Below are 72,089 nucleotides of genomic sequence, written 5' to 3' on the forward strand. Positions count from 1 at the left end.
AGTATCAAACAGTATAAACTATTTCATTTTTCTCTTTCTTTTATATTACATTCATTTATTTTTCTTATAGACCACCAGGGAAAATGTCTAATATATTTTCAGTCCAAAAAACCCAATCCCTAAACAGCCTGATAAAGAAATTCAGTGAAACCTTTTAATAAAAAGTTCCGGCATCCATCAGGTGTTTGTTTCTGCTAATAGTCAAAGAACTCTTGTTACAGACATAGAACAGACATGTGAAAATGGAGACTTATTTGTAAATAGGTCTTCAAATGGAACCAAAGCATTGGGCATGACTTTGTTGTGAAACTAGTCTCACACATTTTCATTTAAACTCTCTCACCAACTCTTCCATAAATTTATGTCAGCCATTAGTGGTATGCAATGAAAGATGGGTCACATATTGCCTGTGAGCCACTAATTTGCCCACAGGTCCAACAAACCTGTCCAAATTAGGACCCGCAGGTGAACATTTTGGAATTTCTGATGTGTTGTATATGCATACATTTCAGACTTCTGCTTCACAGTTCCCTTTAGTTAGTATCTGTGTTTGCACTAAGATGATCCTATTCTTATGAAGCTCCAGGAAAAAGCTACTGATATAACTTTAATTTTACTTCATCAAAAGATTGTTATCCAAAATAGTTTTTATGGACTTTGTCCAGACTTCTTTCAAATATCTTTCTTAGTGCAAATTGTCTATTATCTACGTATTTAAATACGTCCTGAAATGAAGCCTCAGCTGTCTATGCAACTTAGACACTTTATTTGAAACTTTCCAAACACTGTTGTAGCTTGAAGACCATGAATTGTTTTGCATTTGGTTAGCAATTAGAATCGGAAGAAACATTCTTTCAATGTAAAATATGAGTTTTTGAGTTTTTCCTTGAATACAACTATGAGTTTGTTTAGACAGTGCTCCTAGTTGTCTCCATGAATTTTGGTATAAATGGTTTAGCAGGTTACTTTTTTTTTCAAAAGTGTATTTATAGAAAATGAGCTTTGTCAGTATCCTGTACAAATAAAAGAAGCATAAATTATGCTATCTTAAAAATTGCTTTGATTTTGATATAGGTAACCCAATAATGCTCCACATATGTGTATATACATTTAACAATCCAAGATCAAACCAAATACTTTGAGAATGCCTCCTATTTTCACCTTAATCGGTCACTAGGAACATTTGTTGACATCAGTTTGAGCTTGTGGATCATTCACGTCCTGTACAGCTGAACCTCCTGCATAAGTCATTTCATATAAATAGGGCAACTAGCTCATGTTGAAACTAGGGTATCCTAGAACAGATGATATTCATTGAAGAGAAGAAGAATTCCTCTTGCATCAGTCATTGAAGTATGAAATGCTAGTATGCATGTACATTCAAAGGATACCTTTTGAAATCAGCTGTGTAGCTAGTTAGTTCAGTGAAATTAAATACCACCGCCACACCCCATGGAAATCACTGGATCTACTTAATTTCAAACAAACTCTTATGCATACAGCATGCAATGGAAGAGTGCAGAGGCACAACTATTTGCTGCTTGTCTTATGGGTTTTGGAAGCTAAAATATTATCAAGCAAACAAAACAAAAGCATCAACTTTCTTATCATACTCTTGGTCACAGAGAAAACACTTTGCATAGACGTGTCTACCTAGAATTACACCATGTGAAATCATATGACAGCCTTTATTCAGCAAAATTTCAGTGACTTTACCCATACAGTAGCCACACAGGTTGCCTAAAATACCTGTTATAGCTGGAGAAAATAGCAAATATACAGAATATAGAGTGGAATTTCAAACTGTGATTATAAAAGGTGCTGGAGAGGATGCAGTTTGTTACATAATGATTGTACTTTGCCATCTATCACCAAACAATTGGATTCATTTTCTCATTGCAGAAAATGAGTGTTGTCATGCGATTTCAGAACTGCACACTCACAGACTGCTGGGATTCAAGAATGGATAGAGTGAAATAAGCAAAGGAAAGGATTAAAACCCTCTCTCCCAACATAAGAAACCTCATAAAAAGTGAAAAATCTAATCATTCCGTAGTGACAATTCTTCAGCTTTTACTTTCAGTCTACTTCTAATGACGTTTTTCCTTGTCCCTAGCTATTCACCATAAAAAGTTTTCGATTCCCTACTTCTTAAGGAAAGTTTTGTCTCTCTTTTTTTCTCCCTGTTGTGAATCTTTGTTTTGTCCCCAGGCTGAGAAGAAAGTGAACCACAATGAAAAACAAACAGACTGAAAAAAAAAAAAGAAGAATTAAATCTGGTTTGGCAGGAAATCCAGATCTTTTGGCAGCCACAAAGTCAATGGAGTTGCTGGAACTTTATATAATTTTGAGAGTAGCACCATGGATTTAATATAAGCATGATGTTTTGCATAGTGCATGTAAATCTCAAGAACTCAGAGTGATTCCAGCTGAAGAATTTGAGAAAATAAAAGAGCAAATTCTAAGTCCACCTACTGTAGATCGTTGTGGAAAACTTCCAAAAAGCCTAAGTTAAACGAAGGGTAATTTGGAGGGACAGCAGGTACTTGTGTTCTCAAAATTCCTCAGCTAATCAACTGCTTAATTCATGTCCATCTTCATACTCCATGGAGGGGAAAAAAAAAAGAAAAAAGAAAAGAAAAAAAACAGAATTCATATACAATTCTCCCTGCTGAATATATTTCAGTTTATAATAAGCCTGGAAGCCTTTCCATTATTTTTTTTTTAAAAAAAACATTTTCTTCTTTGTTTTCTCTATTTGTTTCTTTTTCTTACTTCTTTGTGCAGAATATAACTCAGGACTCTAAATCAAATGGGGCTTGAACCATGAAAGTAAATTGCAACCTTTCCATTGACATTGTATTTAGTAACATTTTTCAGTAATTTGCACTTTCAGATTACAAGTTCTAAAAGGATTCCACAGAGTTGAGAATTTCCCTTGTTCAGGCTTCACTTGAACCTGCTGTGTCAACAAATGCTGCTCTATTAAAGAGAGGTGCTACCTAATGACAGCTATCTGTTACATACTGATAACCTTCATCTCCCACTGAGAAGGGTCAAAGAATGCCTAAAGCTTCTTAATCATAATGAAAAGCAGAAATAGATTCTAACATAAAAGTATATACTTTGGGGGGTCATTTTCAGAGTAGCTTTAGCAAATAGGAATCAAGGTCACTTTGCGTTTGACACTGAGTTCTGCCTACCTTTCCTATTCCAAGTATATTGGAGAAAACATATTCAAACAAAAAGCAGTCTTTCTAGTAGCACTCAGAACTCCAGCTTTTACTTGGAGGTAGGAAGTAGAGAACTAGTAAGGGGGAGCAGAATTATTTCAAGATGTCCAAAGCTCAACAGCAACTTCTGTGTTTAAGTCAAAAGAGTTGTACCCACTTTATCTGAATTATCTTTGTCTATTCCTAGTGATCCTGTTTTAATATGCACTTATTTTCCTGTACTACAGGACACCTAGGAACTCAGATCCCTCAGACAGCTTTGACAGCAAAGTGGTTAATGTTTGAAGAATGAGTCATTCTTTCCTTTGCCATGACATTGGGTTCTTATCGTACAACCCTGTACAGTACTTAGCAATATTTTTTAAAGATTTAAAAAGCAAAGAGTTACAAAACCATTTGCATTTAACTTGTAATAGAAAAGATAGCACTTTTTTTTTTAAATCCCATTATATAGTACACCGTATAAATTACAGAGTATTCAAATGCATAAATGCATCTGTGTAACATTTATCAAATGTAATTTTTTCATTGTTATTGGAGGGTTTACTTTTTCCAGAGTTTTCGCTCTTTGTCCTAGGTACCCCCATCTCATCTCACTATCACGTATGACAGTGCTCCAGATCTGAGACATTGCTGTTGCAGTATCGCATGTTGTTGGGAATGTGGCAGTCTGTGTAGTTAATGCCCCCGTTTGGGGTATAAATGGGCTGCAGTCTGAAATCTCCTTTAAGGAGCTGATCATTATTTAAGGAGACAATCTGGAAGCTGGTTTCCGTCATCTCCAGGATGGAGTTGTCCTTCTTGGTCCCTGCCTCGCAGTAGTCATCTTTCCGTCGGCCTCTGTTATATTTCCACTTCTGAGAGGTGTAACGCCCCTTTTTGTGCATGTGCCAGCAAAAAATGCTGAGCAGGACCACGAGGACAAATATCACTGCACCCCCAATCAACCCTGCCAGCAGAAATGGGGAGCCCAGGTTCTGAGAAGTCGTCTGCTCATGGCTGGAGGGGATGTTGCTGCCATTGTTTAAGTAGGAAGCCTTGGTTGTGGCTTCTGAACAGACAGTGTCTTCTCCCGTTCGGTAATTGTTATAAGCATCCAGTGGAACCAAACAAATCCGATATGTGGATTTGGGCTCCAGATTTACCAAGCTTAAGTGTTGCTTCTCACCACTAACTATTCGTTCCTGAACAATTCCTCCTACCAGACTATGGCCCATTTTTACCCACGTGAGTTTATACGCCATCACAGTAAAGAGAGACAACCAGTTAACTTGGATGCAAGTGTCATTCACAAAATGGATGAAGAGTTGAATTCGATCAGATATGGGAGGTGTCACCTTTTCTCTGTCCTCTCTGTCAGGCACAGTGGGGAGTGTGGCTATGGTGGGAGTTAGAGGATTATATTTGCTACTTGGGGGAGGAACTGATGAGGTGGGAAGCAATGTAGTTGGCATGGTTGTAGCTGAGGCTGGTGTGATGACAAGTGGCAGACCAGGGGTGGTAGTGGGGCATGACAACATATTCATACTGAGCTCCCTGACTGCCATACCTCGGACCTGTTCTGGTCCCTGGCACATAAAACCCCTTACATTGATGGAAGCAGGAATAAATTTGAGCCATTCAGTGACCCATTTAATGCTGCAGTCACACAACCAGGGATTATTCCTCACAGTGAGTTGCCTCAGGTTGTAGAGATTATCAAACACCCCTTTTACCAACATTCGAAGCTGATTGTTGGAAATATCAAGGCGCTCCAGCTTGTGCAGATTTGAAAAGGCTGTAAGTGGTATATGGGTTATCTGGTTGTCCTGCAAGTAGAGTCGAAGTAGATGTGTACCTGGAAGATCAGGAGGAGGGTAGGTTAGGGAATTCCGTACTATTGAGAATTCCTTGAGCTTGGAGAGGTGGCTGAAAGTGCCTTCAGCTATGCCTTTATTAGTAAGGAGATTGCCATCCACAATCAGGCGCTCCAAACTGGTAAGATTCTGGAAGGCCAGGTCTGAAATGACAGCAATTCGGTTTTCATCTACTCGAAGTTCTTGTAAGTCCACTGGAAGGCCTACTGGCACGCTGCTTAGGTGATTCTTGGACAGGAACAGAAGCTTGAGGCTGATAGCTTCCCGAAACGCACCATCCTCAACACCAACAGTAGAGATGGAGTTGTCATCCAGGTGCAGCTCTTCCAGCTTCAAGAGCTGAGCTAGGGCAGCCCGAGAAATGGTCTGAATGTTGTTTTCCTGCAGGTGAAGAACCCTGACATTCTTGGGCAGGTTCATGGGGAATTCATCCAATTGGTTGCCATATAGGTAGACCGTGTGCACTGACTGGACATTGTGCAGCTCTGCAGGAAATCCAGCATTATTAATTTGGTTATTATGGAGGTAGAGGACGGTTACACCCTCTGGTATCCCAAGAGGCACTGAGGTCAAGCTTCGCTCATTACAGTAGACAAAGTTTCGGTCACAGCGGCACACTTTTGGACAGGCCGAAGTTTGAGAGACCTGTATGTACAGCCCCAGGGAAAAGACAAGCCATGATTTCACGAGAACAGACCAATCTGTGGGCCACATTCTAGTCCACGAGCCCATTTCTAATTTAAAGTAATAAAGTACCAAAGTATTAAAGAATTGATAACAATAATAAAGCACAGGTAGCAAAATCTCAGGTCATTAGAATTGGCTTCAGTTTATGTCCAGTGTTCAGGCAAGAGATAAAGTCCTGGAGGCTAAGTATAAAATAATCCTTGCCTACCTCCTACTTCTTATGAAAAAGCCACAGTCTTGTTAGCCAGGGTTACAAACTTTGTTGCCTTCCTCCATGTGTGTTGAAAGAACCAACAGCTGTCTCTTTGCAGGTGAGCAACAGGCAATTTAATGCTACCAAAAGACGTCTGTATGTGAATTGCTTGGTGGGACGGTATTTTCTTTCACAGATTTACTCTGGCGTTACAGTCAGCTTCCTTCAGTCAGCAAAGTCCTCATATCAGTTATCTGCTGGATGCAGCCAGCCTGTTAAGGAAAAGAAAAAGAAAAATCTGAATAAAATGAAATTTTTAATAAGGAAGATCCAGCTCATTGAAAGACTATTGTAAGGCTGTACTCTTCACGGCTTTCTGGAAAAAAAAAAAAAAAAAAAAGTATTCATGTTAGATATTGGCTTACTATTACTATTAAGCAGTCTTGAAATAGATTGATTCCAAATCACTGCCATGATTGAAGGACTTTTACTGACATCACTGCAGGCTAGATCAATCACTCCAGTCTTTATTTCAATCACAGTCTTTTTCAAATTCTAAAACTTAAACATTTTGCTATTTTTTTTTTCAGAACCACTCACTTCAATGAAAGCTATGTCACTGATGCCTAGCAGAATAGATCTGGGATGTTACTATATGTATAATCATACTTCTCTCTTTTTTTTTTTTCTTTTTTTTTTTTTCATTTTCTACCATACTCTGGAATGTTCTGCTTCAGTTCTGGGTACCATTATATATCTTCTCCTCCAACTTAATGTATACTGCCAGATTATTGCATCTCACTACACTGAATTAGCAGCTTATGAAGGGAGTCTTTTAAGTAAGTATGGTAACCTATGAGTACAAGAAATCCTGCTGTAAGGCAACATATTTGCTAAAACTAATCATCTTGATACTGTTAATTATGTGAACTGTGCTGTCAACAGACTTCAAAAGTAACAGTATACTAAATGAAACTGGCTTACTTCTGCTAGGGTATTGCTTCAGCATATCGGGACAGAATTAGGCAAAACTAGAGCAGTTTTGCTGGAGAGTATTTTCTTTGCAACCATAAAGGTTAGATATTTCTTTCAATTCTCCTACAGAGATGTCTATGAATAGCTTTTTATCATTTTTTTTAGATCTAGTATAGATAAGTTTTTAGTTGTGCATTTTCTGCTTTAGAGTGTACTTTTTAACTTTCACCTTCCCTGATACTATTATTCAGATTTATAACCAAGCAATTCAGCTTTCTAAAGCATGTAATGAAAAATATTGCAATGTATGATGTTGTCATGCCTTGTTAAGTGTTGTTTCAAACGACTGTAAAAAAAAGTTGCTGCAGTTTATGTACTTTAGCCTAAACTGAAGCTTATAAACCTTTCAAAGTCCTAAGAATCTGTAGAGCTCAGTGCCTTTACTGCAGTTACATAAGCATGGTATTTTTCCATTTTGTTAGCCAGAATCAAAACTCACTGTTTGGGGCTTCAGGAAAATTGTTTTCAGTGAACAGAAGTCACCTTAAAAAAATCTATTTTCCTTTATTTAAGCCATGTAAGTTCTGTCCATCCTTTCCAGAAGTGCAAGAAATGTAATTAAAGAGTACATGTCATCTGAAAGCCTTTTATGCTACAGCTGTGCAGTTTCTATGTCCCAAATGTTGCTTATGTGCAAGAAATGTAACTCAGTAGTACACAGCATCTGAAAACTCATTCTTCTGCTGCAGCTGTGCGATTTATATTATGCCCTAAATGCTGCTTCTGGGAACCCAATGGATCAAGAGTATAGAATCTCTCTTTAGGAGTCAAACTCTTAAAATCTTTCAGTAGGAATCTTTGCCCTTGAAGATTACTGTATTTATTCAGAAGCCTCACCAGGCATCAGCCCCTGATGGACCAGGGGCTGGAACAGTTGGTGATAAAAAGTGAAACACAGAAAAGTCCTGTAATCTACTATTATGAATTCAAAATGGCAAATGCGCCATATGCCTGCATTGTATGCTGTCCTCCTCCAAAAATAGCAAGATTGGCTGCTCTGCTGCTCAAGGCTCAAGGCTTTCTCTCTCACAGGCGTATTTCAGTCAAGAGTAGTTTTGCTTCAATTATGTGAGATGACGTGATATTGTAGAGAAACTCTAACAGGATTACATCCTTACAAAAGCCTAAATGTGACAGTTTATCCGCCTTTAATATGGCCTGTCTCCCATCTAGATCATATTGCGCTGATCTGTTATGACATTGTCTTTTAAAATAAGAAAGGACATGCAGAGCCTCTTCTGAGATACTTGGGACCATACAGAACATTAGTGGTTCTCCCAGCCCTTTGCTGTAACTGAAGAGAAACAGTCTGTACCTCCTAATAGGGCAAAAATCCTGCACTGACTTCTGTTTTGATTATAGTTCCAGTTGCTATTTGGGTTTAGTTTGACTACTGAGTGTGACTGAAAGTCCTGTTGAAGAGGTGTAGCCACAGCTTTGGATTCTCTCATATTCTCCCAAGGAGGCAATGTCACATTAAAAGGGACTTAAAGAGGCACATTCACTTGGCCTTTGGCCAGAATACATCTCACCTATGTAATCCTGGCATCTGAATAAACCATTTCATTCCTATCTAGTAAAATAAGTGAAAACACACTGTTCTTTAGCATCAGCACTCCTTCAGCTAGGCAGTAATTAAGTGCAAAATCACTTTGGGAGTTAGCATTCTGAAGTTTGTCTCTTTATTTTTTATGGTTACATGCGTCTTGTCCTTAGAAAACTTTTTAAACTTTCCAATGGCATATTTTCTCCCTTTTTGTTTAGGAGAAAATCAGTCCTTTTATTAATGCCAGTATCCTAAACTACAGCTAGCAATGCTTAATAAACCAAGACTCTAAAACTCATAGTACAGAAAATATGCATTGTCATTCAGGTAACTGCTTCAGATTGTATTAGGAAAAGCACAAGGACAAATCTAATAAGATATTTATCACTTCAGTGTTGACTGTGGTGTGACAGAGGGAAGGAATAGGGAAGCCATGATAGAAATAAATGTGCTTCAATAAATTATTTGGGAAAGGCTTTACCACAGCATTCTTTTATAAATGCTTAATAATAATTCATAGCATTGGTAATAGTTACAGCAGTAGTATTTCTCAGCAAACTCAGGGACCCTAATGCAGTTCTGTCCCTGTGCTAGAAATCTCTACCCCAAAGACTTAAGATTAGAAGTTCAGAGAGTCAAGCAGCTGGCTCGATTTTAAAAAGTAACACTGTGAGAAAAACAAGCAAACAAATAAAAAAACAGGCAAATTCCAGAAGACTTGAAAATTGAAACAGTTTATCCTCAGCCAATTGACAAGACCGAGGGCACACACAGTGATTATGCTTTCTCCCCATCCCTGCTGGCTTCCTAAAGGAAAATTCCCCGTTTCCTTATCCTGTACATTTGATTTATATTATTTTTCGCTATATCCTCCTTGGAGAACAAGTCATGCCTTCCAAGTGTCTGGCATGTTTCCTGCATTACTGTAACTAGAATACTAAATCCTAGCAAGATTTAGCGAATGATACTATAAGGATGAGAGAAACAACTGAAATAGATGGCAACATATGCATATTTTACAGGTGGGCATGTCTGAAATCTTGGCTTAGTGGTCTGAGTTCCTGAAATCAGTGGAAATTCTCCCATTCACACCTTTGGAGGTCTTTCTGATCAATATTTTTATCTCACTACTTTTCTTCAAACTTTCCTTCTTTAAATTCCCTTTTGGCTTGACTATTACTAGCTGGCGAGGAACAACCAAGCACAAAAGCCCTGCATAAAGTTTTCTAATTTATTATTGTTTAACATTGACACAACAATCTCTTTCTTTTTTTTTTTATTTAGAGTATTTATACTGGAGCATTGGGTAGCAAGGACAGCAAAGTCTCCCTTGCACTATTGAGAGTTATACATACAACTTCAAGATTCTATCAGCAAGCTATGCATAACCATGAAACAATTCACTTTCAATAAACAAGCATATTCCTGAAAATGTTACTCATTCACAAATTTTTGGTACTTTATATATGTCTTTCCTAACAACTCCCTGACCAACGTTGCCTCACTGTCTGTGTCTAGGTTGCTTTAAGATGAAGCTCTGAAACTTCTCACTATCCTTCATACTGCAGACCTCCAAACATGCAATCCCAAGTGTGGAAATCAAGGTCCATGAGGGTACTTAAGAACCCAGCAACGTTTAATTGAAAAAATGCAGAAATAGGAATAAAGAAGAAAAACAAAGTATAGAGCATATCTTGCCTATGACTACCTACTGGCTACCCAGTGTTATAGATGCAGGAGTTATTTTGCTGGGCTTCTGAGTCAGGTTGTCTGGTTTCATTACTCAGACGTATTTTACGTTAAGGCTGGTAATTCTTTAAGGTGAAAATAACAATACTTGACTATTCACTCACAATAAATCCTTAAAAAAACTGAGAACAGGACCTAGGATATTTCTAAGGTATTCCAACCACTAAGCACTGAACTTGAGCATCATGCAACAAAAATGTAAAGACAAGCAGAAACAAACACAGTCATATGTGATATTTTCACTGATATCAGTCAATGAATCCCATTTAGCACAAACATTAATTTACTTGGCTTTACTGCAGGCCAAGGTCATAATCAAGTCATAATATTATTCCATGTCATTAGCATATACAGTACATGCAACACTACTATGTATGCAATCAAATGACAACCAGAAAACAAATCCAATTCCATTTCTTTGGAGTCTAGCACGGACAGTGCTTGAGAAAAAAGTCCTTGTACTTCTATCAGGTGATAACAAAAATAATTATGGAATAATACATGATATATCCCTCTTTTTTATGTAAATAGAGTTTGCATCTACACATGAATGAACATTATACTTTTTTTGTACTGATTAAGTGCACAAGGTGATGGCTTACTGTATATCTCTCTCTGTGAGCTATTTGGTTTCGAACTTAGCACTGAAAATTCTTAATGTGATGCTATAATCTTTGCATCAAAGACACAGAGAAAATGGCACTGTTTCTCTAGGAGCCAAAGTGCTTTTCAAGAAGCTTTGTTGCATGCTTAATGCTGCAGCTGCTTAGTGCTTGTGGCTGTGTGTTATGTAAGAAGAGGAAAGGAGGACGAGGAGAGACTAATGATAGGAGAAGTCCTATCTGTGGTCTCCTCCTAAAGTGAACATTTTTGTTAGGATCAGAGGAGTAGCTAGTACTAAAAGGAAGCTTAAAAATTAGTCTCTATAGGGTTACAGATACTGTGAAGTCAATATGCATAGATTTTGGCAAGAAAAGATATTGCCTTTGCAATACTATTATTAGGATGACTCAGCACATCTATAGGGCGAGCTCTTCTTCCACATTTCCTTCTTTCCTCTTCTCATTGTTCAGGATATATGTTTGTTTGAACCCCTACTGCCCCCCAATTTGCACTTGTAATTCCTCTCTGAGCTCAGATCGGGCAGCTTCCTGGAGGAAAGTGAAATGGGTTTGGCTTTGCCTTGGGACAGAAGGAAGGAACCCTCCCAAGCGGTTTGTCTTGCAGCACTGTGAGTGAAGACAACTTCCCACCCTTCTTCCCCTTGTTCCTCTCTAACCCTCTCCTCCATTTTTTTTCTCTTGTTCCAACTACATTTCTGCACATTTTTCAACAGAGACATTTTCCAGAGGCATGCAGGCTTCAGGAAATTCCCTTTTTAAAAGGCCTCATAGTGTAATCAAGGAAGGCTCTGCCTTTGGAAACCTGGGCCATGTTCAGCTTCCCATCAGCCCAGAGCAGTCTGACAGAGACCTATTCCTGACTGCCAGGAGGGGGAGCTAAGACAGCAGGAAACTTTCTCTCCTGTCAATAAACAAATTAATGACTATAGGACTGGTTTTCTTCCCCTTGTGTCCTTCCCTGGACAGTCATGAACACACTTCTTGTTGCCAACAAAAGTCTGGGATCACCAGTGGTTGCTGCCTTGTCCGGCAGAGTGGCATGCTGGACAAACTGCTGCTTCTGGGAAAATTGTTTTCTCTCTCTTTGATGACCATTGGATTTGATTTGCAACATGGTTCATGCCTGCTCTCTGCCTGTGGGTTCATCTACCGAGTGTGATTATTACATAGATGTGAGGCAGAATTTAAGGGTGCAAGGGAGAGAGAGATGTGGTAAAAAAAAAAGGGGGGGGGGCAGAGAAAACTTTGGAAGGAGTACAGCTCAGCTATAGTAGAAAATTTTCTCCTTTTACAGAATAGTAGGAAACAGTTGCAGGTCAAAAGAGAGAACAAACTAGGCTATAACTAGCTGACAGCAATCACTGTAGCAATTTCAGGATGTGGCACTGAAGTAACTACAAGAACTAAGGTATAAGCACTTGGGTGGAAGCCAGAAACTCAAAGCTACCAACCATCCTGCTGGGCAGTGAGCTGTGCTGTCCTTCCTCCTCAGGCTCGCAGCTTTGTTCATAACTGGGTGCAGAAGCGCATAACGAGAACACAGCCTGTCTGGACTAAACTATTGTTGTTGCTGTGTTTAACAGTTATTTATTCGTGATAAGAGGAAGTTGTTCATAAATCTTGATGTTGCATAACTTCATACAGACCATATGACCTGTAGTAATTAATAAAATAGGAGCTACTGCAATCCCTGAGCCCAAGAACACTGGTGCTATCCATTCTGTGACAAAAGAATAATTCCCACAGATTCTTTTCCTGTGAATGATTTTTTTTTCAAAGTCAACATATGTCAGGGGATATGACTATCTTAGTGATGAAAAAGAGTTTATCCCTTTTGATTTCAGAAGTGAAAGTCTGTTAACACCTAGTGCCAAATGTCAAAGAAACAGCACATTTCCTACTGTACCTGTGTTCGTAGACATCCCTCTTTTATCTACCCAAGCTTAGCTATTGTGTTGCCATACCATTCAGTCCCAGTTGTCCACCTGCATAGAAAAAAGGTGCACAGACCTTTGCTATAACCTCTTAAACTTCCAGCAGTACAAGTGGGGGAGCTCAAAAAATGAAGACTTCCACTCAGGATTTCCAGCCTGTGGAGCCCAGAATTCTAATACAGGAATCGTCAAACCCAGCTATCTCAGCTAACTGCAGTTGTCGGAGAAAAAAGGTAATGAGGACACAAACCTATAAAACTGGAACTGCTTTCATAAGACCTTATGAAAGGACTCCTTGGGAAAAGAAAACATGCAGAACTCCAGGCTTTTAACTAACTTGAGCTTCTGAGTTGTCTAGGACTTCATGGCAGCCCCAAGGCTGTGATAGCCCAAGCATCTATTTATAAGGAAATCTCTGTGCTTTCATTATAAAATTGCTGATTGTTGCAAGTTTTAGTCCAGATGGTGACCATCATGATATTTTCGCTCCAGCAGGCAAAGAGGAACAGATGATCACCTCGAGGACCGATATTAAATGGAATTTTGCATCTACTAGCAAAGGGCTATTCGTATCTTTATTAACCTTCCCCCAAGGCCCAGTCTGATTTTTCACCAGTCTAATGATGTACTGTTCAAAACTTAACTAATATGTCAAAAAGCCAGAAAGATCAATTTAGACTGCTGGTGAATTAATTCTTTCATGCCCGAAGAGCTGATTTTATATCTTAGGTGAAATAGCTTTGATGCATCTCATCTAGGACTCCATAAACTCAGCAATGTAATATGTGATGATGTAAAGCTGGATTGAGAAACTTGGAAATGGCAGATGAAAAGAATCTTACATGAGGAGCTATCTGGAACATTTCAACGAAACGCATTTTCATTAAAATATATGGTTTCATTGAAGCCAAAATGTTTCATGGAGATTTGTCAGTTTTGATTATGTTTTCAATAAGAAATGTGCCTTAGGTCCAATGCTTTCTGATCGTTTATGACCAGAGGGAGAAAGAGAAAAGGAGAGAGGAAGAATAAAAACTTGACTATTTTATGCAAAAAAAAAAAAAAAAAGTTTTGACACAATTTTACTTCATGAAAGCATTCATAAAATAGTGTTTACTTTTCCTATATTAAAACCTTGAAAGTTGTCATGGAGTGGAATTATCTGCCTCTGGACAGTTCTACTTAACATGGTAAAAGGAAAAGAAAAGGAAAAAAAATCCTTTGTTTGCTTTCCTGACCCTTTTCCAAAAGGTCTGTGACAAAGTTTTCTGTGATAAAAATTAGACATGTCTGTTTGAAAAAACTAATTATACCAAACTAATTTTAAATATTTCCCCTTTCAGAACACAAATGTCCTGTGCTGTGTTTAGCATAATGCATTTTGTACTAAGAAAAAAATAAAGGCAACCTGCTGTTTCTTAGCAAGCAAATTGGTCTCTACCTATAAATTATTCTGCACTGTGAAGCAAACAGTTTGCTTTTATCTAGCAATATGTGGGCAGCTTGGCAAAACGTCTGTGGGTAATTTGAAAAAGCTGCTTTTAGTGACCTAAGTGACTAAACATTGCCTCTGTGGAGACAACATCTTGACACATTTTCAATGTGTTGCATGGCGCTACATCATTGATGAGATTCTGCATGGTGTCACATTACCTTGTGGGATATCATTCATTTAGGGTCTTAGGAAAATGAGTATGGGCTGCCACTTTCTTATCTTCCTTATCTGTGGCACAAGGCCCAGGGAGAAAATATGGCACTAGCTGCTCCCCAGCCTCTGAGCTACCTTGATATAAATAAAGCTGTAAGTGTCATCATATGTATATCCTTTCCACAAAGCCAGATGGAGATAACTCCTTTCCCTTTTGATATTACTTAACATGTTGCTCTTTCACAGCATTAAGAGCTATTCCACAAACACTGCTAAGGCACTCTTAAGAAAGACTAAAAAAGTTGCTTGTACCCTATTTTTTTCTCAACATTTAAAAGTACCCATCACCTAAGATACAGGCATTATGGGACCACTGAACAGGAGAGGTTTCCCAGCTATAGAAAACAAAATCTCACTCTTATGACATCTAATCTGTATGAGACCTATACAAGGCTATCAAAAGATTTTTTACTCATTGTTATCAGATAACTAATTATCAGGAAAGAGGAAAGATATTAAAAGGATAGATGAAGAATACACAGCTACTCGGCTGAAGAGCTGAATTATTTATCAACTGCATAATATTTCAGCATCAGTGGTGTTTAAAAAAGGTTTGAATTTTTTATCTTTTTCAAAAAACTCAACAACTATTCTTTTCTGCATGCATAGGTGGAGAAAAGGGTAATATTGTCACTATTCCAAGAATGGCACTGGAGCACCCTGCACAGGAAACACCATATGACCCTACATAACATCAGAATCAGAAAGAATAAAATAATAAGCCTCCCTCCCAGACCTGTTGTATATCAGTACAAAAACATCCAGCTTGCTGTGGCATTCTCATAAAATTCACTGTTATGTAGACACCAGTGAAAGCAGTGATTTCCATTAGAGTCCTATGAGAAAAACATCAATTAGGCAGTTTACAGATCATTCTTTTTTTTTTTCTGTTAATTTTATTTGGGCTTGCCATTTATTTTTTGCTCATTTTCTTTGCTGAAGAAATTTTCCCATTTCATACAAATCCAAGACATATTATGCAAGGATTTCTGTAACTCTGTATGATAGTCCCTATTTTCAGTGAGAAGGTACTACTGTCCTTTTTCCATATCAATGACCAAACACGTGTTCTAAATATGTACATGACTGAAGAATGAAAGGTTTGAGAAACATCTGATAGGCAGCGAGACTAAAGAATTTATTCAGTGCTGTGGGGAACGTCAGTACAAGCCCTGATTCTGGCAGTGACAAAACATTCTCTGGCACACTGTTCTTAGGATTTTCCTTTGGTGAAATGGAGTAACTCTTCCTTTCACTTATTTAATTTCAAAGTTGTTTGCATGGGGCTGCACAGAACTGTAACAGAGAAGTTACAATTTCAGGCACAAATGAAAGTAAGAAGCAGCTAGAAATTGTAAATAGACATTTTGAACCCAGTGATTCTCAGTCTCATTATTAAAACCACATAGGTCACATGTTTTTCTTCTGCCTCATGTTGCTTCATGTTTTGCATGCTATTTCCTTCACAGGGTCCTGAGTGAGAGGAAATATTCCACCATGGTTGTGTGCTTATGCAGAAGCAGCTCATAGCATACTGATGGCTTGGTATTCAGTCTTAAACTTTCAAATGTCATTATATTTTCCCAGTAACTGCTCTAATTTTTTTTAAAGTGCTCTAGAAGGCTAATTTCACTTTGGAAGTTCAAAGCCTTCACACCGAATGAATCCTGACAGAGACAGAAGAGGGCACAGAAAGCAATTCAGCTTTGTTTTTCACTTCTCCCCTTTGCCTCTGAGGTCTGTGTGTGGTTTCAACAGCGAGATCCAAATTGCCAGTGGGCCCAACATCAACACTGAGCAGCAGTGGAGAGAGAAAGAGTCCTGTGCAGTTAATGCTGCACAGCGGGTTATCTTTAGCCCTGTGCAGGCGGCCAAAAAGAGACTTGTGCACCACTTAAACTCTCTTAATAGCTTTTAAGTGGGTCCTAAGAGGTGCAGAAGCCTTGCATTGGCCTTCAGCCCAAGAGCAAATTTCAGCTGACAAGTGCCAAGGCATTTCAGGCAAGCAGACTGTTTATCGGTATGTTGCCTTGTGCTACTTTTCAGTGTAGTCGTTACTGCAAGTAATCGCAGTGGTATTCTTATCAGCATTTTGTGCTTATACGAAACTAGACATCTCAAATAAGTGCGGGAAGGCAGGGAGGCAGTGCACAATAAAACCTGAGAGAGGGCCGGAGGGACAAATATAAAAAAATGTGAGGTAGAGTTTTAAGCTATCCCATGGGCAGCAATATGTGCCTGCTCAAAAATCCAATTATTGCTTTCTTCTGTCTGTAGAACAGTATATCTATCCAGGTCACTGCATGAATCAAATACGACACTCTTTCGTTTGCTATGCAGACCTCTGGGTGTCTTAAATGGACTTCATCTGAAAATCTGCTGAGGGATTTGGGGGTTTGTTGACGTGTGGTGTTTTTTTTTTTTTTTTAACTGGACAAAAAACTGAGGCATCCCCTGGTCTAAATGCCTTCCTAAGCATGAGAGAACTGGAATCCCAATCTATGTACACATCAAAATGTTATATATTGGAGGCATGGGGTCTTTATTTATACTTTATATACTACATACTGATAAGGTATACATTTCTTCTAACCCACTGATGTAGAGTGTAAAACCAGTGTTAACTTTAAATCCAAGTCACAGTGTTTTCAACTGTCTTACTTCTGCTAGTCTGCTCTGACCTCTACATAACCCTTTTGCAAAAGCGGCTATAAAGTAAGGGGACTGGAAAGCATATCAACTTGAAAGGCCAAGGAAATATTTCTATGAGACATAAAAGCAAGCCAAGGCTCACATCTTCCTGTTTAATTTCATATCAGATAGATACATACTGGTAGAAGAGGAAGTATACCTAAGATTCATATGAGGAAGAAACTAGCGCATTACGGATAGAAGATCACCAGTGAAGCCTACAAGCAGAGAAAAGATTTTTGTGAGCTGGAACAGCTGCTGTTTTTGTTTGGGCAAGGAAATTTTCTTATAGTACATAAAGGAAATTTTCTCATATCACAAAGATACCTTCACTTCTCTATTTGGACTACTGTGTCTGTGTGTGCTACTCAGGAGATACAACCCAGAGAACAGAAGATGCTCTGAAAATGAAAAAAAAAAACATTAAAAGGGGGTCACTTGGGTATTTTCAAACACAAAACTTAAGTGTGATTTTTTCAGGAATTTATCAACCATTCCATTTCAGATTTATCCAGACCTCTCTGCTCCATGATAGCAAATAGTTTATCCTGAATTCAAAAACTGGTGTGAAATTATATAGCACAAAAATCAAACAATTGCAGCTACTCCAGAGGGTAACAGATTTACTGACTCCAAAGAGCTTCAACCAGCTCAGTCCAGAACAGTGGAATCTGTTTACTGTATAATATTATTTTAGAAATCCTTTCCTTGCCAGCTCAATCAAAATGAACTGTATTTCCTAATACCATACTTCCTGAGAGATCCTGCCACATGCTCTATCCAAACAGGCTTAAACTAACCCTCCCTGGCAGCAATTATCTTCAAGGCTTTTGAGTGTTTTGGGAGATATTGCCCTCCTCTGTTCCAGTGAAGCAGAAAACCATCTTGTATCCAAGAGAAAATACAAATCTGTTTTCACATTCTATGCAAATGTATTTTACTTAAAACATGGGAATTATACAAAGCGAAAAGGCTTGCCAAAGCAAGAGAATTCATTGGTGTTATTACTAATAACCAAGTATTTTTTAAGCATGGATAAGGACTGACTAAGCATCCAGTGTTTAAACACATTCACTGTGGTCGTACTGGTCACTTTTTGAATTCCCATGCTACAAATTACTGAGCTACAGCTACAATGAATGTAAATTTAAAATGACCTGTGTAGACACTTGTAGCAAATTAGCCATAAATTCACAGATACCAGTCTTCACCTGCCTCACATTGCCCAGCCACAGGGACTGATTTAGGAAAATTCCTGTAGGCAAATTACATACTTTTTTATACCAAGAGTCACCGAGATTCATCACAATTAGTAAAATATCAGTTTAAAACAGATAAAAGAATGTACTTTACACAGCAAATAGTGAACTATGTGCCACAGGAATCTGTGGAGCAAACAGCATCAGCAGAGGCAAAACAGGATTCCGCAGTCTCATGGACAACAGGTCTTTGCTTATACTTGCTCCCTTCAGGACAGGAGGCAGGGACACAGTCCCACTCTGCTCTCCCTAATCCCACGGTTGGTAGCACTATTGCAGACCTACAAGGGGAAAGGATGGCAAAACTGCAACTTCAGCCATTTCTTATTGCTGAACTGGATAGACCACTGGTTATCTCAGTTGAAATTTGCTTCTATTTTTAGCAAGTCACACTTTAAGTAAGTCAGAACTCCAGAAACGCTTTGCGCACACTGACCTAACCATTCCACTTGCAGAGAATTCCAGTCAGAAATTAAGTAAGTGCCATGCTGTAAAGTGTCTGATAGCTTAAAAGTCACTGACACCACTTGAATTCCACATTTCAAAGCTTTAGATAACTGTTAATAGCCATAAATAAAACATTAAATGAAAAATGATCAAATAATGTACATCCAAAGCAACTATTATTTACTTCTGGGCATTCCTGGAGCAATGTGACGCAGCAAAATGGAAGAGGGAGAATTCATTGTTTTGTACTGTTTTCGAGGCCATGAGCTTTTAAAGTGAGAACAAAAATAAAATGGTGAAATGATTATGCAAAAATGTCACAGATGCTTCTAGTGCTACAGTAAGCTCTAGTTCTCTAAATAGCAATGTCTTGTCTTAGCTTCAGAGGACTGGAAATCTTGCAGAATGAAGGACTGACCACTAAAGGAACTGAAACATATTATCATGGTTTGGACTCACGTCTTCAATGACCTTTGAACCTCTCCTGTAGAGAACAACCCAAGCCACAATGTCTGTATATAGAACTGTACTGCCTTGAAGCTCTGAATATTTTGAATCCAGGTTTTCCTTTTGAACACGTCTGTAATTTTTATTTCAGTAAGCTTTGCAGAAACATTAAATTCTTTTTAAAATTCCTTTTCTATTCTTTGTATGTTACAGATGGGATCTTTTTTCTCAGTTTCCTGCCCAGACTTTGGAGATAGAGGTCATTGGACCAGCAACTATATAAAGTCTATATAAAAGTCTGTGAACTTACTCGGTTATGTCTTTTTCTTTTGGATTGCTGGAAGACTGTCAAGCAGAACTCTTTGTAAAAACAACCACTTGCTCACTTCACCTCTTTTGAGATACTATATCTTGAAAGAAAGATCCTCATTTTTCACTAACCTGGGGAATACATAACCCTGAGCTTCAGTGTAAGGAAAATTTAGCAAAAATGTTCTCTCTTTTTATATTTGACACTTTTGACATATAAAATTTCAGTGTAAATACAAGAAATGTATTTACATTTCAGTGTAAATAGAAGAAATGAGGCCAGAGGAAATATGCATCCTTACTTCTTAGGATCCCTCATTCAATTTCATTCCATCACTATTAATAATATCTCAAGGACCACCCTAATAAATTCCTCTCCCTTTTTAGTGAATAAACATTTCAAAAACCTGCACACCTCTCTTCCACTGTAAACCTAAATGAAATTGCAATATTTAAAATTTACTTTCTAATGATCACGATTTGTGTGCTGTTTTAATGATCTAAACTACATAAAATAAACTACAGGAGTGATATTCGAACACCTATGATGGTGCCAGTCAGTAAATGTTTCCTAACAGGAAATGCAGACAGTTTATTTCCTCCTTCCTTAAAATATTCAATTACAGATTTGTGGTCACAGTTCCATACTTCCATGCTGTATCTAAAAGCTGTGTCTGTAATAGTCAGCTCAGCTTTGGTGTCAGCATGATCTTATAATGTAAGTCTAGCCATGAAGTTCAAACGCTGCTGTCACTAATGGATAATTGTATTCTGAGACCTGGTGGCCATGGTCGTATATATATCATTCACGTCTGGCCATTCTTTTTAATTGAGACTATGTCAGTAGCATCATTACTCTTTAAAATGGGTGATGAGTATAATGAAAAATTTAGTAGTAAATTAAGGGTATTTCTTAGAGTATGAAACGACCCGAAGAAGAAACAGTGGGATGTAAGGCACTCGTACTTTTCTTTCCGTCCCTCAGCACCAAACCTGTAACTGAACTGAGCCAGTAGCAATAGAGCAGGCCTCTAAAGGGGGCTGCTTGGAGTAACCACTGTCTCAGCACCAAAAGACACCTCTACTCTTCAGGTTTTCTTCTTTTTAGAGATCATCTTTTCCCTGACATGCTCTTGGGGTGAAAGACACCATACTGTCAGAAGCAGTAGAAGAAGATGAGATGAAGAATCAAAGTGAGACTGGCTTTCTAAAGGATAGCCAGTAGACTCCCCCTGCACACAGGCGAGCTCTAAGTAGTGCTGTTTAATTGATAAATTCATTTTTCTTGTCAGAAGTGCTGTGGTCACCTGGAAAACCTTTAGCAATCACATTTGCAAATACTATTCACATACCTATAATCCCAAATTATTGAATCTTGTGGGAAAACAGAAAAGCTTGATCCTTCCAGACTCACAAGAGTCCAGGAGAAGGACCCAGAATAAAAATGCCAGTACCTTTAGATTCATAATAAAATCAGGAGAACTGGAAAACTGCAAGGTAGAACATATGAACGAGTAGATGTGTTTCTTAAGCTTAACGTAAACATTAAGTAAATATGATTGATTAATCCAATTAATCCACTTGGCTTCCTTCTTGAATATTTATGATAACTCTATCTCTCCTAAGCATAATAGAGGGTAAAATGAAGCCAAGCACCTAAAAACAGCATTCTCCATCAAGCTGCATGGATAGATTTTCCCAGATATCTCACTACGAAGGTGATGAAAGCAAACAAGATAAAGTATCCTCTGCTGGCTGCTATTCAACCAACAAGGAACTAGGTTTATGGCAATACCACAGTCTTCATCAAGTCAGTGTCACAGCAGACACAAAGGAAATTTTGTTTTTAATTTCCTGATTTTTTTTCAGGTTTGCATTGAGGTAATCAAAATAAGAATGCCAAAGTTTAGGCCTAAGTGTTCACGTGTTGATTTTGTGAGGGTATTTTCTGGAGATACAGTAAATAGTTAATTATATTCATCCCACTGCTCATTTGCATGTGTACATTTGGGATTTGAGAGCTCCACCTTTGGAAATGCAACACTAACCATGTTTCTGACCAGATGGCTGCCAGCAGGTGACGGGCTAATTCCCTGGTTCATTTGTGTGTTATGGGAACACAGGACTGGAGGTGACCTCCTAGGTCACTGAGTCCAGGCCCCTGCAATCACAGGCAATGGCCTCACTGAGAGGTAACACATTAGCTCCGAGCTGATGATACATAGTTTGTTCTTCCTGCTGGGAATCCTTCAGTGGCCCTTCCCATTTTCTCCTGGGAGATGATGCAGCTTTTGTTCTGAGGGTTAACAAACAATCCACCGCAGAGCCACTGCGTGACAAGCACTACTGGCCTCCTTCTGGAATTCAGACAGTGTCCTTATATCTCAGAGGAGATTAGAAACTGAGCCTCTGTGGCTGGGTATTTTGCATTTGGCTGCAGACTGCATAGTGAGTCATGGTAGCACATACAGGAGCTACGCAAAACTCGAGGTCTCCTTGGACAAAACTGCTCTGGCACAGACAATATCAGAAGCAGCTCACACTTTTCTGAGAAATGTAGAATAAGACATGATATATGGAATATTGCAGGGTAAGGCCTAGAGCTTTAGGGTCTTATATAACTGTTCTGCACTGGGAGGTTATTCTGAACTTCCTTCAGGAGGCCTTGTTGCACCCTTGGAACAGCCCAGAATGAGGACAACTCAAAGTGTGTCTTCAGCCTCCCTTGGCCTTTGGTAATTGGTGTTGTTGGGCTAAAAAAACCAAAAACAACAACAACAAAAACATAGCACCATATCTTCCTCAGAGACTCAAATTAAGTTGCTTAAGGGTTGCAAAGTGAGACAGGAGCACAAGTAAAATTAAAAGTTACAAGTTCCTGCCTCCTAGTCTGCATTCAATCAATGAAACCACATGTTCTCGCTGCTTAGACAATCCACCTTTGAAGACGTGGCCCTTAATGGCCTGAGGTTTGACTGTTCCAGCTTTGTTATTATTATTTTTTTTTTCCTTCAGCCTTTACTGCCAGCCTCAGACTCATTCAGTGCAAGTATAGGGAAGAAGACTGGTGTCACGGTGGGGAATTCAGTCTAATGAAAGCACTTGCAGAAATTCTTTTCTTTACTGAAGACATGTAAATGGACAGTATGATTTACAAGGTTACAAGGAAACAAGTACACAGCTTGCCCTGATGATGTGGCTAAGACAGCTTGGAAACTATTGTGCCTTGTGACAAAACAGCACAAGCACACGCTGCTGAAAGCCACAGTAGCTATTCAAATCCATCTTTGTTTTAACTACCAGCTATTAAAGTGACCGTGCTGGTTTTACCTTGTTCTTCCTGACAGTGGATGACAAAAGTCCTTTTCGATGCTTAAAAGTTGCAAGTCTGTGCTTTTTGGATTGCAGGGGAGTTTGTCCTTGAGGGTTTTTGAATGGCACTGCAAAGCCAAAGCCAAAAAACACCTCTAGTTACTGTGTTACTATGCACTGCAGAAGGCAGATACAGACCTGAAATACTAAGGTCCTCATGATATGAAAGTGCCTAAGTTTTACTGCAGCCAGATTTTAATGCAGCCACAAATGAGAAGGGTTTAAACTCATGATGGTTACTTTACCTTAGGAGCAAATAATATACTTCATGTTGATAATACCAGGTTACTCCAGGTAGGCAAATTACATCTCTCTTGACTCAACAAATCACACTGACAGCTCTACGCCAAGAATACATAGTCTTTTTGTCTCTTAATACTGCTTGAACTTGTATAACCATAAATATCAAATAAGACATCTTGCTCTTCAAACTGAGATTAAGTAAATGGGAATAGCTAACTGACAAATGTCATCTCCTATTCTGCTCCTTGGATGTTCTTGACTCAAATATTATATTTTTTAAAAAGTTATTCATTCTTCAGAACCATACAAAAAATAATCTGCTAATTACAGCAATGAGAAGGCTTATTATTGAAATGTCCTTCATTTCTGCGACTGGTCACATTAGTCATATGGAGAAGCTTCTGTTCTCAAGATTCATTATTATTTTGATCTATTTTGTGGTGTACATGTTCACAGAAAAATATTTAAGATGAAATCCACACAACAGCTTACAAATCTCTTTTCAATATCCATTCAAAACTCAGTTACATAAATATGCCCAAACACCAAGGAAAAAATGCAAATGCATCTCCAGTTTTCAGGAATTTCTGCTTCCGAGGTCAAATTCTCTATTGTTGAAACAAGCCATTTTATTGTGCTTTGATTGACCACCAGAGATCATACATAACCTGACATTTGCCAGACAATATGTTGACATTTCCAACTAAAGTCTGACCAAGAGATCACACAGACATTAAAAAAAAATGCAGAAAAAAGAAAATGCATACTTTTTTAGACCTTCAGTTCAGTTCTGGGCTTAAATTTTCTAACATTTGTGGAGAAATATTTATTTTTTTAAAGCAGTGCCACAATCTAGTAGAGAAATTAAAGAATGTGAATATTCTTCCTCTCGTAAAAAAAAAAAAAAAAAAAAAAAAAAGCAGATTTTCATTGCAGTCTTGTATGACATTTTAGAATATCATCTAATGCTGTTTGCTTTTTCAGCAAAATTAGAATTATTATAATAATATAAAACAGACTTCATGGTGTATGCTAGTTATTTTATACTTAACTTTAAATATTTGAGTGTGATATTTCTGACATTTATTTTATACTGGGGAGTGGATTTATTTGTGCGAGTCTGTGAGAAAATGTAGTTTTTCACAAGAAAATCCAGAAGTGAGTAAAGTGATAAAGGAACTTGCTCTATAATAAAATGACATTTTTGAGAAACTACTACAAAATCATGGATTCATTTCCCATATATAAGCTCCATGGTTCTGATTGTACTCTACTGTCTTTGAAGTCAATGGAAAATTTCCCATTAATTTCAGCTAGCCCTTTGTTTTATTTTCAAAAGTACTTTTGAAAGATTTCCATTTCTTAGTTCCCACGATTTAACCTTGGGCGTGATTTTGCAATAATTTGTATGCACATGAGTAGGCAGTAGGCCTACTGAAGACAATGAGCCTGGAGGATTGGACCCAATATCACTACTTGTGTTGTTATATCACTTGATTTTCCCGTCCACATTTGCAGTTTATGTAACAAACAGTTATGTTTTTAACAACGTCAACTCACAAAAAAACGCACAATTAATACTTTGTGGAATGACAAGAAGATAAAACTGCATCAGAGAACTTTTGGCACATTAGGAAACAAGCAAAAGGGCAATTTTCTCCAACTTTCTTGGGACTGTTCTGAGTGACATTAAGCATAATAGGGTTGCGAACAGTATCTTGAAGAAAGCATCTGAAACCTGGGTTTCTATAAAGTCAGCTGGCTATTACTGCTGTGTAAGGGATTATTTGAAGACCTAAATAATAAACAAGATAATGGACACCATCAGTGTTTAACTCCCTTCTCAAAATTTAGCCTGAAGTTTCATTTGGTGATGCAGTGTACCATCATGCACTGCGTAAAATCTAACAACAGCCATGGTTTGATTTAATTCGAAAGGATGATAAAAATGCCCTTACATGATACAGAAAGTTTGGAAATGTTTGACAGGCAGAACTTCTACTTATTTGAGGGATTTTTCTTTTTACTTTTATCCCTCCATCTTTCCACAAATCAATGTACATTTATCTGCTAATAGCTAAATTTTCTAAATAAGGTGGTTCTTTTTTTTCCTTTTTTTTTTAAATTTCCTAAAGAAGAGATGAAGTAGTCAAGAAAAAAGAAAAACAACTGAATGTATTGAATGCTCTTTCCTGTGTTCTAAGGAACTAAGAGATTTCCCCCATAACACCCCTTTTTATTTCCTTCACTCCTTTCTCTTTCTCTCTTCCGTGTATTCTATGTTCTTTCTCCCTCATCTCCGCAGTCCCTAAGGTGAAGCAGAGTGTAGTCCAGAAGAAGCAGAGTATAGTCCAGAAGAAGATTTTTGTGGTTTTCTGTGAAGGGCTGAATTTTGAATGTTGTTCTTTCTCTCCCGTGACTGATATGAATTAAGTGGTATTCACATTTTTGAAAGGACAGTATGTAATTGGAAACTGAATACTTCTTTGATTCCTAGTGGTTCAAAATAGAATTTCTAAGGGTTGTTTTTTCATCTTGAATATCAAAGCAATCGAGTCTCCCTCAGCTTTAACTAAGTTCCCCTTAGACTTGTGAACTGAACTTTTTGTTTCCTTTAGTATGACAGAAAATAAGGACATTTTCCTTGCAAGGGATTCTCTGTGCTATACCGATGGATTTCAGGATGTCTAGGCTCTTACTGTAGAAGATAATAAGAACACTTAACACAGCAACTGTACTTTTCGCCTCTCAAGTATAGCAGAAACATTGAGTAATGAAGCTCTAGTACAATACAAAACCAATAAATGGATAATTAAGAAAACAGTGAGCATTAGAAAACCTATAAAAACACAGACATGCAGCTAGGCCAGTTCATTAAGTTCAGTCTAACTTGATTTCTGCTGTAACTATTATAAAATCCAGCAGACACCCCCCTGCTGGGAGCTGAATGTGTAAAGAATCTCTTGCCCTAGTGATTTTAATAAAACACTTGTTTAAAATATTTCTTTTTAATTAAATGTCTGGGCTTGGGGATTCTAGGTACCCAAGAAGTATTACTGGATACCCAGGAAGTAGACTGTACATACCTGAATATGTATGGGTATAGTAAACAGAACAAAGAAATAATGAGGATAATTATTAAACATCAGAAAGTGATAATTTTCCGGTAAAAGATTAGAGAAAGGGAGTTCAGGAATAAAAAAACATGTTGAAGACTCAAAACGTATAGAAAGAGCAAATCACAGAACAGTTATGATGCCTCAGTAAAATGGCATCAAGTACACTTACCCACATGATCATAATCAAGATCACTGCAAAAAATATGTAAAACAGATTTATATGTAAACATGGCTTCTAACCATAAAAGAATAATTCTGGATGTAAACAATATAAGCCTATGATATGAGTCCTGAATTACCTAATATGTTGCCATTTCTAGAGTCTGACAAGACTTGAATCAATGCTTGATCACACTGTATTTGTTTCTGGATTTTGATGGTCGCGTTTGGGCGTGGAAAAGATATTTGTCCCTCTTTGGTTAAAAATTTAGGGGTAGGGTTTTTTTTCCCCCATTTTCTGCTGGAGAATGCCCAGAAACAGGGAGAGGAGGCACACATACCTTGTCCTGTTCACCCCAGAATGTTCCCTGCTGTTCCTAGCAGCATTACAGTCTCCCAAGCACACAGTTGATAGGTCCTAAAAACATGCTTTGAATTAAATTTATTGCCAGATTTGGGTTTAATTACAAATATTATCCTAGTCCAAATTGCTTCTGGAGAAAACTCCAGAAACCAGTCTCGTATGGGTATTGCCTCTAATAAATCCGCTGCATTGACAGAGAATCACACAGAATCACAGAATGGTTGAGGTTGGAAGGGACCTCTAGAGGTCATCTAGTACAACTCCCCTGCTCAGAGGCTGCTCCTACTCTTTCTCCCGTAGGCATTGTTTTGACTTGTGATCTTAAACAGGGCTTTGGTAAGTATTTTCTGCCTTGTAACATATGATAGCAGGCAAAGAAAACAATGTGAATTTGCTGCATGATTGCCAAGCTCCTTGTAATATTTTTTAATCAATGGTAAGGAGTCTGGTGCAGAATCAGTGTTCTCCTCACATCTCTACTGAACATACCAGGAGTATAATGCTACCATAAAGGTTTTGCAAATCCCAGGCTCTCAGCCCTGCTGTGTTTGTGATACTGCCTGCTCTGTTGCTTTAAGATACTGGTACTTGCACGATTTAGAGGCTGTACATCCATTCATCCTCTGAAAACTATTGTTAGCAGATGCCAAACGGTTGCCTCTTGTAAACGGTTGGCTCTAGCTCATCTGAACCCCAGGGTAACCAACTTTGTGTGGCCAGCCTGGTGACAAGTATGCTTAACATAGTACTTTTCCTACTACTTTATTCTACCAGAGCAAAGCTGGACAGCAAGGCAAGTTCTGAACATTTCCCTGCAGTGTAACAGTATATACAATAGAAAATACTAAGTATTTAGTGTCCTACATACATACAAACAACTGCTCAAAGGATGCTCAGTAGGTTGCTGGAAATTAACCTTGATGACCATTCAGTCTGCTCATAGGTAAAGCCTGGAGAGCTTGCTTCTTCTCCATTCTTCCCCATGACAACAGGTATGTGGGGGCCTGAGGGCAGGGAGGATGATGAGGGTGCCTATGTCCTGCTTCATGTGAGTTCCTTAGAAGGGAGGCTGTTTTACAGCTTATGCCTGTCGCATGAAGCTTACCCAGTGAGACTTAGCCTAGTCTCTACCTGCTGAGACTTGTCTCCTGTTCATTTCTCAGAGTTAGTAAGGGCTCTTCTCGCAGGTTGTCACCAACACTGTTTGGAGGATATCATGAGGCCATATGTCAGATAAGAGCTTTTATGGGGAGGGCTCAAGCATGTCCCCAAACTCAGTGATGGGGCACTGAGAATGCATTCTTGAAGAGGAGGGAAGAACATACGTATATGTGTGAAGACTCTGGCCTTCATCCCCTGTGAAAAAGTGAAGGATATCCTCAGAACATTGCCAACAGTTTCTGATAGCATGCACTTTGCCTGAGAACACTGAGTATATGTTCAGAAGCAAGAGAACAGAAGCAACAAAGTTTAACAGATTGTATTACAACCAAATCAGAACTTGGATTGCAGGTACAAAGCCTTGGGGCTCTCTTGCAGCTAATATTGGATATCTATTGTAAATAACAGAGATGTGAAGGTATGTGAAGGAAGAGGTCACCATAATCCTCTGTAAGGAAATTGCTAGCTAACCTAAATATAGAATTTGCAATCAGCTCCCACTGTAATTATTGAATCAAAACTCAGATGGGAATAGTAGACATGAAAAAGGAAATTCTGAGTCTATTTAAGAAAAAGTTAGAGACAGCTAATACTATGACTGCATTCCAAAAGCAACTGCTTGAATATTTTATTTAAGTTCCCTGCTTTCAATCATATAATCAAAACAGTGCTAATGTCTGAGTGTTTTCTAAATGTCAAATTATTATTTGTACAATTTAAAGACAGTGATTATTTAAGGAAAATAAGATTCTGATCTCAGGAAGGACTGTCAAAAATTAATGAAACTTGGAGGTATGGCAGCCAAGCTCCAAGTGAAATCAGGAAGTTTTTCAGACTAAGAGCTGTTAGCAGTGGATGCAGCACAGCAACACTTGATTTATTGCCTTTTAAATACATCTAAAGGCATGTTGTAAACATTAACAATTCACCACAGAAATTCTGTAGAGTGTGTAAATATTATAGATAAACTAATTCAAGCAGAAAACTGATGATAGTGTTTCAAAGCTTCTGAACAATCACGGCTAGATTGATTTCTATTAGGTTCTAAGGTGCTCAACACTAGTCTGGTATTTATTTTCCAGCAGTGCATCTTTTCAGTTGGAAAATCCAGAATCAACAACATTGAAAAGTTGTGAAGGACTATGCTTCTTTTGTTAGATTTTTAATTGGGAATTGTATTTAATAGCATGAAGATATAGTTATTATGTGCATATGCAAACCAGCATGTTCCCACTGCTGACTTGGGACCAGACCCAGTCTGAGGACTGGCTCCAAGCAGTCTCACACGTTTTCTCAGAGAGAACAGATAATCAGCTAATATACCTCCCCCTGGACAGATGCCTACACGTCTCCCATTACTCTGGGTGGCCAGCAGGAAGAAATGGTGGATCCAGGTACTTGCAGATCTGAATTCACCCTTCCTTCTGGACATGTATTCTGGCAACAAGGTGCTATAGCCATGTTGGCATTGCCAGATTGAGGTCTCACAGTCAGCAATGATGGACAATGCATTGCTGCAGAATAAAACTGGAAAAAAAAATAGTAGACCTGGAATTAGATTCCTTGGAAAATCCCAAGAGTTTTACTTTTCATCATCATTACAGAAAAAAAAAATCCATTATAAAATTAAACATATCTATCATTTCTTCTGCTTTTCTTTTCCTTTCCTTTCCTTTTTCTTTTCTTTTTTTTTTTTTTCTGCAAATGGAAAATAATCAGCATTTAGTTCTAGGACAGCAGAGATTTGTTCCAAAACAGCAAGGGTCAAATGCAATTAGCCATAGCTTACACATTACACAGATCCATAATATTTTATGCATGATCTGCTTTTAGATTCAGTCTATAAATGTTTAGAATGGAAATACTGACCTGAAAAGGATATAGATGATTGTTGTGATATTGGAATAATATAATTGTGAAGAATTATTTCACTGAAAATCCTGGAAATATGATGTAGGACTCTTCAACCATTGGTATATTATTTAACATCTATCTATCTCAGTTGAATCCAACTCTCATTGCCAGCTGATGGCAGTTCTATATGAAATAAATAGATTTTAGCAGTTATCACTGGACAGGTGCGCACAGCACAAAATTACACCTCTTGTTCACAATAACTGGCCAAAAAAAGCAAATAAGCCTGGAGATGAAATTATTCACTTGTTCACAGAGCAGCCTCCAAGCTAAATGCAGGAATAGAGTAAGACAATATGTATGTGTGGAGGGAGGATAAAAGAATGGCTCATGCTTCCACAGTGCTTGTGATGTATTTATTATATAAATTATCAGAGACCTGCACTTTTCTGGGCTTTCAGTCTCATAAACCAATACTACAATAATTAATTACTGAAAAAGTTGAAAATAAATCTTTGCTAGCCAATAAAATGACAGTCAAGTTGATTAAACAGAGACTAATGTATAAGCATCTTAGTATATTTTCTGCTCTGCATCAAAATGGCAAAACAAATTATATATATAAAAAAACTTCTCCATCTTAATACAATATCAAAAAAACCAATCATACTGATATACACACAAACATTGCAGAGGAGGTTTCTCCATGCTGCATACAGATTTAATGGCAGTTCCTGTTAACTTTAACTCTGTGGTTAAATCCCCGCACTATGTAGCAAATATCTACCCTTCATAATTTAGGTAAAAATTGAAATGCTGGTGGAATAAAAACTAAAAAACAGCAAGAGGAGAAGTTTGTAAAGTCTGTAAAGGAATGCAGTTCTAGAAGAGTTCTCAAAGATAAAATTAGAGCTGCTGTGAGAAGCAGGGGCAGAAGTCCAAACAGCTTAGCAAGGCTTGTCGCCTGTCATCCCCGCCAGGAATAGTGGCATACAGCACCATGATCATGCAGAATGGAAAATCCAGTATTATTTTCCTGGGTTGAATAAAAGTGGTACTTTCCGCCCATCTGCTGTGGTATTGTAGTGGATAATTGGCTTCTTGGAATTAAATGACCCTGCCTTGTTTGAGCAAAGGGAACATGAAAGAAAATATATTTGAACACCTTTCTAGTATCAAGGATCAGCTCAGCTTTGGAGTGCGGTTTTCCTGCAACCAAAAATCAAAATGATGTTGTAAGCCAAATGAGATGTAGTTTTAATTGGCTAATTAAAATTATGGTACAGTGTAAAAGTTCAATTCTTTAGTTTTCCTCTATCCTTTCACTCTGTAAGTGCACTGAAGGACAAAGAGAAAACAAATAAAATATTTAATTTACCATGTGCTCTAGAAAAAGAAAGTCAGTTGCTTAAAGAGTCGAAAGGGAATAATTAAATCCAAAGATTAAGCTAACAGGTAAAAGATTCTGTGAATTAGAGTTGCAACGATCGACATCCCAGTGATACTTTTAAAATGTTTATCTTGGTTGCCTGTTGCTAGCAAGTGAACCCTTCTCTATTTATTCACGTCACTAACCACACATGTTTTTCCCTCCCTTTTGACCGTAGTGAAGTTCATAAGTTGCAAATTGACACTCCAGATAGTTTGATCCTCTAACAAGCCAGAAAGCCTTGTTTTACTCTGCCTCCATTCTAGCTGCCTCCCTGCTTTGCACTTGGTCATTTCTGGAGCTAGGCATATTTTTTTAGCATCAAGAATCAGTTGAGTAAAATGACTAGGAAATGACAGACTGTGTTTCACAAGAGATTAGAAAAAGATTGAGAATTAGGATCCATACAGCAAAAGGAGTTATAGTCATCAAAATAACAGAGTAATCTCTCTCCTGGAAAAACTGAAGAGTGGCTCTTCCTTTTTCCCATTAAAATCTGCTGATATTAAAATAAAAACATTGATGTAGAAAGGAAACTGTGAAGGATGACCTGCTCTTTCTCTTTAAAGACATGGGATATAATTTTAATTCCACTTAAACTGAAAAATAATGAAACATCATAATTAATGCCATCATTTTGAAAAAAATAATGAGCGTTCTCATTACTCTCAAAAAGTAATGAAAATCTGAATTTGCATTTCTTGCTGTTGAGACACAGTAATAATAAATTTGTATATGTGTAGAATTTTTTTTCCTGAAAATGTTTCTCTTATTTCCAAATCTGATAAAGCTAACCCAGAGGAGTGATATACAAGGGGTTAAAGACATAATATTAATGCTACACTACACTGATGTCAGCAATTTATGATGGGATGGTGGGTTCCAGTGCCAGAAGCTATGGCACAGGAGAGAGTGTTATTATAACAGCATGATTCTCTATGAAAGCCTGTCATCTTCTGTTCTTGAACCTTTGCTAATGTACTAAGGCGACATGCCCAGATAGAAAAGGAATGTTTTTCAGCTGTTATGCGGTGGCTATTAATATAGTTACTATTATACAAAAAATATGCTGCTACTGCTTGCCATCATTTTAAATTGACAAAGACATAGGAATGTCTTGGGAAACCTTTGTTTCTGAAGGGCCACATCCTTCGTTTCTTATTCAGATGAAACTCCTAATAACTTAGCTCTGTGGAAATTTCCTTTTTAAGAATTTTAAACCCTCAAGATCATCCAGGTACAAATATCATACTGTGTCAGACCACATTCACTGTGATTGGCAGGGCCTAATGTAAGACACAAGTTCCAGTTTTCCTCCATTGCTCCTCTCCTGCTTTTTTATATTCTTGCAGCATGTCTAACAATACCACAGTCAGATCCAGCACATGTATTCAGCAAAAGGAAGATAGAGATGAAATTCTCAGAATTATTACTGGCTTACTTATAGCTGACTAATAGACCTCACAACCCATAGTGGGTAAACAGAGCATTCAGCACTTGTCTCCTAGAATTTCCTCTCTGCTACCACTTATTTACATTTACTTCAAATATTTCCTTATTTATTAAAAAATCAAAATGAAAACAGGCAGAAACTTTCCATCTATTTAAGGTGACTTGCATACAAGATGTTCGACCAGTTGCAAATGTTTTTGACTCATGATTTCTTAAAAGATCATTTCCAAGGGCTATGCAGCTAAGTCTATGGCCAACTTTTTATAGCTTATAGCTCTTCTTAGCTTACATAAGTGTCCTTCTAGGCAAATTATCAGCAGTGTCAGTTCCTGAAAAGAGAATATTGTGTCTACTCCACTCATCACGAAAGAAATCTGAGTCACCAATGTGAGCCGATGCACCTTGATCAACCCGGTCACCTGAGTGAATTAGGTCACTTGAGGCACTGGGACCCTCAAACACATGGAAGTCACTCAGTGCAGTGACCTGGGAGAGCAGGAAAATTCTGTTGAATCAGTGGAATTTTTATGCAAAAAACCCATGTACAGAGAAATACTTATATCACTGTACTTGAAATTCCCATGTGTCTGTAAAAATAAAGTATTTCTTTAATGTTAAATCAAAGTAGCTGCTAATGCTTTTTATAAAATTAAAACATACCGTGCATGTACACATACTGCGCATATTTGAAGTACTGCTTCAGTAGCTGTGAAACTGGTTATTGTACATACCTGCCCCTACATAATTCCTGCTCAAAAGGTTTACCACCCACCTTTCATGTACATTGGTGCTTTCACTCATCCTGATCTGTTTTTTCTGCCAAGAAAGCATGAAAAAAAAATCCCTTGAAATTTCACTGGAAAATGCAGAAGTGTAGATTTATTTTCCTTCTACATGAAAGACAGAAACAGAGAGAGAGCGAGCCCTGTCTTCCTGACTTCAGCACAGCTGCAAATGAAAATAGAAGTGACTTTAGATAATGCTGAACAAGATCTCAGCAGAAGCAGCACTAATCACTGGTCCGAGCACAGAACTGCAACTTGTATGAGCACATGCCGTAGAACCAGAGGAGACATCCTGGGTCAGTGAGTCCAATTCCTTGCTATCACAAGTAATCATGTCATATAATCCCATTCATCTCATTTGAGCTCCATCTTAAAACCCTTTTTATGAATTTGCAGAATAAATATATGCATAGCTAGCTTATATTCATTTGTTCTTTCGCAACCTTGTCCTTTAGTATAAATAGCTCATCCCCCCTCCATTTATTTATAGAAAGCAATCCTACTTTTCTCAGCTTGTATTTTCCTGGGTTACGTCAAGCGCTTTCAGTCCCTTTGTGTAAGATAGATTCTTCATTCTCCCAATTATCCACGAAACTGGCCTCTGAACCTGCTTCGGTTCAAACTCATCTGTTTTGAATACGGACAAGAGCACTCTCTGTGATTTTCCTTATAAAGTCTTAATCATTCCTTCTATGAAGTATCAAGGTTTCATTATTTACAGGAAATAATTCACCTCATACAATTCTAAGACATTTTCCTTCTTTTATTCTCTGTCTCTTTCTTCCTCTTTCTCACTTTCTCTCTCGTGGCTAAGTCACACACACAAAAAAAAGTGTTCTGTAGTTAACTCATATATGCAAGTCACCCTTCCTATTATTTTAATCAACAATATAAGTTTATTAGTACTTGATATCTCAATTTATGGCACTGAATTTCATCATTTACTTGTTACTCCTATGTCTTCTAACTGTCAAGCACTTTTCATATATTATTTTTATCCTCTTCTGGAATGAGAATGTCTTTCAAATTTCTTTCATTGGTTTATTTTATTCATAATAAACTAAATCCATAAATGAAAATGGTCAGACACCAAGATAATTCTTGCAAAATTCTACTAATAATTAATACTATTCCTTGAGATAAATGTTTTCTTTTTTAGCTCTCTCCTCTTTAGTTATTTCAGACTTAGAGAGCTTACTGTTTCTAAGTCTTCCAAGTCTTTCTTATGCTAAATGAATACTTGCACCGTATCAAATGTTCGCTTGAAATCCAGATAGCAAAGGTACGGTATATTCTAGAAAACCATTTATGTTATTAAATACACCTATCAAGTCAGTCTAGCATGACTTCTCCATCTTTAGCTGATGCAAATTGCATTCCAATTCATTTTTGTGTGTATATCTCTATTCTTAAATATTTATTTCAAAATGTCTTTAAAATCCTTGAGTATGACCAAGGCCAAGTACCAACAATGAGCATAACAAATATTTATTCTTTTCCTCCCTCTTTTTATCTGTTTTGTGCATGTTATTCTCTGCATGCTTCAGAAGTTACTGTTTCAAATCTTCTAGGCTTCAAGGGTAAAATTTATGTGTCCTTAAGTCTCACTTTCTTTTTAAATGAAGATTTTTCAATTTTTAAATATATTTTCCTATTAGGTAGTCTGCCTTTACATTTCTCAGTGTCATCTTTAGTGAAAATCCAGCGACGGAGTTTAATTCATGATACTGAGGCTAATTTAAATTGCTTCACAGGAACTATAAAAAAAATCTCTCCTTATCTGTTTCATATTCACAATTCACAATAACATTCAAAGCAGGGTCAGGAGGTCCCATTTGTTTAGACCTATGCTGTGCAAAGCACTATCTGTGGCATCACTGAATTGTCAGTAATTGACATTGTAATATCAAAATTTAAGTGTCAAAATGGTGACCCTGCTGACTCTCTCACAGGTTCTACTGCATGAGAAGCGGTCATATATTTAGATATTTTCTAGCAATACCACTAGCTGAAATCATTAGAGTCCTCCTTTTTATGATAATAAATTATTACAGTATTAGTCCTATTACAAGGCTAATCCTGCAATGACAAAAACAGCTACCATTTTATTACTCTAGCGTCATAATCCATGAAAGCTAATGAAAAACAGACAGCTACATAGGATAAAATTCTTAAAAGAAATGTATGTGGCATATATACATATATATGCATGTATATGAGAAAAAATATTATAAAATATAGCTCAGTAATATAGCAGAGGAGCTCAGATAAAGGCTCTTTAATCAGTACTAAACCTGGTAAGTAGACACTGAAAAGGCTACAAGGTATTAGACTGAATGAGAGGATTAGTGCTAAAAATATACGAAAAAGAACATAATACAAAGTTTTAAACAATTCAGTAAGTTGCCAAAGCCAGACTAAACAAAATATCTCACTATCTGTGCAGATACCTGATACCTGTCCAAATCATAACTTTTTTGGCTTTGCGGATAACTCATAGCACTGTATTCGGTAGGATAATTCATAAATGCACAGAATGCAATAACTTTAACAAATGTTTACTGAATTTCTGTAGAACTCTTTGTACAGATTCTAGTTCAGATAAAGTGAAATGAGTAGGTTGGAATATTTAATTTATCTCTATGTACATATGTATTTCAGTATTATGTCCTTTCAGTCATCTCTCTTTTCAGCTAAATATTTGTAATTTGTCTCATTATAATATTAACATTTTTTCTGTGAACAAAAATACAGATTTCCTTAAAAAAAAAAAAAAACACTGAAAATTGTCTTTGCTGTTGCCTTAAATTCTGAAGAATTTGAGGTGTCTAGATTTTATTCAAAGATCGTTTTTCACCAAAGGATCTTCAAGTGTTCTATAGACAGCAGATGATTCATTGAAGAGGCTTTTGGAGGAAATTCAGGGTTGGGTCATTGTTTTTAACCAAAAGGGACTTAAGGTAAAATGACAAGACCACGTAAGCACAGTAAGTCAGCAGCAGAGCCAAAAGGAATAAGGAGTGAAGTCTCAACTGTTTGAAGACAATATTTTTCTGCAGAGCCAGATTTTCAGTTGTCTCTCTAATACATTAATTCATTCTGTAATGACTAAAGCACAATGGTGCTAAGTGACTCCTCAGGAACTAAGCCTTAAAGGTAGTTTGCTATTGGTGTAGGTCATAGTTTTTGCCCACTAATGCACTTATATAAAATCATGATGATTTGAGAAAATCATCATGCCTTATTATGCATTATTTCAATAATATCATCTTAGACAAGGAGCATGATTTAAAATTTATCTACGCTATAATCTCTTTAAATAGCTCCAGCATAATATCAATTTACTACAGAGAATGAAAATGACAGTATAAAACTGGAATTGAATCAAATAACCTATAAATAAAATCTGTGTAGAAAACCAGATCTCATTTCTGGCTGTTTGGATCAAAGAGCATGATGATAATGTACAGTTTGTGTGTCTGACCTCAAAATGCTTTAAAAACTTTTGTTTATGTGTAAGGAATCCAAAATAATAAGCAATGATAAAATTTTCTGTCCTAAGTCTTGGAAAATTGTAAAACAGAGCAAATATGAAATGAAACCATTCCACTTTAGACAAATTCAAACCTTCCAGCAGATTTAAATCTTCCAGATTTTGACAGCAAAAAAAATTGTTATAGTATTCCCTTAAAATAACTCTTTTTCATTCTTTATTTTCTTTTTATTATACTTGATAAACTTATCACAAAGTTTTGCAGGCATTAAAATTATTTTAATGTTTTTGCAACCACACTTAAAAATCAGTGGAGTGTGAACCTAGACATGTGTAATACCTTCTTGATAATGCTTTTGACTTTCATGCAACTTTCCTGAATTTTCCTCAAATTACTTGAGAAGTATTTGAAATGAAAGGAGTAATTCTTTCATTTTATACTTATATTTTTAACCAGTGCAGATGGGTATATTTTCCAATGCAGTTTTACCACTGACATTCAATCTGGACAGCTACAGTTCTCATATTACTAAGATAATGTTATTGCTATTAATAATATTAAAGAACCTATGAGTTTGAAGGCCGTGTATAAGGCTGCAGATGGCTGCACAAAGGTCATTATTTTTATAGATACAACATTAAATATATGGGAAGCTCCATATATATGACTTTGCACTGCTGTATGTTTACCTTCAAAAAGCCAGAAATGAATTTGATAGGAAGTGTACTGGAAGAAATATAATATAATATAAATGACACTCTGGTACAAGCTAAGCTTATGGCAATATAAATATTGATCTTATTAATGTCACCAAAAGTGTGCAAGTACAAAATATACTTCCTTACGTTGTGTGCAACTTCTTTTTAAACAAGATTTTTTTTAAAATGATTTATGGCTTTTAAGTCCATCAACAAGGAAAAGAAACTTGATGGGGTGCACAACATAGTTAGACTACAAATGGAAAGGATGCAGAATTCAATAATATAGGTGGTAATAGGATCTTCTCAGAGGTTTCTACAGTACACAATTTTAACTGTTGGCTGCAGCATGTGGAATCTCCTGTGTGCACACAGCTTCCTGCTGTGAATGGAAATTTGGGTATTTGTAAGAGTTTAACTAATTGAGCCTATGGATATTAGATCTAGAGTAAATACATAACAAATTTTATGAATAGGCTTCTGGACAAAAGCTCTGTCAGATGGCAAATAGACTCCTGCTGCTAGTTCACTCCTATGTGTCGCCATTATCTTCTCAGTTGCTCACGCACAGCGTTCAACTCCGAGTGTTCTTTTTCAATGGATATAATATGAATTCTGTTGCAAGATTCAGTTCTCATCATTTCCTTTCTGTTATGCCAAATGACCAAACTCAATTAATTAACCTTCAGAGTCAGGAAAGTTCCCTTATGCCAGCTGCACCAGCCCCTATCAGTGCAGGCATCTTTCCAAGACTAATCCATCTGTGTTTTGCCAAAGCTGGTGTTATTTGTGCCTAGAAATGAGACTGTGTAATAGATCTTGCTCTTAGGAAAAAGCCTTGATGTTCGGCTTAGGTGAAACAGCAGGTAAAAGAGGAAAGATGCCATTCTAACAAATGAGACAAACATTGTGATTTTCGGTTTCTCAAAAATTACTCAGCATGTCTCTGATTATGATTATCTGGAGGTAAACACTTTAAAAAAAACTTTTCTGGAACTGTGAATTTGAGAATGAATTTTGTATGACGTCTATATGGCAAAACACACATATAAGTTTTGGCATCTTGTTCTACAAACTCTCTCTTCAGATCATCTGAGTTCAAGGTTATTTTTACATGTTGTTTTTTGAAATATGCTAGCATCCAGTATTGACACTGAATAACACACAAAAAAGTCCACCTTGTGTGTGCTAGCTGAAATTCCAAGTGTCTTTGAAAATATTTTTTGTCTGACTTTGGTGTATATGCTCCCCTCAGTACTCATGTTCCATCAGTGTACTGAGTAGAAAAAGAAAAATGTACTTTTCCCAAGGAGTAGCTTGTAATACTTTGCATTAAACTTAAAATTAGTAAGCATAACATAAGTGCAGGGTTTATATGGGGTCTTGTGTTGGAAGGATGCTCTTTTACATGAGAAGAAAGACGTAAGAGGTCATAAGCATATTAAAACTTTAAAAGCTATGCAGGGACATGGCTTAACAGGCATGGTATTGAAGGGCTTACAGTTGGACTTGGTGATCTTGAAGGTCTTTTCCAACCATAATGATTCTATGACGCCATTGAGTGAAGTCCTAACGAGGAACACAAGATATAAGTCTTGGTCACGCAGCTCCAGAAGGAACACACATACTTAGAAGTTTTAACCTTGCACTTTGTGTGTCAGTGGGAAATACACCTATTGATTTTGGTGATTGTCACAGCACCACCTAGGGGGATCCAGAAACTTCAGTCACCTGTATCAAGCAGAGCTCTCAGCTGTTTTGTTGCTATTAGCTACACTAGTGCCTAGAAGTGGACTATCTTCAAATTAATTAATTGCATATGACAATGGATTAGTATTGAATTTCTCTTTTCCATTAAAATCAAAATGTTTGGGGGAAGAAAATAAGTAATTCTGCATCATCTATAACATTTTGTTTCACCAAATGACATTTTTGGTTTTTTAAATTTCAAATACTCCAGAATTTCAATCAACCATACTGTCAAAGAGAAAATTAATGACCTTGTTATGCTAAATCTAAGAGGAATAACTTTGTGACTGACATTTTCATTTAAATTTCTGAGGTTTTCTTTGCTAATCTAGAAAGTTAATCTAGAAAGTCAAGTAAATCTAGGAGGTTCTCTACAGGACGCCACACTATCCACCAAAATAAGTCAAGAAAATTGGCCCAGATAGTGTGATACTTTTTGTTGCTTACAGGATACCAATTCTTTTTCATCTTTTATTTAATAATGTAGAGACCACTATCTAATTTCACTATTATTTAGTAATTTAATGAAAATTTAGCACACTTAAAATTGAATTTTTGGGCATTCCTCTTGGACTAAATGTTCTAGCTTTGATTTTTTTTCCAAAAATGTTGTGGATTTCTGCTCTTGTTTTTTAAGTTCAATTATGAATACAGAAGGATGTGGAAATAAGCAGCAATATAGTTTATAGTTTGCAATTTGTTTTACCAATGTATTGATATCCATGCACTGATGCATAAATCATCAGCACCCTCCTTTTCAGACTTTTCATACAGTTCTGCAATTGCACTGCATTTCTGATCTTTTATAGATCTGACTATATTTGCGGAGACTGTCCAATACAAAAACACTTATCTCCTTTCCGCCTTGCCCCACGAATGAAGATTTCAGTTTTAGCTGGATGCATCTACAATAATTCCATTCAGAAGAATGAATCTTGATTTATACTAGAGAAAATCTACAGTGGAACTGTGACAAGTCACAAAGTAGTTTTTGCTACTGGAGGTCACATTATGTGATTTCTCTTATTGGAAGTTGTGCTTCATGAAAAAGATTTAAATAGTACAAAATTGCCAGAAAGTTTCTCTGCTGTTACAGGAAGGTAACATGCTTTCACATTATTTTATTCCCAAGGTTGCACCGCACATAAGAGAATGAAATAAGGACCCTTGTGTGATTGCCAGCAATTATACAACACACACACACTTAAAACAAGTGGAATCCTCCTACTGGAAATAGTCTGAAAATCAAGCAATATCCTAGGCTGATGAATTCAACTTTTATAATTACCTGGGAGAAAGGAACAAGAGTAAAGGGAAGGGAAGATTTGGTTCTTGTCAGCTCTAATCTCGTTTCAACACAGTGCATAAAGATAGCTTTGTACCTCTATCTATTAGTGAGCCCGTAGACTCCTTCCTGAAGTAGCTCTCTCAGATAAGAGATGTTGAAAAAGATAGAATCATAGGTCTATGAAAGTATAACCCTTTAATCTTGGTGGGAAGACACAGATTTCAACATATGAGGGTTTTAAATGTTAGATGTTAAGGTACTAGTTAGAAAGAGAGAGAACAAGGCGGAGAGAGAGAGAGATAATATATATTACATTATAAAGGAACAATCCATTGGGAGTTCCTTTTGCAACACTTCTATTTGCTCCTGGAATACACAGAAAAATTGATGTCATTTTGTTAATTGCTGATAGATTTTTCACGCATATGATGTCAGTGGAGTTATAAATATAATCCACACAGTCATAAACAATTACAGATACAAAACTCTGCCCTCTCTCACCTTCAAGGGGGAATGGTAAGCTTTGTAATTCTGACTGAACGGGTCTCCTGTTACATATATTAATAATTCTCTGCATGAAATAAAGTCCTTTGATACTATCAAACACTACAGAAATCTATTGTAAAGACATCTTTTGCTAAAGTTTTATAGATTGACATTAGGCAACCATAGTGATGAGCAGAATATAAGATCAAATGTAATCAAAGAGAGCAGAACAGAATGTGGCCCATTATTACTCAGATTGTTTTATGTCTCTTGAAAAACACCATACTATTTTCTATAAAGGAAACAATGACTTCAGAATTGATACATTTATTCTTATACACTAACAGCTTCTAGGATACCACTGAAACTTGTGCTGGCAAAAGACAGCCAAATCACTTATTAGAACAGAGCACTAGTTACCAGTCAGTAATGCTACCTCTACTTTTCTTCCTTTCTCTGTTTTAAGGCAATAGTATAAAGTTTCACTGTATATCGAAGTCACTGACAAAGCAGCAGTATTCAATTATCTATAGTAACACTAAAGCAATTTGCTCACACTGTTTGTATTTAATTTAGCCAACACCAGGATCAGAATATGGACACGTATAGGCTAAACTGAACTAAGAAAGTGGCAAACCAATAGAGGCCATGTATCATTATTCTCCCCATTCCTGTAGTAGAGAGTTCCTGTAGCAAGCGAAAGTATTTAATTGACTAAAAGTTACCAGTTAAAATTTAATGCAAGTGCCAAATATCTAGAGTTACATCGATAAAAATGTTATGCCTGCCGTCTGACACAAGCAGATGAAGGTCAGGCTGGTAAATTTTTCAGGGCATGTTTTTATTATATGCCCATACTGATCACACACACAGGAAAAGCAAGATTCATTACATAGAGCAATGGTGGAAAATCTGAAAAATGTCATGGAAAATATGTCACAATTGCTGTCACAATTGCTCTCACAATTGCTATGAGAAGAAAATAAGACTTAAGAATTGAAATATAGGTTGATGCTTTAGTAAATTATACAAATCCCATTCTACATACACCCTTGAAACTCCCAAATATCTAGTAACTTAAACATTGATGTAAACTTGAAATTGACAATCTTAGGCGCAAACATGAGACTATACCACTTGTTAAATCAAGAAAAGGACTGGAAAAGTGAGGCTCAGTTAACAGCAGTGAGTTTACTTGAGTTCACCGTACAGATCACCATAAACAACTGGATTTCAAGCAGAAACAGAAAGGTTTTTATTTGGTGGGAGAAAACCTGTCATCTTCTCCTCTCTTACAGCTTTAAAGTATTGCATCTTTTTTTCTTTCTTTCCTTTTTTTTTTTTTCTTTCAATTTGTCTTAGACCATGTTAGGGAAGATGGATCAGAAACTGTAACACCATTCCTGAGGATAGAGAAGAAATGACGACAAGCATGAAATAATTCTGGGTATTCTTTTAGTTTCCCATGCACGTCATTTCTTTGGAATATCTAATAGAAGACTTGTAAATCTGACAAAATATGAGTTTCCTCCAAATCCATAAGAATGATTATTTAAAAGATGTGTTCAGGTGAAGGTTAGTGCTTGTGAAAATGGAAGACAGATAATGACGAGTGAAACACAGTACCCAAGTTCCCTGGGGCAGTTCTGTCAGTACAGTTCAGTCCCACACCTGTCCTGAACCTATTCACAAAGCTAATCTGTGCCATAGCTATTCCCGTGGGGACAGCTATCCATGAGCGGCTTGACTGAGACCAGCCAAATTCATTTGTGCTTTAGTACTCACAGGAAGTTCAGTTTGAAAGACCGAAGGGTTAACATGTTAACTCTTACAGTGACATTTCCCCTCTGATTTTTTTTCTTTTTTTTTCTTTTTTTCTTTTCTTTTTCCTTCTCTTTCACAGTTATAGTAACTATAGTCAGATACTTTGCCAGGCTTTTGACAAGAATACCTTGTAGCCAGTATATATCAAGTGGTGTTACAGATTGTTTCCACTTCCAGAAGACTTGTGGAGAATCCCGAAATCATACAGAAGTTGCACATTCTCTGCCAAAGCAAGGAAATTTATCAGCAGAACGACCTTTCCCACGAAGCAGCCCTTTCCTTCATGTTCAGTGCCCATACTTGGGGCCGATGGTCATGGGCACTCAGTGTAGTGGAGACGTGGGGACCCTGGCACGGGCGCGCGCGCCGCAGAGCTTGCGTGAGCTCTGCCAGTTCAGTCTTTTGCTGTGCGCTGCCTTTGTCACCTCATTGTTTTTAGAATTCAGTGCTGAATTCTGTGCCAGTGTCAGCTGCAAGGGGAATGAACACATGCCAAGCTCAGGCTGTAATGCAGAATTTCATCCATGTCTGACCAACCAGTGATTGAGTCAAGGGACAGTACGAATGCTCTAATAACACCGGAGCAACAGCGCAATTCTATCTCTGCAGTGCACGATGCACAACCATTTCCTGCAGCATGTTACTTAAAAGCAGGAAAATAATGACACACTTCAGCGCCACTTGCCCCCACTGTATTGTCCTTTCCTTTTCCTCTAATTCAATTTTTTGTAGAAGCTCCTTCACATGAGAGGTCTAATGGCAATAGAAATCTAAACAACATAAAAGCCATCAGGATCCATATATTTTAAATAATGAATAATATTCATTATAACCCTTTGATTTATCTACGTAAAGTGGACTTTCTGTGTACATATGCATGCCTGAGAGGAACATTTGAGAGTAGTTACCTCACAAACAGATACCTCCATCCCATCTTTATTCTATATCCTCGTTTTTTCTTAAGGTTAACATGCACAGTTGCTAGGGCCACGAAAATGATGATGTGAAATAATAATATGAGGGAATGCAAATTTGATAAAGGCCTCTGTTCTGCATTTAATACACTCTGAGATAGCATTAACTCTACTGAATAATTCCCATGTGTTTTTTCCACAACAGAAAAGAAAGGACAGTACTGTACAGATCTTCTTCTCCTCTCTCAGCTTTGCCTGGATTTTATATATATACCTACTTCTCTGCAGAGAAGACTCCCTTTCTGATTAATAATAGTTGAGATGATTAAAACTGTGATCATTTAGGAAATTCTGATTTCCTGTAGCACTGGAAGTTAATTATTTACCTTTGCATTTCATTCAGCCTGGAGAACTTTGATTGCTCACTTTCATTTGTTTTTTTTTGCCATGTTATTTTCTAGTCATTTTCTCTTCCCATTTTTATCCTACCTCTGCACAATGTTGTAATATTTTGTCTGAAAAAAATGATATGGGAAATATTCAAAAGAAAATAAAAGCTTCTATCACAATTATTACTTATCTTAGTTTTGATAATATCTTTAGGATACTTTGTGGCCTAAAAGCACCTGGTATTACAGTCTTAACAAAAGGAACTTCATCAGCATGGAGAAATCCTTTTTAGCTGAATAACTGACTAAAAATCCTGATTTGGCCAGTGCTGCTGTATATATTAAAAAAAAAAAAAAAAAAAAGTATGTTACTACTTGAACATAAATATGTAAATATATGTCAATAAAACTATCCTAGATGGTGGAAGGGAACATAATTTTTTATTAAGGGTCCTTGCATTTTTTTCACTTCCACTTGTACTTTCAGCACAGCACTGAAGGGGTTAAAAAGGATGCCTTTCTGCTGAGCACGGTTATCATTCAACACAAGAGAATATCTCGGGCAAAACTCAAAGACCTCTCTGCAATATCCCAAACAGCTCTTCATAAGAACCAAATAGCCTGTGAGCTAAAACTAATGCCATCTGAAATTTAAAGAAGAGGTTTATTCTCACAGTGCGTAAAGAGGATCATTTTTCTCCAGTGACTTGGCTAGACTCGAGGATGTCTTCTCTTGGTCAGCACATGTATAACCAGACAATCATTCGGCAGCTTGTAAAATATGATTGCATATAAGATATTGATGGCCTGAGGGAAGTTCTGAATATCAGAGGCTCATAATTAGAATACCGATGCATTTGATCCAATAGAGTTTCCATCAATGTCATGGAGATGAGTGGTTATGAATTTCAGAGTCATCTCTGCCTGTACAGACTGATTTATGCACTTTCAACTCTGGACAAATGAAGGGCAAAGAACTACAGCCAGACTGTTCTACCTAGAGAACTCCTTATCCTTAGATGGGCTTCTGAAATTTATAATCCTCCCTGCACACAGGGTTCAAGATCAAGCTCTTCAGCTGGTAACTCATGACCTGTTTATGCTTATGCCATCCATCCACTTTCAGTCATCCTGCCTCTTATCTGTAAATCCAGTCACGACATATAGGATGTGTGGATCTGCTGATAAGAAATTTTTGCGGGAAAGAGAATCTGGGTAGATCAACAGTTCTGTTGCCAGAGCTGCTGGCAGCAACTCTAACATCTCATTTATTCCAGATTTATAAAGGTCCACTGTGCTGATGTGAGGATAGCGCTGAGTGTTTGACTTGTGTGATAATATACTATATCTAGCTGAAAACTGTATTACGTATGAAATATTAAGTTAGACAGATACTGATCAGATCACCTTGTCCGGAATAGAAAACAAGCACCCTGTTGGCACCGAAATCTCAATAGTTTTTAGTTTTGTGATGTTTTTTATGTAACTAAAAATTAGTGCAATAGTGCATAGTGCATTTAGGATCACATAACCATCACTCAAAAAAAGATACAAACCTAAATGTATCATTCTTTTCAAAATTTTATTAAATACAATATTACTTTTGGAAATAAACAGCTAACTTTTAACAGTAAGGGAAACGAAATAGAGAAGAAAAGAAGTCTAAAAAAAAAAAAAAGGTAATATACTACTTCAATTTAAAAATTCTACAGTATCACTGTAGAACTGCCCTGCCATCTAGTTAAATAGAAAATATAATGAATGCAAAATAATTAGCATGAAAATCAGAAGGAAATAGTTTGCTTAGTGATACTTTGTCACAAATTCTCTCAGAAAACTCTGTTAGATTTTGCTTATGTGTTGTGTCCTTGAATGTGCGTATGTGCACATTTAGCATTCTGAATATGCAATCCCGAGTGCATGCAAGAGAGGTTTTGATAGGGCCCAACATGGATAAAGCTATTAGAGTGCCCTTACTGTCAGATGCTCTGCCACAGAGGCTTAGGCATTTCTAGGCAATGAGGGGACTTGGCTGCCTCTGTGGCATTCAGAGTGCACATTTTAAAGAGAGAGATGTCCATTGTGCTGCTTTATTGCCTAGGCATTTTGAAAGCTATAATAGTAGACACTTTTCTCTCTGAGTAAAGACAGTTATTCTGTTGCACAACACTACAAAAGAAAAAGGTTGTGAAATTAATTTTGTCACACAGTTAAGGTAATCTCTTTCTGTCTCTCTCTCTCAAAAAAAAAAAAAAAAGTAACAACAACAAAAAACTACTACTGGAAGAGGTGTTTTACAATTTACTGCTGAACTGCAACAAGAAGCAGCTCTTCACTGAGCAGTATGGCATAGGGCCAGAATGAGCTATTTCGGAAATCACTGTTGGGCATATACCAATTTGATACACGGATTTACCATACAGTTGGGAATGATGCTGTGTATATGTGTGTATGTGTTCATGTTCTGATGAATTTTAAGTCTCTAACTGTGTGCTCATCTTCCACATAAGGAAACTTGTTTTAGACAGCTAAATTTGTTTTAAAGAGAGGGAAATGCATCAGGCTGGATAAAAGAACTTGGTTTTTGTTTACTTATGATTCTGTGATGGAAATAATTTTTCTATTGGTTGTTTAAAGAACAAAATGTGTCTGATGAAAACTCTGAAAACATTTTTTTTAACGAGGAATAGACTAGAGAGGTGACTATGAACTATTGGGGAGCTTTGTATCTTTTCCACCTCCAGATCCTCTGGTTCAATGAATAATGTGGGACAACAGGAGTGGATCGGTACAGCATAATGCAATATGTATGCAGAACTTTAGCATCTTAAATTGGAGCCCGCCAACCGCCTGATTCACAGTAAATGGTTCAGGTACTGAAGTGATAAAGCTTCAGATTTTATTTTAGATACCTATAATTTATTAATAAACCGCTATCAACTGATATGGCTTAAGAAAGTATGTTTACTCTAAGAGAGTTCGCAGCTAACTTCAAACCTACGTCCCTAAAGATCAGACTAAGCTAAATCTAGATCACTCAATGGGGTGACCTGTGAAACAGGACAGACAAGCTTGCTAAATGGGGTACATTTAGCTTGATGCAAATCTTTCAATGACACTTGAAGCATCCACCTAGACAAAAGCTTCCTAGATCACAAATGAAATTATATGGTAATATGAAGAATATTTCTTCGTTTAGCGACACTTCACATTGTTTCAACTAACATTTCAGGCATGCAACAGCTCACTAAAACCATCGCACCAAAAGCATAATTGATAAGGTGTCACACTGGTCTGATATGTAGTCTACACATAGGTTTTGCAGCAATATATCTATGTAAATGGCGTCCATGGCAAACACTTATGCTGCTACAATCCTAATATGGATGCAGTTCTAATCATTTAAATATCACTTCTACCTGTATAACTTGATTCCACAGGCACACTGAAGAAACTACTAACACAAGCATATAGACATTAGTATAATCAGAGACTTACTGATGGGTTTGTATCATCTTCAATTACAGCTAAATGACATCACTTTGGGGTATGCAAATTATTACTCTCATGGTGATCCCTAAACATGAGAGGAGTTCCTGTGAAACAGACTTGCCAGTGAAAGAGAGGAGGACTGAGTCCAGAATCAAATAAATTATTTTTTAAAGTATTCTCTCACCAGTGAAGTTCTGTTTAATAAGCATGGGTGAATTTGCTACAGATTCTATCAGCCTTGGCAGCCATGCCACTTGGGAACACCTCATTTTTTTACTCAGTTTAGAAATTTTCAACAGAATGAAGAAAAATATATTTTTTTAATTTGATTTTCAATTCACTAACAAAAAAAGTGATAATTCTTTAATGTAAATTAACGATACAATAGTAGAGTATGCTAAGGGTCTGTGACTACATATAAATTCGTAGTTACTGTTTATGTAATGCATACACAGATTATATATACTACATATGAAATGCATTTCTTCAGAACTGTGTATAAAATCTCTTGTTCAGTCAGTAAAGTTTCTGTTGGCTTAATGGAATATATATTCCTTGCTGTACGTCTTAAAGGTGACATTGCGAATGCTAGGCATATTTGAGACCAATGCTACTTTCCTTTTTCTTTGCAGGAAAAGTGTGCATGAAATCTCAAGAGAAAGAAACGTTTGGCATTCTGAGCAAACAAGCTTGTCGTTGGTGATGCTACGACTGCAGTTTGACCGCTGTTTAGTCCTCTGCGGCCTGTGCGGAGCCTGGATGCTCCCAGGAGCGCTCGGCAAAGCGCAGTGAGGGCCACGCCGGGGCCAGATCCTACAGGACTGCTCGGGGTGGCAACAGCTCCCTATGCGACTACATGGACACGCTTCACACTGCAAAGAAAGGCTCTTCTCTTAACTTTCCCTGTGGTTTTGACCAAGCACTGCTGTAGAGTGCATACTGATTGCAGTTGGGAAAAGGAGCTGATGGTGCCTTCTCTTCACAGCTGCGGCCTTTCCAGCTTTTAATGGGTCAAGTAGTATTTCTGTACAGTTTAAAATATTTACTATGAGAGAACAGCCTTGCACCAGCCTGCCTAGATGGTGCTGAACATGGAAGCCCCGCTGTGTGATGGTTACTGGCTAATGAATCAGCAGGATGAAATTATAAAATCTTTTGCTCTGTAATTATCTCTCAGGATCCCTGATGTTAAACTTTTTTTTTTTTTTTTTTAAATAGTACAGTTTGGGATGAACTCAGTCATAATGAGAATATTTTCAGGAAGGAGAAGATTTAACATCTATATGATTTTGTATTTTGCAGATAATTAAATTAACCACTATAGCTCAGCTGTAAAAAGATACTTTAACCAAAAAGCAGAACTCCCTTCCCTCTGGCCAAATGGTTTCACTGATACTTTCCCTTACGAATAAATGCCAATAAAAGGAAGTAAATGCTCTTTTCTGCAATCTCTGGCTCAAGATCTATCCCCACCCAGCTGGGGTCTGTAAAATCAGACCTCAGAGCATGACAAGAATCTCTCTAGATCATTGTCCCAGCTACATTTCACACTGATTCCTTTGCTTTGATTTTTGTGACTGCGGTCATTAACCCATAACTGTCACAGAAAATTACAATATTAATTTACCAGGTGAATAGCTAGCCAGTGATTAATAATTATGAAAGTGGCCTTCTGACTTGAAAGTCAGACCAGAATATTTTCAGTGACATATTTTCAGTGAATACTCTGCTTCCTAAGGGTCAGATCTGGCAAAACACTGAGACTTCAAGGAAGGTGAATTCCTGTCAGAGGCAAGTCACCCTTTACTCGAGCCAAAAGGAAATCATCACTTTGCAAGACCTGGCCTTCATATGATCTGATCCTGCACATCAAAAGCTTTTTAAGTTTTGTCAACAAGGACCAAAGAATCCTTTTCAGCCATGGGTCAGCTACCTTTGAGTATGCAATGATTCTAGAGGCTGCGTGACTTTAGAAATGCACCTGCACTTTAAATGATCCTGGGGAAAGTGTCTTTTTAAATAATAAATTAATTAGTAGAGCAGTCATAGCTTGAGAAAAACATACAGGAGATGATCGCTCCTGGTAGACTGACAGCCTAAGATATCTCTTTAAAAGAAATATTTTATGGATCTCTTTATGCATCATTAAGTTTTCAGGAATGCTCAACCAATATGATAAATTTATTTTAAAATGTTGCTAGCATTTACTTTTGATTCGATTGAAAGAGGAATGGCAAAAGAAGGAACCATAGAGAAAAAAAGTAAAAGAAGAAGTAATAACAATAATAAAACCCATCTGTGTAAAACACAAGAAAGTAAAGGTACACTCACGGGCTAACAACTTACAGCAGTGGCTGAAATTATCAAATTAAATTGAACTATTCCTGCAACATATTGTTTGAAGTGACTAGAATATAATTTACTAAGCAGAGAATACTATTTATTTCAGTGCTTGTTTCCTGGGTAGTTTCCTGGGTATTTCCTATGGATTAAGGTTTGGGTTTGCTTTAACTAAATGAATAAAACATCTTTGTTAAGAAACACATTTTAATGACTTTTTTTTGTGGTTATTTTCCTTTAAAAGAAGTCAATTACTTGAAAGGAGTAGGTTACACATAGCTCTAGGGAACTAAACCTTGTATCTTCAGTGCATGTTAGATTAGCTTTCTTCACAGTAATAAGTATATATAAGTAATAAGTATATACTTTTCTATTTTTTTAAAGACAAATAAAATACATTTTTTAATAGAAAATGCATTTTTAAAACTTTCGGGGTAAGTTCCAGTTCTTTTGGTTTCTAAATAAATAAATAACATTGATAAAAAGGCTCCTGGACAAACTGCCCAAGGGGGAGGGAAGAAAACACCTAGAGCACCGTATTACCAAGCGCTAATCAACTACAATCTGGGAAATGTCAAACAATGGTATTCACATACTCAAAAATATTGCTGATCAAGTCCTCAGCTGCCATCTACAATCACTAACTAAAACAGGGAATATAGTTGTGGATATAAACAAGAGACAAATTAGTATTGGGAAGCTGGGTTTAATAATCCTCTAAAAGAGACCATCTGTTTATAAAGACCCTCCTTTTCCTGATCTCTGACATGTATGCCTAATATAGACACAGCTGGATTTTTTTCTACATTTTTAAACACCCTGCTACTATAAAGTCTACTTATAGTATATCTGGTCTGAGTGTTTGTCTCAAGTTTCAGTTATTATGTAAGCACTCGGGGGCAATAAAATTTCACATACCGTCAGCCAGCTTTAGAGTAAGTACTAAACCATCAGAGAAACATAAATGCACTTCTTTTATTATTGATGTTCAACTGGATGCTTTTCTGCTTCTTTTCTGTTTGTTCTGTTTTTTTTTTTTTTTGCAAATGTTCATATTATCAGTGTTTCCTGGAATAGCTATCTGACATTAAGAGTTTAAGTTCTCAATGCACATTTGGAACTACAGGCCACTTTTCTTGCTTTCCTGCTTAAACTGCCAAGAAATCACATTGCTCCTAATGATATGACGTGGACAACTTGGTGAGCCAGGTGATTTGCAGGTATGAAAAAGCAAAGCAGATCAGAGCCTCTGTTTCCAGTCTACTATGGTAACGAAAAGGAACAAAAAAAAAAAAAAGAAAAAGAAACAATGACTATACACTTCTCACAGATAGAGGTCACTAATGGACTGGATTTGAATCAGTCTGGTAGAAGCCTCAAAGTTATATGAAAGTAATCTAGTGAAAAATGAACTCATTTTGAGATTAAAGAGGTAAGAGAAATGACTGAGAAATAAAGCTCTCACCTTCCTGGAAACAATATTATCTTAAGTGTGCCTTCTTTCAAGTCCTTTAAATAGAAAGCGCAGTACAGGAAAAGCCTGATAGTGATGCCTGTTTGAACTCCTTTTTGTTTTATTGGCTTGGTAAAACTGTGACTATCCTTCATTTCTGCAGGAAGGGTAGGGAAGTCAGCCCTAATGACATCCTACACTTTGGATACTGCTATTTTAAGCAGTTAAAGACAAGCACATTCTTGATTCTCGATGGAAACCATAGCCTGTGTAATGCAGATTCCAACTGGGAGAGTGTAGGGTTGCGCAAAGGAGATATGTCTGCATCCTAAATCAAACTATCCAGCAGGCCAGGATATAAATGTGACTTGCAACAGTGGCTCAAATTAGATCCAGGTTCTCAAAGCCAAATGCAGATAACATCACCCTATACAAAATATAGGGTGCCTGTGTGTGTGAGCAGCGAATCTTTTAAGAATGCTGGGTGCGTTCCAGCACCATTTTTTCTTGTTACAGCCTTGGACTTTGGAAAACACTGATGACCGCTGTAGTCGCAGGTAGTTTTACAGACATGGTATTTACACAGGGATTTGGCTTGCTTCACACGCAGAATTCCAGGCCTGCATGCTCTTACTTTATCTGTCTACCAGTTCAAATAGGAAGTCTCCTATAGACGGTAAAGATGTTTGAAATTTGTCCCTTTGTACCCCTTTCAGGAACAAAATAATCACTAACTTTAACATCATGTTATACACTTAAAATGGTGACTTTCAAATATTGTTGTTTATATCTTTTTGGTGATGCAAAGATTATGTCTCAGTGAGAACACTGCATACATTGACTCTTAAGGAGAAAGGAAAGATAGGTAGGGACAGGCAAGCAGGGATATGTAAGTGCAGTATCTTTAAAACGATTTGGAAAAAAAAAAAAAAAGCCAGAATAGATTTTCCCCCTTTCCAAATATATGCATTTTTGAATCAATTAATGAGTTTCCTCTGAAAAAAAAAAATTGAATTACATTGAATTACGTAAAGGTACTCTTGCAGAAAGACCATGTTGGTGTCAGTGAAAGAAGCAATGAAGCCCAGGGAAGATTTTTTTTTTTTTTTTAAGCTGAGCAGGGATCAATCTCAACCTCTAAATTGGTTTTATTTCCCCTGCAAGCACCAAGAAGTTAGATGCAGTAAATAAACCTCTGTGTAACACACACCCTGTCTTTCTGTATGCGTGTGTGTCTGTGTGTGCATGTCTGTGTGAGGGAGAGAGCAGTCTGACTTGCTCTAGTATCTTTTCCTGCTTCGCATGCAAGGAACTTCTCCCTTTCTATTTAGCCCAGCTCTGCATTGCAAAAAGCAGTATCTGAAGAAATCTAATCAGTACCTTCCACACACAGTACAGGAATTTACACGGATTTGTGCCTCGGATTTATTAGCTTATTGTAAGCCTTAAAACAGATTTCCTCCATTAAAATTAATTAAAAGCTCCTGTTGACTGATTCCCACTCCGAAAAGAAGGTGAAGAGCTTCTCCCTTACTTTTTTTTTTTAAATCTTTCGTGGGGTTTAATCTCACGCTGTGTCTTTCCAGCTCTTTGACTTCTTTTTCGGGATGTGCTTTTTGTTGTTGTCGCTCGCCTTCCCCTCCCCCTCTGCGCATTACTTATTATTTTTCCAGGGGCCGCTCTCCGATCCCGCGGCTCCGCGGGGGCTCCTTTGTGCTCCGCGCCCCGGTGCCATCCCCGCACCTCGCCCCCCTGCGCCCCCGCGCAGCCCCCGCTGCCGAGGCCGCGCACGGGATCCCGCGGATCCTCCCGCCGCCCGCGCTTCTCTTTACACGTCTCAGCGCTGGCCGGCGCGGAGCTAGACCGACTTTCTCTTTCAAGAAAGGCTCCTCTTTTTAAAGTTCCCCTTCCTCAAAGCCACCTCCCCGGAAGGAGCAATCGCAGCAGCCGCGCTGGGGCTGCGACTGCCGCTGCGGGATAAGCGGGGACCCCTCTATACCGCCCGCCGCCGACCACTGCGCGCGTGCCCGGGCCCCGGGGCCGCCGCTCTCTGCGGGGTTCCCGACGCACAACCCGATCCAACCCTCCCGGACGGGTGACTTCGCCTTCCCGGAGCAGACGAAGGGCGACGGGACTTTAACCCGCCCGCGCATTTTAGGATTATAGGGAAAGGGGAGAGAAAGGAATGAAATCCCGACTGTACCTGGCGGCGTCCGGGAATCCCTCGGCGGCACCGACCGTGATCCCCCTCCGCGCCTCTGGCCCCCGGCACCAAAACTTTTGCGCCGCTCCTCGCGGGTGGCCGCCAGCTCTGGAGCGACCCCCGCGCCACCCGCGCCTTCCTCCCTCACGGGGCAGCCGCATCGTCCTCCCTCCTGCTCCGCCACTCCGGCATCCCCAACGCACTCCCGCTCCTCGCTGCGCTCGCCGCCCGCCGCTCCTCCTTCTCCGGGGAAATATAAATGAGGAGAGACGGCGGGGATGCCTGGTCTTTTTTTTTTTTCCTCTTTCTTTTTTTTTTCTCCCTTCTCTCTACGTCCTCTGGAGGTGGCAAGAGGATCACACGAGGAGCCAGCACCCTCGCAGCTCGGAGGCGGCCTCGGCCACGTCTGCGTGCGGGCGTGTGTCAGTCCGCGAGCGCGGCGCCTGCCTCCAGCCGCGGCTGCAGGCTGATCCTAGCAGTAACGATGCCTCAGATCTGACTATTCCCTGCTAATGGAAGTCGTGCCTTTTTTTCCTCCCTGCCTGACACCCCAGGGAGATGTTTACAGTAATGAATTCAGTTGATAGCCATCTCTCTCTCTCTCCTGGAGTCCCTCCCACATTTCTCATTTAAAGAATGCTTGGAAGGCAGGGCTGCAACCTAAAGCTTTCCAAGAGGCAAAGTCAGCCTAGGTTTTCCTTTTCTCCTTCTCACCCCCCTCCCTTAACCCATTCCTTGCCGAGGGCAGCTCCGGCTCCCTGGATTCGCGACCCCAAGGCGCTAACAGCCGCTCCCCCCCTCCCCCCCCCGCCCCATCCTAATGTCTCCGCGGCACTTCAGAGGGTGCGGGGCATGTGCGGGGGCAGGAGCGGTGGGCGCCCTTGCTTCGGGGCTACCCTTCCCCGCCGCTATTGATCAGGCTCCTGCCCTGTCCTGGAAAGCCCAGGTGAAGGCAGACGGGACTGTTTAATTCCGAGGAGCATTTGAGGGATGGGACGAGCTGGCCCAGGTGGGACGTGGGGCGTGCGAAGAGCTGAGGAACTGCCCGAAACTCGCGCACCGCTAAGGAAAAACGCACGGCGCGACTCGGGCTGCGAGCTGCTTTAAGAGCGGGGATGGGGAGGGACGGCGCGGGGAGAGGGGAGCTGATCAGTGCCATGTGTGAGGAACTGGGAAAGGCAACTGCAGAGCCCGGCGGTCGCTTCCCCTCTCCCGAGGCTGCACACCAGGACCCTCCGGAGCCCAATCCCTCGCCATTCCCGGCGGGATCAGCCCCGCTCCCGAGGCTCGTCAAGCCGCGCAGCGCGGGCGCAGACCCCGGGCAGCCCCCCGACCCCCTCAGGGCTCAGGAGAGAGCGCGGTGCTTAGAGCGCGCGCGGACACGGGCTGCGCCGCTGCGGGAGGCGCCTCCCGCCTGCGCGGGTGCGCGGGGAGCCGCGCGCCCCGGGGGTTCTTGTTTCTTTCGAGGCTGCTTCGGGTCTTTTTTTTTTTTTCTTTCTTTCTTTCTTTCTTTCTTTCTTTCTTTCTTTTTCTTTATCCTCCCTGCACACTTTTCAGAGCACACCTTGCACATGATTTATACCCAACGGTGCGTCTTCTCTTGACAAATTCCCCCTCTAATCCTTCCTCATCCTCTCTCCCACCCGACCCGTCTCTCTCTGCGTTCCCAGCATCTGTAACCTGTCGATAACATAGAACACAGCAGATGTCGGCCGATCCGCAGACATTTCTAGCACCCCCTCCCCTCCACTCCCCACTAGTCGCTGAGTGAAATGGAAACGTTAAGAAAAAAAACACTTGTGTGCAGGGTGCTGCCATGCCCCATGGTCTCGGGGAGGTTGAGGGGAGTTATGTTGGTCCCCCGACACCCTCCGGACACCCCGTCAGCAGCCCCCCACTCAGCCCACGCATCAAATTGGAACAAGATACTTGGGACATCCTTTGGCCAAATCAAGATCGCGCCAATCACAAAGCGACTAAATGATCCATCGTTACCTGCTTCAGCTGGAGCAGGTCCTCCTGGCAGATCACCCAAAGCCCACCGGGTCGGGCAGGTTAAGAGGGGAGAAGGCGGCAGAAGAGCTGGGCTCCGGCATGGTACTGCTTTAAGGATCACCACCAAGGTCTCTTTTTTCCATAGTTGATAACCATCACCCGAGGTTTCTCTCAAGGAAAAGAGGAAGGAAATTTGCTTCTCAATCTGCTGTCCAGCCGGTCGCTTAGCCCTGACACCCCACTGATGGCATTGAAGACCACCCGGCCGGCGAGGCTGAACGCCTGGTCATTTCCTCTCCGCTTCCCGTGGCGACTCCGGCGCAACGCCGCGGAGCGGGCTACGGCCGTGCGCTCGTTACTCACTGCTGACAGCCAGGGACGCGGAGCTCCTAAGTGAGGGTGACAGATTTCAAACGTGTGGCTGCAGCGTGCGCTGCCTTAGACATATTCCTGCTCAAACTTTGCCTAGCAAGCAAGTCAGCCGCTTAACCCTTTGCAGTCCCGCCTGTCCTCAGCCCGCGTGCGAGCGCTCACCGGGGAGCGCTCACCGCGCACACGGACTCTTCATTTCCTGCCAGTTCCTATTCCTGGTTATTTTCAATGCAAACAAATCAGCAGCATCAACTCTGGGGAGCAGTTGGAGAGCTGCGTATTTCTCCCCTGTGGTTAGGGGCTGCAAAAATCCCCTGCAAAAATCACAGCAAGGCTGATCTCCTGGGGACTCACCTGTGGCCCCTAGTTTGCCACAGAGTCTGCTATGCAAACTGTCACAAGCAGCACTTGCATCTCCCGCACATGCACATACAGAGCTGCTGCACCTTCCTCAGCGTGATGCAGCTAAAGTGCTGTTTCACACAGACCTTCGGATTCAACTCTTTCACGGGTTATTAATAACAACAGAGAAAGAAGAAAGCCGGAAAGAAATGTATTGCCATGGGGAAAAAAAAAAAAAGTATTTTTCACAGATGCACTTTGTAGTCAAAGGAAATATTTACCACCAGCAAACTCCAGCATGTCAGAACATGTTTCCTCCGAAGCAGAAAAGAGCCTTAAAATGAGAAAGCAAGCATGTGCAATTCAAAGATGAAATGAAGTTCACGAAACCTTTTCAAACTCGACACCACCGGCTGAGAGTCTGATAGCGAGAAAAAGCTGACAGTGCTCCTAACACATGGATGTAGGCATTAGCAAACTCCACTGCTTTTCTATTATTCATTTATATATATCTAAATATATATTTAAGCAAATAATGGTGTTTCTGTGTCTTTCTTTGCCTCCATAAAGGAGGGGAGCCCCCTAAGCGGCGGCAGCGGGAGCTGGGAGGTGGGATGCTCTGCAGGGAGCTCCTCGCAGAGCCCCAGCCTTGCAATGGCCGCACGGCAGAAAGGGCAGCTTGGCGCGCACGGAGGGGACCTGGCTTCTCCCTTCCCTAAAGGCGTAACACAAGACCGGACGAAGACGGAGAAGAATCGTATAACAAGCAAACGCTCTGGAAACGATACCTGCCTCCTTCCTTACATATCTAAGCGTATGTATTTAAACAGAAAGGACAGATAAACCGTCTCTGAAGAATACCTGCACGTCCCCCCGCTCGGCCAAGGGGGCAGCAGAGCCCAGCGCTCGCGCTGCTGCGGGCTGAGCGGCTCTCAAGCCTCCCCCGCATCCCCTCGACCGCACCGGGCTCAAGCTGTGTCCCCACCCCCGACCCCCTTCCAACTATTAATCTCGGCTACGGCCTGATTAGCTCTATACTATAAATGTGCTATTAATGTGTGAAACTTTTTTTTTTTTTTAAACAAACTGCTTTGCATGGTTGAGGGATTGTAAACTGAAAGGCGAGTACAAAAATATATGCTCTTTAAATTGTCTGTGATCATACGAGATGGGTAGCCTGGAGTGATGGTCCAGTGATCCATAATGCAACCTCAATTATTGTAGGAGAATGTGAAACAGTGTAACACTAAAAAAAAAAAAAGCCACTTTTCATCACAGATGTCTTTTTTTTCAGCTATTTTGTTAGAACAGTATCTGCAGCTTGCAAGCGACAGGCTAGAAGGAGCTAGAAGTATTTCTGTAACTAGCAGGTTGGTCTAAAACATACTGAATGATTTCCGCTTGTGTCAACAGACTTTAGATCAGACCTTAAATTCCCACACCACGCAGAATCAAAAATCACAATATGAATTCTTCATCAAATTTTGGTAAAATCAGTAGAGGGAAGGGGAACAAAGGAAAGGCAATGACAGTGCAAGGAGTTTTAAAAAATTTTGATCTTGGAATGATTTTGTTTAGTTTATTTCCTGCATTTGCAGGACACAAAAAATGTATGTGATGGGAGACCAAGAGTTTTAAAGTCATCATTAAATTTCATTTTGAATTCTAGACCAGATGAAGGGATAAATGTGTTCTGTTGTAACTTAAATGAAGTGCATTGACTAGAACTACACTAGATTAGGGAAAATATCCACCCTCAACATGAATGTATTTTCTCTGAGCTCTTACTTCTACTGCTAGCTTAAAATCAAAATACCATATTGGTTACGTAACCAAGACTTTAACACAATTTGCGGTATGACTTGCGAATGGTAAATTTCTACAATTTTGTAGCACAGAGATTACATTTTGAGGAAAATCAAACAGTAATAAAACAAACTAGCCTGCTCTCGTTTCAGCTCTCTGGTCAGCTCTTCTTCCCCTCCTGTCCTGTTCTGCTCAGCCCACAGCAGCCTCCTGGTTTTTGCCTTGCATGTGATTTCAGGTGCCACCTTGCAGGAGCGCGCACAGTGCCTCGGCCTAGTGGAGGCTCTCCCTTCTTTACTCCCAGGGATTTCCGCATTTGACTTTTGACGTATCATGACAAACCGTTTCTAAGAGTTGCCTTTGGCCATCCTTCACAGATGTGTCCCAGAAGGCAAAGGAATCTGGAAGTCTGGTAGATAGCTTTTTGTCTTTTAGGTCTGAGCAGGGTATTTCAAGGTTTTCTGTTTGCAACCTCTTTGACAAGTTGTTTTCCATTGAAACTAGGAAATAAGCTGGTCAAAATTTGCTGAAAAAATCTTGCTTCTCCCTTCCTTATGAGCACCTTAGAGACTTTCATCAAATATTGTTCAAATCAAAATACATCCATCTAGCTGCCAGCCAATGTCAGACATTTTGGAAACAGACAAGCAGGTAGGACAGGAAGTCTTGACTACAACATTTCTGTTGTACTTTAGAAGTTAAATCTTTTTTTTCTGACCACGCTTTGTGACCAAAGTAAACCATGACAGTTCATGTTGCATATCGTGCCTTCTCACTGCAAATAAAGAGAATGTAGAGAAGAAAAAATTCTACAGCAAAACTGTCAGTTGCACAAATACAGAATAATCCAGGCAACAATTAATTGCATTTGACAAAATTCTGGTGATTTAAATGGCTAAAATATAAGGGACATAATGGTAATGGTAATTTAACATTGCTATGTGTTGGCCCTTTGCTTTTTTTCATGCATGCAAAATACGAGCCGAAAAATAGAAGGCCAACAAATGCATCTGGCTGAAATCAATACACCCGAGAAGAGAAGAAAGCTTATTTGTTATTGCCTAACTATTCACCATAGTGGGAGTGGATAGCCTAAGTAAAGCTTTGTGAATAGCATAAAAATGGTCCAGGTAAATTGTTTCTTTAGCAGACTAAATAAAATCATTTAAGTTTTTTTCTGCATCACAGCCAGACTTTGAAATAGAGGGAAGAATTCCATCCCTGGCTCTGTGACTGAACCTTTACCCTTTTGGAAAACAATCCACACGTTTCAGTCAGACACATCCACTGACTGTGCTATATAGAACTGAAAAACCACCTCAGCGACAGTCACACAGCATTCATTTATGCATTAATCTCCCTTCTTTCATTTTAAGGGGAGTAGGCTAGAAGGTGGGCTATCAATCTACTCCAGAAACAGCATCACTTGCTGATCCCAAGGCCATCTGCCCTATCTCCCAACGGACCTCATGAGCTTATTCATTCTAATTTTCTACCAATTAAAATCCAGATTCATGTGTTCATCTAATCCACAGATTCAGTAGGCTGAACTCAATCTTTCACTGCTGTTGCTGCTAAGTTCTTTTCTACAACTTTTTTTGTGTGTGTTTTCAAGGGGACTATTACAATTACGGAAAGGTCACTCTAAATGATCTAACAGGATCCAGTATTCTTTCAGCTCAATAAACACAAAGGGACAGATTTTATAACTATGAGGATTTATAGAAGTCAGAGAAGATAAAATTACTTTGCAATAATTAGCATGGTCAAAGTTTCTCTTGCAATATTGTTTAAAGGGGTAACATGAAAAAATGTTAAATTGCTATGTTATTATAGACCCTATGTTTCCTAGTATAATTCTTAAAGCCAATTTTATTGACTTCCATGCAGAACCTCACATAACACTAGCAAATTGTGTTCTAAAATGTTTTAAGTTCTATCTAGTAACATAATTAACTATGTGTAACAGGATAAAAAAGAATGTAGATTTTTTATTGAAACGTATTGATTTTCCCTTTTTCTGGATTAATTTTGTACCTATGATAAAGAGCGAATGCCATTTTGTGACGTCTTTTCTCATCCTTCCTGTATGTTTATTCTAGAATATGTTGTTGCAAAAGGAATAGGCAAAAAGAAAAATCAGATTCAAATTCCTTCACAACATGGTATAAAGACATTGTCTTGACAATCAAGCATCAAGAAACAGGGGCTACATTTTTACACCTCCAAACTCAGAAATAAATGAGCAAAAATCTGTGCATGCTGCTCTGCCAGAAGGTCCTATTTGCAATGGCTATTACTTGAGGGCAAAAAAAAAAAAAAAAAAGAAACTTGTCATAGACTGATCACCTGAAAGGAAAGCAAAAAAATCCAGGCAGAGTGACTAAGCAGATGGTATCTGTTTTGCATCCTGATAAATTGGCACTAAGCTTTCAGGTCTTTGAAAGGATTTTGAGGTAGTGAAAATATGTTATGAAACCATTTGTCGTGCTCTTCAGCAGCACAAAGCACCCACGTCACAGATTTGTGGACTGAGGGGGATAAAAAGGTTGTCAGAGCAGTCAGCAACTCTTCGAGCAGTTTCAAAACAGGGCACCAGCTTCATTTTGCTCAGTCCTAAACTTATTCTTAAGATCTAGTAATTATACCTAGAGTTTATGCCACTTTAATAGTTTCATTGCAAACAGGAAGATCTTGCTTTCTAGACTTTGAGGATCTGTTGGTAAAGGGAACAAGGATCCTTGACTAGATCTACCAAACTGGCGAAACATTAATCACCCACCCAGGTAAACACTGCCTGCTGACAAAGACAGAGAAGGGATGTGTTTTAATGAGGTGTGTTTACTACTTGGAAGCAGTAATACCCTGCAGAACGCAATGAGGATACTTACTGCATTGAGGCTATGAAGAATATCTTATCACTAGTATGAGCCAAATTTGTCTAAATTTCATTCCTGTACTACAGAGGAACTTGGAAAGGTTCTGAGTTGTATTACAGAAAAGGAATAGAGAAGGAACCAGCCTGGTGAGAAAATATATTTGCAAAATTTCACCAGTACTACAAATTTAGAGTTAGTTTAATTCAGTTAGTTAGGAATAGCTGTTGGAAAATAATAATTACACTTCGCCTAGTTTTTCATTTTACAGTCTCCACAATCCTCAAGGCCTTGAACAGTCTCTAAGGAATGACCTACATCAGCTTTACGTGTACTACATGTACTCAGCCTTTACAAGTAAGGATGACTTTATATAAGAAACTGCTGTACACATGTACCATAAGAAGGTTTTTGTGGCTCATACTTTAATATTTATTACCTTGCTGAATTAAAAGCAATACTGGTTGTCTACTTGTTTTTGACATAGATGGAAGTCTTCCTCAATTCATATTTGAGCTTTTTCTTCAGTTAACTCTGCTTATGTGGTGGTGATACATTTCACCTAGAATCAGGTATAGGTTTATTTGGTTACACACACTGCACAGCCCATGCTTCGTAGTGTAGTTACGAAGAATAGTCAATAATATACCCCTAGGATAAATTGAAACTTTTACTTATATCATAAAATGATCTTCCTTTCTGTGCTTCAGGCAAAAAAAAAAAAGGAAGAAAAAAAAAGGAAAAAAAAAAAAAAGAAAAGCAACTGTTACGAAGCTATAACTACTCTTTTTGTAGGTATAAAGAAGGCAGGAATGCTCTCCCTGAAGAGAATCCAGAACCTTGCGGCTATAATAGTTTGCTGGCTACTTTTAGCAAGTCCAAACAAAGTAAGTTTTCAGAAGAAACAGAGTTTTCAGGAATTGACTCATCCGTTTTATTTTTGAAGCATGTGCATTATTCCTGGCATTCAGCGGACAGAGAGGGGACTTCTGTACGCTCTGAAGTGAGCTGGCTTTTCACCACAGCAGTGTCTTTGGAGTTCGCTTCATGCACCTGCTCCACACTGTTAAGCTCAACCATGATTGGAGGGGAAAAAAAAAAAAAACCCACACAGGCTAATCGCCCAGTTCCACTGTCCTTGGATTTCTCCAGTCCCTGCTTGCTACCCACTTTTGTTATGGCTGGTCTTGGCTTTTACGTGCTCACTGGCTTGCTGCCAAGCGCAGCAGCACAGGCAGCCCGTGAGGGAGCCGGGCTGACCGCGGGCAGAGGCAGTGCCCGCGCTGGGCAGGGCGGCCGGGCAGGCACCGCCAGGCACAGCCGAGCACTCAGGAACTGGCTCAGGAACTATCCAGGGAGCGTGCGGGGGTGCAACAGCAGGGCTGCAGACCGGGCTCTCACACACGCCTCCACCGGGCAGACACCGGGGGACTCGGCCAGTTGCGGCTGGTTCCAGCCAGTTCCTCAACGGAATCAAGGGAGCACAGGGGGCTGCTGCTGAGGCTGCTTTGGGGAACGGTGGCCCCTGCTGGGAGGGAGGAATGAGAACGGGAACGGGCGCGTCGGAAGGAACGTGCTGGGGAACGGGGGGAGCTCCGCGGGGCTGCAGGCCGTGGGTGAGCCGCGCTGGAGCGCGCACAGCCTGAGGAGGCGCTTTGCAGAGCTGTGGAGACTGACCTGCTCCTGAGAGCTGCTGGTGCAGAGCATGGGCAGCACGCGGGGCTCCGGAGCAGCCGCCACGGCTTAGCTGGGGCTGCAGAGGTCGGCGGGGCACGGGAGCCCCTGGCGATTTGGGAGCGGCTGTCCCTAAAAACGGAGTCCTTTCAAGCGGGTGATTGAGCAGACCTGCGGAAACGAGAGCACTGCATCCAGGGGTGCAAGCACTTAAATGCTAGATGCATCTAGTTACTGCTCCAGGGAGATGCCCCTGTAGGGGATATGGCAGTGCCAGGAAGCCAGATCCTCTGGGATACAGCTACAGGCTCCAGAGAGGAGAGGAGGAGAGTGAGGGGGCTGTGCCATGTCCAGACCCCAGACTGCACAATTGAGGAGGGCCTGGGGAGCAGCTGATGGAGTGGTGTGTGGAGCAACGGGCTGACCCCACTTGTCTCACAAAGGAGATATCCCCACGGAGGGACAGTGTTGAGTTTGCACTGTGCTCTTCAGTCTCGTCTATGTGATCTGCAGGGACAAGAGTTGAAGGTTATTACAAGAGTTCAGATTATCATGATGTTAAACCATATAATATAATCCTGCATAATAATCTTTCTTGGAGGCAGGGATGTTTTGGGTTTGAAAAGCAGGGTTTGGGGTGCAGGGTGAGCCCTATGTGGAAGTGCATGAACTGCCCTGTGCCAGTCACAGCCATTTCCAGGATCCAGAAACAGCCTGCTGCATGGCAAAACCTGTCCTTGGAGGACAAAATGGTGTTACTGCCATGTGTCTAAGAAAGATCAATGCCTGCTAGGGGTGGGAGATGCGGGAGGACAAGCAGGAGAGAGCGTGTGAGAGGAGACAACTGAGAAGTGTGGGGAGATTCTTCTGGAGAAGCACAACAGAGAGGAAAGTAAAGGGGACACTGCTGAAGAGGTCCGTTTTTGGAGGTAGCCTCTCCATGCTGCAGCAGGTACAGCCCTGAAGGGACTGCTTAGCAGAGCTGGAGAGGCCATTTTGCTTGTAACGCCAAGGCCTGTCTGGGAGACAGCTGGAAATATGTCTGTCCTGAAATGTGGTGCCTGGCCCAGTGCAGAGGGTGTGCGTCGGGGTCCCAGGGGAAGCTGCTCCGGGTAATCAAGGCCTATGAGTGTTCACAGTGCTGGGACATTTTGATATATTAACCACCAGGAACTACATATTTGGCTTACTACAAACAAGTAATGTTTTCCGGCTAATAGATGCGTGACGCAGGCCACACCATTTACGAAGGCCCATTTTATAAGTACACCAAGCACAAGCTTCCACTGTGATCCCAGATGGTAGATGACTTTACCAATCAATACAAGCTAGTTTATTACAGTTAATATTTGACATGATTATTCACCTATGTGTGAGAATGTTTTTAAACTCACTAAAGATAGTATCAGTGCTTCACTTTTCTTAGCCTCTCATTGCTATTCATGAGATTGAAACAGTCTCAGAGGAGATTCAATGTTACTGTTGTGAATGACTGTATTGTGATCCTCCACCACCATTTGATGATAATCTGATATAGCTAAATCCTAAAGGAAGGAGATTATTTAAGATTTTGAAACTGTTGCAATCACCCAAACTGAGGTGGTTGAAGTGGTTATCACTCCAAGCTCTCTGCTGTTTTCTTGCAGGTACTTCCAGCCCAGCAGGCATTACTGGGGTGTATTCTTGCACCTAAGCAATTAACAACAGAAGACATTAGAATTGACTAGGGTCAATTTTTCAGCTTGCCTTTCCTTGATAGGCTGTAAACTGGTGACTGCTAGGAGTTACTGCATGTCTCAGAAAGCTCTTCACGATAAAGCAAAATAAGAAGAGATGGGTGGACAGCTAGGGGAGACAGCAACTCCAGCCAGCCAGCCCTCTTCTGATCTGCCACTGCAAATGAGTCAATAGTCACAGCTTTCGTTTAAAGAAAAAAATGGCCTCTTAACTTTCAAAAACACAGTCATTGAACTGGAAAACATCAACAAGCCAACCAGCTAACCAACCAATACAATACTTTGTGAATAAGATAATTACTGGAAAAAGAAAATTCTAAATCAGTATTACTTTAGACACTTCACCTTGTTTTCCACTGGAAATGCATTTTTTTCATATATATTTATCATATATTTATCATAGTTTTCCAGCATATGACTTGCAAATGATCACAGTTCTATCCCTGCCTCTGTTCTTGCCATTGCAAAGACTGTGTTCACATGCATTTTTTTCCACTCTAACTGAGTAGAAATGCACAGTCATGTTTGTGCCATGCTGGGCTTAAGGATTGCAGTGTCTGAGTGCTCCCAATGTCCACATCCTCAGGGCCCAACTTTGCTGTCATTTGCCTTGTTTTCTTATAGGATAGATTTGACATGATTAAGCTTATTCTAGATTAACCAAGCAGTAATATTAATAAATTTATTTATAAGATTGTAAGAAATCTGTTCTCAGATACATGGGGATAGAGTGTTTGGGTATCTCTCTCCCATATTGTTGTGAGGGAGAACGCATGATTTGTTTTCTATGGACTTGGTTACTATTGCAGACCTTTGGTCCTTGCCATTGCACAACAGTTTACAGAAATAAGTAAAAAAAAAAATCCATAGACCACCTGGCAAATTGTTCACTTTATGTAGCTTGATTAAAATTGTGGATGAAGATGCAGAAGGAAACTGATCTTTCTCTAGCTGAGTGCTCAGCAAGACACCTTCTATTTAACAGCTCATGAAGAATAAACTTTTGCTTCTCCCTGTTTTTCCTGACACTCATATTTTGTGAAGCATGTGCATACTAATCCAGAGATATACACAACTGAACTATTAAGACTCATTAAATGCATTGATTTGTCTTTCTTGATTTCTTATCAGTCATTAATGATGAACAATGACTTGTCTGTCAATTTTTCATCTGTTTTCATCTCTATTCCTCATATTTTATCATGAACAAAGAGTAGTCTTGTGCCATAAAGGCTTATCAAAGTCATAATTACATTTCATTTTCTGCATTGAACTGTCTGTCATCTGTTAGCATTTTGAATGCTCTATATGTCTGCATTTGTCTGCATTCTTCCCTGTTGTTTACAGTTCCTCTACTATCCGTCACTGATTGCTAATTTCATTCTGCACTTTCTACTTTTAGATTTTTTAATTGTCAGCTGTGCTAGTAGCTTAGCAGGTCCAACCCAGAAATATTGGTAATGCTCTTTTTTTTTTTCTTTTTACATTTAGCAAGTCCTTTAAACATCAGTGTTTATACTCTTAGCACTGACGTGTTTATCTACATGACCAATCTGCCAAAACAAGGGAGGATAAATCTCAGACCCAGAGATCTGTTATCCAACATCTGTCTACACACTCTTTCTTACTCTGTCTCTTCTTTGGACACTCTCTCTGAACTAACCTAAAATTCAAAAGCACTCCATATGCCTGTAAGTGGTTTCTTTTGTGATGTTGTCAGCTGATAATGACTAGATTGGTGGCCAGGAGAAGGAAGTGACCTTTGCTGAAATTCTTCATGCTTGTTTTATTTATATATCATGACTTTTGGTATTATTTAATTATTTTTTTTTTAGTTTTTTTTTTCTTCTTGTGCTAAATACTTGCCTGCAGAAACCTTTTGTCTTCCAAATTACTTGTTATATCTGTTGCATTGAATTTTGCAAAGTATGTTATTAGAAAGGCTGTCTTCTTGTGTATGTGTGCAATGCCTGGCACAGTTTGGTCCAAAAAGGTGAATTGTGCTCAGGTGAAGAAATCAAGGATTAAAGACCTGCTTTGAGAGAAGTAGATGTCAAAGTAGGTGTACTATTTATACATATATACACACATATACAAATATTTATGTATAGTATGTGTATATATGCAAACATGTATAATATACAAACGTATTAAGCATATTAATTATAAGTTGTGCAGATATGTTAAAATAGGACAAAGGAACGTAACTTCCTTCACAAGAAGGAAGAATTTTGTGATTAGGTGGAGATTGTCAGGCAGAAGGCTACTGTATAAGGATAAAACAGTAACTGCTTTATGGGTCAGATTTTTAGGTGTTGTGCACTGGTGTAATTTAAACAGTCACTGAACCTATGATGGTACAAAAGGAAACCAAGACTGTGTATGAATATGTTTTTGCCTTTAATACAGACTGAGGAAGATCTGACTGATACTATTATCTGTTATCATGCAGGATAGTTTTAGAGGCCTAGGCATTTCAAGTAGTTGAGTTCACCTGAACGAAGCGCTTCTGGTAATTCTCTTAACTAGAAATGGTGAGAGGAGCAAGAATCTACAGTGGCTCAGTTCACCTTCTGTTTGTAGTTTTGTCTTCCACTTTCATTAAAACAGAAATTTCTGATAGCACGTGGAAACAAATACCACAAGAAGGAGCAGAGGCAGTTGCAAAAGTGAGAAATACCTCACTTTTCAATACATTTTGTAAATGCTAGAAATACTTTAGTTTTTATATACCCTGTATCATGAACTTAAACAATCTTTGACAGGTTTTTGCATTGTAAAACAAGTTGTGTAACCATTTAAGGTGTCTTCCTCATGTAGTTAGAAAATGCTCAATTTTCTTCAAAATCATTTATGTTAAACCTAGCAGCATGTAGCTTAGAGAGAATGCGCTTAAGATAACTAAACTCTTGTTGATCCATGGTGGATACTGACTGTCTTCAATGTTGATTACATAATTGAGTTTGCATGTCTTGAATTTTCAACAACTGGATTGCTTCTTAAAGACGCCTTTCTTCAAGCACCTCCATGCAAATTATGATTAAATGGTCTCTTAACCTTCATTTCACAAGCAAAATGGATTTATCTCATTAAGTCTCTTAAATTTCCTCTTTTAGTCTTTGTTAAATTTTGTTGGCTACCAGTTCCTTGTCAAATACAGTGTCACTCAGTCGCCCACACTTCCCAGCTGCCTCTGTCTCTGTTTCTATCCAAAACAGTAGAATGCATCACCTGTTATCAATACTGCCATTCATTCTCGAAGAAATGGTGGAGGAAAAGGTATTTATCGAAGACTGGCAGCTACCCCAGCTATCCACGTTTGAAAGATGAAGGAACTCTTTCTTCATTAGCTTATAGCATAAAGATCTGGAGAAATCTCTGAAGTTCAAGTAGAAACTGCTAGTAACACAATAAGGATGGGACAGATGTATGAGTCCTTCCTAGGTAGACAGCTGCAGCAGTTCGAATGACCTCCTTTCTTCTGGCCCTTAGGGCTGCAGGTGGCCCCAAGTTCTGGCTTCTTGTTCACATTCTTGCTCTGTCTCAAACTTTGTCAATTCTTCGTCCAGCCATTGCTTATTTCTGCTATTTAATTATGGGACAGTTGAGCCTTTTCACTAACCCTTCTTTGCTGGTGTTTAATTACCTTTCCCAGCTTTTACCACTTTTATTTATTTATTTATTTATTTGCCAATGGATCAGCTACTTCATTGATGCCACTTGGATAATTAATAATTGAGCCTATTTTATTTATCTGTGCTACAGATTATTCTTTCTTACTATAAGCTCTTAACTTTTCTAATAATATTTATTATTATTACTATTACGTCAGAGGCCCAAACTCTTCTGTTGCCTGCTTTACTCCCTTTGATATTCTGCTTCTCTTCACAGTCCTTTGATTTCCTAATTTCTCTATCTTACCCAGAATCTCCAACTCTAACTAAATCACTGAGTGCAGTGTAATAAGCACAAGTGGCTGTGCTGCTATAACTTGCAAAAGAAAATGGAAAAGATTATGGAAAAATACCCTAATTAATATCTGCTCCTATATTTTATACACTCCTTTTCATTCCTTATAGAACAGCAAGTAATTACTGCCCCTGTCAGCAGCAGCTTTTAACTTTTATACCGCCTTGTCCAGGGGCCAAGGCAGTGTGAAGTGGAAGAGAAGGAATGGTCAAGCCCTATAGACATGCACAGAATCCGGAAATGGCATGGTCTCATTTTTCTCCAAAAACTGTATCTTCCCTTAAAGTTCCTTCTCCTTGTGTTGCTGCTTTCTTGTATCTAAATACAGAACATCAGGTAGAAGGGATCATGGTAGTCTTAATTCATGGTTCCGCTTAGTCATGGCACTTAGCGAAAGCCCGTTCTGGCCTGTGTAACAGACAGCATAGTGTAAAGCAACTGTTTGCTTGACAGGGTTTTGCTACAGCTCTCTATCTTTTTGCTACAGCTCTAATTGCTCAAACTTGGCCTCTCCTCTTTGCCAGCAATATGCCCTTGTGGCCAAGAAGGCCAATGGGGTCCTGGCCTGCCTCAGGAGGAGTGTTGCCAGCAGGTCGAGGGAGGGGATCCTGCCCCTCCACTCAGCTCTGGTGAGGCCGCACCTGGAATACTGTGTCCACTTCTGGGCTCCCCAGTACAAGAAGGACATTGAGCTTCTGGAGAGGGTTCAGCAGAGAACCACAAAGATGATTAAGGGACTGGAGCATTTGTCGTATGAGGAAGGACTAAGCGACCTAGGCCTGTTTAGCCTGGAGAAGATCAAAAGGGCATCTGATCAATATGTAGAAATAGCTGAGGGGAGAATGTAAAAAAGATGGGGCCAAACTCTTCTTGGTGGTAGCCAGTGACAGGACAAGGGGTAATGGGTATGAATTAAAACACAGGAAGTTCCATCTCCGTGTGAGGAAGAACTTCTTTACTGTGAGGGTGACAGAGCCTTGTGGGGTCTCCTTCTCTGGAGATCTTCAAAACCTACCTGGGTGCAACCTTGTGCCACGTGCTCTAGGGTGTCCCTGCTGGAGCAGGGGGGTTGGACTAGCTCATCTCTAGAGGTCCCTTCCAACCTTAACCCTTCTGTGATTCTGTTCATGGCACATTCCTGCCAGAGAAGTTCACGACAGGAAGTGACTGTGTGTTAAAGGGATATTGATTTGCAGGCAGCATCTGAGTATATTTTGTCCCATTGTGACACAATTCCTGTGTAGAGGGCTGCAAAGGAACTGGGGAAGATGATCGCTCGCTCTCTGTGGAGTGAAATGGAGAGGTCTGGTCATAAATTGCATCAGGGGAAGAAGTTTTGTGTAGAGAGTGGATCCAACAGTCTCTTAGGAGGTCAGTGGAAGACCACATTTTTCAAATCCTTTCTCATTTTCTGAAAATAGTAAGTAGTTAGTCTATGGTATGGTTACAACTTGATACCTTCTAATCATTCACCAGAACACAAAAGCCTTTTACAAACTGTTGCACATTTTGGGAATGCAACAGACATATTTTGGTTATGTGTTTAGGAAGGATTGTGAGGATCTTCTTAAAGAAAGCTGTCCTCGACATTATGATCAAAATTGTCTGACCCATAGTGTGTTTTCTTCATGTGCCTATGGCCCTTCTCATCAGCTTCTCCTTCCAGTGTGCAGAAGTAGCAAGAAAGCTGATGACTCTACATGTGATTTTAAGGGTCTTAACAGCTAAAATCTTTTAAAGGAAAAGATGCAGGGAGCAGTGTAACTTAAACTATCTGGACAAAAGTCAGTGGAAATGTTAGAATGTTGAAAGGAAACGTGAAGACATGAAAACTAGAAATTAAGAGGGAGGGAGGGAGGGAAGAAGGAGAGTTTGGAAGCACAGAGTTGCCTAAAAGCTGTTTCATTCTCATTTTGATCCAGTGTGTTGTTATTAACAGCCACTCCTTTTTTTTTCCATTAGGATGTACTTATCAAACCATGAAACAACAGGACAAAGCAATCACTTTCCACTGGTAAATGCATGTCAAGGTTGAATGCTGTATTACCTGTTGTAAAGCAATACCTTTGAAAATAATTTTTCATTATTTCTTTCTAGCTGAAGCAGGCATCTTTTTTTTTTCATTTGTGCATATGTGAACAAACAAGCAAAAATCTTAAAACCATATTCAATGTTTATAAGTCTTGTCTTGTTAACTTCTGCTAGTGTAATCAGTAAACGTTTTGATAAGCAAGTTAGGTCTGCAACTTTCCAATAAAAGGTAAGGCATTTTCCCCTCCCACTCTGCATAGCCTTTACCTCCAGGGAGATGAATTTGGAAGTGCTGTGAGGAGGAAAGGTTGCTTCCTGGCTGGCGAGAAAGAAGTCTTTTGTTCCTGTCAGGATGATTACATTGATACCAACATCAATTTTTAGACCTGAAAAAGCATGCAAATGAGTTCAGCGTACCACTAGTTTTGGCATGGGAAAGCAGAGTATCATCATGAACAAGTTGCTGCTGTGATTTGAGCAGATCAGTCACAGTCGGATTATGTTCCTATTAGAGTCTTATGCACATTTCTGAAGATGTGCAGTAATATTCAAGTTCAGCATTATTTTTCATAAGTATAACTGAATTGCAGCTGGCTAGTTAGTAGAACTTCTTTTCAATGGAATTGAAAGAAAAATCCAAAGGTGTAAAGTATGTAGTGTATGCAGACAGAAGAGTGATATTATGGGATACATAATCTATGTAGAATACGTAGAATATTGCATTCTACACAGTATAAAATAATGGCTCCAGGGAAACTGTTCTGGCCTACTGGGCAAATCAAGTGCATCTGCTAAAATATTCAAAAATATTTTCTCAGCGTTATGGGGAGAAATGGGCTAATTACTACTAAGGTTGCTTGACTTAGTTTCCTGTGTATATTTACCCAGACCACTTACACTACTTGATACAAATTCTGAGGAATTGTTATCTAACCTTCTAAATAGTGTCCCCTTTAATTCTGATGAAACGGAAATATACCAGAAAGTCATAAGCAAGGCTTTCCTTCAATTTAATTTGCTTACTTAATTGCACAGAAAATGTTAAGATAGTTAACATTCACAAAACAAATAGAAGAAACCCAAAGAGAAAGAGGTACTTTAAAAAGACTTTCAGTGAGTCAGAACTCTAAGCCCTAAAATGTGGGTTTGATGAGCAGGGTTAGTAAGAGGTGAACTGTATGATCGGTACGTATGACTTGGCTGGCACAACCCCCATGGTCATTTCAAAATATGCTATGGCTGAAATAACTTACTTTGTTAGAATGTTAGAATGAACCAGGAGAGGAAAGCAAAGTTTAAGGAA

At 39.1% G+C, this 72,089-nt stretch overlaps 1 protein-coding gene across 1 annotated transcript; it reads right to left on the reverse strand.

Moving 5' to 3' along the window:
* Positions 1 to 3,480: 3,480 nt before the first annotated feature.
* FLRT2 (fibronectin leucine rich transmembrane protein 2) lies at positions 3,481 to 54,112 on the reverse strand. The gene is made up of 2 exons (XM_088539725.1): positions 53,986 to 54,112; positions 3,481 to 6,241 (listed from the first exon to the last, which is right to left on the reverse strand). The coding sequence occupies exon 2, from the start codon at positions 5,819 to 5,821 to the stop codon at positions 3,833 to 3,835; it is 1,989 nt and encodes a 662-aa protein (XP_088395851.1). The 5' UTR covers positions 5,822 to 6,241; positions 53,986 to 54,112; the 3' UTR covers positions 3,481 to 3,832.
* Positions 54,113 to 72,089: the final 17,977 nt, after the last annotated feature.

This window comes from Tinamus guttatus, unplaced genomic scaffold, assembly GCF_059628265.1.
Source record: "Tinamus guttatus ecotype Peru unplaced genomic scaffold, ASM5962826v1 Tinamus_guttatus_pri_ptg000048l, whole genome shotgun sequence".
NCBI lineage: Eukaryota > Metazoa > Chordata > Aves > Tinamiformes > Tinamidae > Tinamus > Tinamus guttatus.

What these genes read in the sequence shown, in the direction of transcription:
- FLRT2 (XM_088539725.1), bottom strand. Translation starts at nt 5,821, where the DNA reads ATGGGCTCGTGGACTAGAATGTGGCCCACAGATTGGTCTGTTCTCGTG.